This window comes from Spinacia oleracea, chromosome 4 (genome assembly GCF_020520425.1).
Source record: "Spinacia oleracea cultivar Varoflay chromosome 4, BTI_SOV_V1, whole genome shotgun sequence".
NCBI lineage: Eukaryota > Viridiplantae > Streptophyta > Magnoliopsida > Caryophyllales > Amaranthaceae > Spinacia > Spinacia oleracea.
The window spans coordinates 37902569-37974657 of record NC_079490.1 but is presented as its reverse complement, the minus strand read 5'-3'; the positions used below and the strand labels follow the sequence as shown (position 1 = coordinate 37974657).

General features: G+C 37.8%; 2 protein-coding genes and 1 long non-coding RNA gene across 7 annotated transcripts; all 3 read right to left on the bottom strand.

The window, feature by feature from the left end:
* Positions 1-42559: 42559 nt before the first annotated feature.
* On the bottom strand, positions 42560-45660 carry LOC110776002 (uncharacterized). 5 transcript variants are annotated; one of them, XR_002529930.2, is made up of 5 exons: positions 45427-45646; positions 45274-45350; positions 45009-45147; positions 43477-43539; positions 42560-42855 (listed from the first exon to the last, which is right to left on the bottom strand). It is a non-coding gene; the product is annotated as an uncharacterized lncRNA (long non-coding RNA). The 5 variants fall into 5 exon arrangements; XR_008932936.1 differs by having other exon boundaries at positions 43477-45147; positions 45427-45660; XR_002529931.2 differs by lacking the exon at positions 43477-43539 and having other exon boundaries at positions 45427-45639.
* Positions 45661-52436: 6776 nt separating this feature from the next.
* Positions 52437-53978, bottom strand: LOC110776003 (uncharacterized acetyltransferase At3g50280-like). The gene has a single exon (XM_021980587.2). The coding sequence runs from the start codon at positions 53905-53907 to the stop codon at positions 52552-52554; it is 1356 nt and encodes a 451-aa protein (XP_021836279.1). The 5' UTR covers positions 53908-53978; the 3' UTR covers positions 52437-52551.
* Positions 53979-58543: 4565 nt separating this feature from the next.
* On the bottom strand, positions 58544-59756 carry LOC130471470 (uncharacterized). Its single transcript, XM_056841614.1, has 2 exons — positions 59302-59756; positions 58544-59216 (listed from the first exon to the last, which is right to left on the bottom strand). Exons 1-2 carry the CDS (start codon positions 59754-59756, stop codon positions 58544-58546), a joined length of 1128 nt encoding a protein of 375 aa, XP_056697592.1.
* Positions 59757-72089: the final 12333 nt, after the last annotated feature.

Here is a 72089-nt window from a genome sequence, read left to right as displayed (position 1 = left end):
CAATGTATGTTTTAATTATTGTTTATAATTAAATATCTTGCACTGCAGTAAATCCTTTTAGAAAGGAAACAATAAATTTCCTCGATTGGTAGTAAATCCAAGAACGATTCACGGAAATGAGAGAAAATGAGCAATTTAAATGTACGTTTCTTTTAGCGACTTTTATGGTTGTTTTCGAGTATCAAAGTCGAATGTCAAACCGATTGGTGCTTGTGAATTCAAAATACAATGTAGTTTTGAGATCATAAAGCATTGAGTTTAAACGCTCAGCTTTACCAATGGTTAACAACCTAAAATCTTTTTCCATTTAATTCTCGAATGAGTCTAGACCCTAGACATTCGAATAGATCGATGCTTAGAGAACTTTAGAAGCTTTTGGTAAGATCATCTAGTTGAAACAAAAATATTCAACATAAATGGTAAGAACTTTGTTGGAATGACAATGGACATGTCTAAACAAAGTATAAAAGTCAACACTAGAGAATTCAATTCTTAAGGCTATTAGAAAAGTTACAAGAAATAGGAAAACAAAGGAACAAATGAAAGGAATTTACAATTCCGTTTCTACCTATAAGTTTATGTTTAAAGAGAAGTGACCTAGCAATCAAACTTCCTTGGTATCATATACCGCTTGAGGTTCTTACTTCGGTAATAACTCAAACAATGGAAGCTAGGCTACACTAATGACCTACAAGTGGGAAATGAAGCATGGCATTGGTACATTAGTTGTAGGGTCATCTAGTTTGTTTTAAGTCCTTTCAAGGCTGGAACTTAATGGCTATTTTGTTCCATAATCAGCATACCTAAATTTCTGTTTTCAAACACAGAAAGACTCACATTCAAGAAAAACAAAAACAATGTTTGTTTGTTTATTTGAATGAAATGGTCAATTACGCGTTGAGTCAATATGCTTGATTAAAACAAACAACTCTTTAACAATAAAAACTTTACTGGGTTCAAATCAATCTTTTAATTTGAGTTCCACTAATCTTTGGCATTGTTGCTTAGACCATATCAACAAATTAACATTCACAAGCTCTATTTCGATGGACTTTTGAAAGTTGATTGATTTCTAGATCATTCAAGACAAGCTAGTCTTACTTGTTGAAAGTAACAAAAGATATGAACTATTGTTAGAACGCCTAGACAATAGAGTTCAAATCTAAAGAAAGATTTTATGACTTTATTATTTCACCTGGATTTGAGTTAATATGGATTTATTTACTCAAAGTGATATAAATTTGAATATGTTTGGCTAATTCAAAGATTCAGAAGTATAAAATCACCACTTGGCAAGAAATCATAAAGATCTAGATTAGATCATATTGATGATTACTTTAAGACCAAATATGATCATCTATGATTGTGTGTTGTAATTTCACGATCTAGCTCCATAAGATATGGCATATCTAAGTTGGAATGATCGAAGTCAATTAGTACTTGATTCGATCAATGATGAATCATAAAGACTTTTCCTATAATTTCTAAAACAAAATGCTCAACTACCACCAAACTAAACCAAATTCGTCAAAGCTATTGAAAAGTAATTTCAGAATATCTTTTCAATAAATTATATATCTAAATAGTTGCTAAAATTAGTGGGAGCTTAGTGTTTGTTATTCAACAAACTAAGGCCCAAGTATAGATATATGTTTCATTGTGATTTATTCAAATGAGACACAAGGGTATTTTTTCTACCACGAATTTTTGAGAACATAATGTTTGTTTTCTCGAAATAATGTCCTTTCGAAGATTCGTTTCCAAAATGACAAGTGGGAGAAAATAGACCTCGAAAGTCTTCGAGGCGAACAACAAACATAAACGGACATTCCGGAGGCTTTTCGAAGTTCTTCAGAAAATCCGAACACGTATTCTTTAAGGACTTTAGAAGTGGCTTTAGAGAATAGACATCTCTTAGAAGACTTTACAAGTGCTTCAAGGAGAACAGAATATTCAAAGAACTTTCAAGTGTCTGTTGATATTCTATCGTTTGATGTTCTATACCCTAGTAGGCATAGAGTTCAAGTCACTGAAACTATGAGATTCTTCTATTAGATAGTGAAGAAACATGGAGTTCAGGTAACTATGCAAATCTTTTATTAGATAGTGAAGAAACCTACAACTTACAGTCAAACTATTATCATGTAGATTAATGAGTTTGTGACTTGTAAGAAAGCTATGACGAACCCTAGATTCCCTAAAATGGTTAGAGGCCGTATATAGACTTAATGTTTAATTGGTTAAAGGCCATAAAAACATACTCAATGTTTTGATGACAAAATTGAAATTTTGTTGATTTGCAAGAATGATTTATATCTATTGGTCGCAAATTGGTTTTAAGGATAAAAACCATCAAACATGGTATTGTGTTCACAACACAAAGCTAGATTAGTTGCTAAAGGTTACAAGCAAATTCATAATCGTAATGCTCAAGTCTATAATTCAAGCAATTATTGCATATTGGTACATATGGCAATTGGATGACAAAACATCTTCCTCAGTCAAATGTTGGAAGAAACTATGTACATGGCATGTCATAGGATTTGTGGATCCAAATAAATGCTTGAAAAGGAAAGCTAGCTTATGAAATCTAAGTATAGATTTAAGCAAGCAATTGGGAATTAGAAATGTATTTTAGTGAAGCTAATAAGTATTTTAGTTTCATAAAATGTACATGATTCTTATGGATATATAAGAAGTTTAGTGGGAGTACATAAAAACTTAATTGGTCCTATGTGTATCATACACATATCTCTCTATTGTGAAATAACATTCCAATGCTAATGACTTAGATTTGAAATCATTCATTAATGATGGACCAAGGCGAAACTTAATATCTATTTACAAAGATCTTATAATATTGTTTTGGATTAAGTAATGGTATTTACTAAATCAAACACGAAAGACTCCATTGGAGACATTCGACCCATATGAATAAATCTAAGTAAAGGATGTTTGAACTATGTATAAGCATTTACTAAGTTAAACATCAAAGGATCTAAGTGAGATTCTTAACCTATATCATATGTCAAAGAATTTAGCTGGATTCAGTATCTACTGAAATTGAATGAGCTAAAGTTACATGAATAGAATTCGATTGAGAATAATCCTGCAAAAGAATTTATCATGTATGATATAATATGAGGATCGCCAAAAATGTATCGTATGGCTTTAGGCATAACGAACATATACCAATCTCTATTGATCTAAGTGAAGATCAACTAGATTGAGGTCAAGAAAAACTTATGGTACTTGAAAAGGTACATAAGAATAGTTCTTAATTCAAGGAAATAAAGATATGCTAAATATTGATGCTACATGCATAAACACTGGCAAATGATCAAGCAAGATTCCTTTGGAGTTAACCATTGACAAAGATGAGCTAAAGATCATCGTGTTTTGAAATGGCAACATGGATTGGAGACCATGGGTTGTTGCGTGGGAAATTAAAATAATAATTTTTATGTTCTAAAATATAGTTGGAAAGTCTTTCACATATCTATGAACTACTTGGATAGGTAAATCCAAACAAAGCATCACTGGCAACCTATACAATTGAAGTTAAACTACTTATTGCCTAAGAAGCAATGAAACAGAGTTGTTTACATAAAGAGTTCTTCACTGAACTTGGGTAGATCACATGTCTGTTGACTTAATGGTTCTTCATTGCAAAATGCGTAGAACCACTATTGTAGCAAGAAAGACTAGATCACAAAATAAACAAACTCAAAAGATCTTATCATCTATCTCGAAGAACATTCGATGAAAAGGATATTAAGATTGGTAAAGCATGATAACTAAACCTATGCAACAAGTGAGAAGCAACAGTCACATTGTAGCACTAGGAATCAAGCATAGTTTTGAATTCCACTAAATATTTTAAAGATGGGTTCAAGGCCCATGGTTGTAAAACATTAGGGGTTGAACATTTATCATATATGAAATGTATTTTCATATTCCATTTAATTTTGGTTTAGTATTAAATGATGAGTCCCTTCAATTTGACGAAATAATCAAGATAGACTGTCAGGACCAGTCCTGTGACTAAGAAATGTCTATCAAGTGAACTTGAATGTCAAAAGTTGAAAATGGTCCCTGGTCGGAGTTTTCTATAAAGATGGACGCATAAGAAAACGTTAGACGCCTAGAATGCAAGATGACTAGTAGTTCTGTTTCTTGAACTATGTGGACATGGCAATGTCGTAATCATTTGCATAGATACTTACTTTGGGAAGACTAGTATCGGACAGACCTATAAAACTTTACAATAAGAGATGAAAATCTAACATAAGTAAATTTCATTAAAATTATTAGACACTAATCCTCAATACCTGAGTGATTTGAGATTACTTGTTTGAGAACTGCTTAGTTTGACGTTGTCAACCGTCGCACCGTAAAAGGAGGCTATAAAGGCAACGCTTAGGTAATCACCTATCAAACGAAGTCTAATCTCAAGATCGCAAGATTAGGATTGTCCTCCCATAAATCGGGATGAAATGCTGAAAGTTGTACAAGGCCACTCGGAGAGCTAGAAACTGTAAAATACATGGCCGTGCTCAGATGAATCATAGGCTATGATTATCTGTTTATTTGATCAGTTGAATTCTGAAACCGAGAAACACCTCTGGACATAACAAGGATGACAACTCTTACCTTATGTTCAAGAGAAAGCATCGAGTGACAAAGGAATTAGGAAATGCACACTTGTCCCTAAGGACAAGTGGGAGACTGAAGGAAATAATGCCCTTGGTCCAAGTATGCATTTAATGTTAAGTCTAATAAATGCGGTTCAGTATTAATTAACGAGTTAATAATTCAGTGAGATCAAGTGAGCTGAATGCCTAGCTAGAGGCCGCTTCAGTTCAAGTGGAATTAATGATATTAATCCACAGCTTACTCTTGACTGAACCCGTAGGGTCACACAAATAGTACGTAAACGGATCAAGTATTTAATGGAATTAAATACTCCATCTATGGTTATTTGGAATCGACGGATCTTGGTTTCAGTGGGAGCTAAGATCGTCAAAGGCAAGTAAATGAATACTCCGGAAACGATGATATTGCCGGAAACGGAAATATGGATAGTATCGGAAATATAAATATTATCCAAGTCATAGATGTTGCCGGAAACGGAAACATGGTACGTATCGAAAAATATTATCGGAAATGGAAATATTGCCGGAAACGGAAATATTGTCCGAATCGGAAATATTATCGGAATCGGAAAATAATTCCGAAAACGGAAATATTTATATTTGTTCGAAACGGAAATTAATTCCGGAATCGGAAATGTTAAATATTGTTCGTATCGGAAATGAATTCCGGAATCAGGAATTTAATCGGAAGCGTATCGTACGAATTAGCATCGGACGAGGCTTGCTAGACGAAGGCCCAGCACGAAGCCAGGCCGACGCCCAGCAAGCCACACGTATCAAACACACGCCAAAGCCACGCCAGGCCCAGCGCAAGGCCAGGCCTAGCAGGCATGGCGCGCGCGCTCAGCCAATGGGCTGCGAGCATTGGGCCAAGGCGTTGTGCGCTCAGCGTGGGCCGCGAGGCATGCGCGCAGGCGTGCGATGCTCGTGCGGTGCTCGTGTGCGTGCTATACGAATCCTAAAGCTATCGGAATTCGTGCTATGATTAAATCCTAATCCTAAAAGATAAAATTAATTATTTAGAGTTCTGAAAGGATTCAAATTAATTAATTAGTATTCTAACAGGATTCGAAATCTTTTTCCATAGTTCTATAAATATATGCCTAGGGTCATCAATTTATACAAGAGTTTTTTTAACAAGTATTCATACAATAAAAGCTGTGATTTTGAGCAGAAAAATCAGTCACATTACTTGCCCATATTAGCCGAAAATTATAGTACCTTAAGGGCGATTCTAGTTGGTCAATCTTAAGGCGGATCCGGACGTGCTGTGGACTATCTACGGAGGGACGACACTTGGAGTCCTAAAGACTTGTTCTTGTTCGGTTCGGGCGCAACTAGGGAGGGCACGCTACAAAGTGTATGCATCTGAATTATGCTAACTGATTATGTGTAAATAATATGTTTCCTGGCATTAAGGTTTTCCGCATGATTTATGTTTTTCATATGTATCATAACCTAACATTTAACACCCACCTTCCCTCTAAAGCCTCTCGTCGCCTCCCAGAAAGGAGCAAAGCTGGTCTGATCCCAAATCGCCCGGGTCTCCTCGACGCTAAAAATGGACGGAGAAATAGTCCAAAGCTCCTCCAAAGACCAGAACGCTCGGATCCCTTCCCTTTTAGTCTACAAAAAGGGTGGATCAATACAAACCTATACAAGTTCAAATAGTAAGTTCAAGGCACAGTACAAGGCATACCAAACCAGCGGGTGGCCACTGATACAAGTGAAACCCCGGGTGGAATAAAAGGTCTGTGGACCGCCAGCCGTCCCCCTCAAAATTAGGTTTTCCCCTCGGAACAATAGCAACAGGCGGTGGATCCACCTCAGCCGCTTCATTGTCCGAAGCATCCTCCATGGCCGCTCGGCATCCAACAGGTTTCCTCCGAGTGTGACGAGGCATACTAAAACATTCGGAATACAAAAATCAACATCCAAGCCTGGGGGCTATCTTATACTAGCCCATACAAAAAATCAAGAGTCTAAAAATCCTCAGTGGCCATAAAAGTTTAGCCAGGGACCTCCATTTCAAAAGAATAATCAAATTCTACACCTACGCCTAGGCTATCCATGCCGAACCAGATATTCAAATTCTACACCAACGCCTAGGCTATCCATGCCCGAAGCAGATATTCGAGTTCTACACCAATGCCTACGCTATCCATGCCGAAGCATGTATTCAAGTTTTACACCAACACCTAGGCTATCCATGCCGAAGCAGGTATTCAAATCCTACAACAACACCGAGGCTATCCCAACCTATTCTCCTACAAGACCCACCAAGGTCACCAGTGGAATCACTATCTACAAGTGCTAAGTACAAAATTCAAAATACAAGAGTTCAACTTCTACAAAGTTCCAACAGTTCAAGTTCAAATGGTTACCAAAGAATTTTCGGCATACAAGATATAAGAAGCCTACTACCATACAAGTACAACATCAACAAATACAAGAACATTTCAAGTGCAAAAACCTACATGCAATCTTAAGGTAATTTCATAAACAAAACATGAAATACTTACATGGACAAAGGTGGAGGCAACACAAGAGCAATGAAACCAACGGGAGAGAGCAATCGAACTTTGTGAAAACAAGAAAGAACAAGTGAATATGCTCATGCAAGAGCACGGCGGGGGCCTTATATAAGCAAGCCCTGCGTCGGGCACTGGCCCTTGCGCCAGGCGCAGGCTCTGATCCATGTGCGGAGAATCTAGGCGCGGTCATCCGTGCTGATTGCGCGTACTTTGCTACTACGATTTTCTGCACGAGGCATCAAACGTCAAATCATACTAACTTCTGATGAATACTGGTATACATCTGTTTCTCCGATATTGACATATAAATATCTCAGGAATACAAAGTCCGAAAATTACAAGGATTCAAGCGTTTGACTCCCAGCGGACCCAAGTTCCGGGAAAGTCAACCAAATTTTCAAAATTCTGAGAGTTAATAAAAAATCCTTTCCCAAGTGGACATGTTCCACATCGGATCAAACCTTAGACAGAACTCCGTACAAAAACACAGCGGATTAACTCCTGGTATCCAAAATTAGAAATTCAAGATCCAAGATTCGAGATTCAAGATCCAAAATTCAAAATTTTCGATGCCAAGCTCCGTGCTAAGTCAAAGGCGGAAAAGCAATACAAATACAAAAAATCAGAGTCGTCACAATATCCCGGAGGTTGACTCTATCCTTTTTTTTCTAACACTTGTCTTGTGTAGGTACCAGCGTACAAAGAATGGTCTTGATTTCAGAACATCTTGACCTTCTCCGTCCCAATTCAAAAACTTTGACTTTCGCTTTCTTAACCGAACGCTCAGTCAAAGTGGGGGCTTCTGTAGACACCTAATTCGTGTCTCCCCTAATGAGATGATGAAGATACTATTATCCTTGCTAGGTGGTTGGTGCAACTCCGTGCGGAAGTCCCAATTGCTAAAGTGTATTCCAAAATCCAAAATCCAAAGTCCAATTCCCGAGCCCGTTCCCATTACGGAACTCGGTACAAAATTCCATTTCCAAAATTCATTTTCATGATCCAAACACAATCTCACCCAATGGACCTCTCCATTGGTTTTACAAGGTCCATTCCAGTCAAAATGACATTAAGCAATCCAAATTCGGGCGCCGGCCCACAAAACCGAGCATGCCGGGCCCGTCCCGTAAAACCAAGTCCAAACACGAAATCCAAAAAAATGGCTAGTTTTTAAAAGCAAACCCAAGCCTTAACCTCCAAGAAAACACTACGTGCCAAATTCGTACAAAGCGTACAAAGGTACAGCAATACAAAACAAATCAAGGACGGTGTCATCGTCCTTGTTTTGGCGGATTCTGGGCCACGTCACCAGCGCCAGGCGCATGTGGTTCTTGGATTTTAGCCTCTTAATCCCCTATATAAACCCTCATTTCCTAAGCATATGGGGAGGCAGATTCTTAATACAACGTCGTAATCTCAAAATTTCCTCTCAAAATCAAATACAAAATTTAAGTTCAAGTCTATAATTTCCATTACAATTCCAAAACATTTAAGCAATTGGGAGCACTAATCGGAAAACTAACCTAGTCCTAAATAGGTAATTTTGAATCCCTAATCAAATCATTCTGATGCTTTCTATTCTTCTACATTTTTAAATACAATTCCAAGGATATTGTCATTTGAGTTCATGCTCATGACTAACTAAGAAAACATGTCAAAAGTGCCATCTTTGGGGATATTTCATTCATGAAACTCTTCCCAAATTATTTTCCAAGCACCTTTTCAATAATACCATGCAAGATTCAAGCTTTGATTTCAAAAATGATTAGTAAGTTGATGCTTTTATTCTTATAAGTATACCTTACAACAATCACACAATTTTACAAAATCCAAACCTTTTCAAAAGTTCAAGGATGTTTATGAAAAGTGAAATTCCTTTTCTAAACTAGAAAAAATGAACATTCATATTTTATTTTCAAATACAAGTCCCATTTTCAAGATTCTATGATGTTTAAGGTTGTTTGTAATCAATCCTTAAACTAGAGTTAACTTTAAAAGTTATGGAGCATATTAAAGGTGAGACCTTTTTAACATTAAAAGGTTTAAACTTTAAGAATTAAGTCTCCTAATTTCAATATTCAAGTTCAATTTTCAAGTTCAATATTCAAGTTTTATTTCAATAACCAAAATCAAAGATACTTTATGATGAGAAACTCATCTAAAGTGGATATTTTTACAGAATTGAATCCGTATCGGACGCACTTATCATTAAGTAGTCGTTTGGCGTTCGGATCTCAAATACCATAATACAATTTCAATCTCGCACTTTCAATACCGCAATTTCAATACTGCAATTTCAATATCGCATTTCAATATCGCACTTTCAATACCGCAATTTCAATATCATATTTCAATAACGCACTTTCACTAGCACCTTTATTTTTGCAATTTCAATTCTGCAGTCTTTACTCACCTTGTTTTAAGGTGATGTAGTTTTGTACGCATTTCAATAATTCCTTTATTTCTTGTGATGATGCTTTACATGTTTATTGCTTTCATCACCTCACATGCTAAATTCAACAACATACAAAAGGTTACATCACGCTTAACAAAGATAATTCTTGGACAAACCAGCCTTAGGTTCCTTTAATTAACTTTAAAGAAAAGTGACCACATACAAGTAGCAATTTCTATGTTCTAAAATGCATGCTCCAACCAACTTAGTGTCATGATTAGGATTATTCGAAAACGATCCTTGTCTTGCATTCGAATATAATTTTAAAGCTCGCCAAATAAGCAATTCGTTCCCTTGCCCGAATCTCACCCATTCGATTTCTAAGATTCAATGCCTTATTCACAAGAGTAAACTTTGGTCTTTCCAAACCGGACCCTTAAATATTGTTTGGTGGTGACTCCTTTGAAATTCAAAATCTAAAAAACCCTTAGGGGAAAACAAAACCACTATGCGGGAAAAACAACCCCCTACAGTTATTATGAGTAGTATTAGAATTTATGGATATTAAATTTTGAATGTGATGGAATTATGAGTAAAATAACATATCTGGCTTTGATGTTTGTTGATTTTGATTTTCTTTGTTACTTAGATGTCCCTTGTATGCTTGTTGGATGGATATCCCGTGTGTGTTGTTGTCTCATGTGTGTGTTATTTGTTGATTCTATTTTCCCATATTGGTTAATTGTTGGTGGTCTATTGAAGATTTTTCTAAGTATGACATGTTTAAATATATAAGAATAGAATTTGGTGATGTATGGGTATTTATGAGATTTTAAGTCACCTCTTTCGTTTTTATCAATGATGAAATTCTTTCTTTTTTCAATGTTCCTGTTCATGTCGTGCCATTAAGCTTCCGTTTTTAACTAATTTGAGGCTTTTTTTGAGTATGACATGTTTGTGTAGGGATTGAATTTGGTGATGTATGGGGGAAAACTGAGATGTTATGTAACTTCGATCTGTTTTTTTATTGATGATGAAATTCTCTACTCTGAAAATTTAATTTAAATGTCCCTTGACATCGTGCCATCAAGCCACTGATTTTTAACTAATTTGAGTCTTTTTATGAGTATTACATGTTTCGGTGTAAATTGAATTTTGTGATGTATGGGGACAACTCAGATTTTAAGTCACGTCTTTCTATTTTTTATCGGTGATGAAATTCTCTACTCTAAAAATTTAATTTCAATGTTCCTTAAAGTCGTGCGATTAAACCCCCGAATTTTAACTGATTTGAGGCTATTTCCGACTATGACATGTTTGAGTAGGAATTAAATTTGGTGATGTTTGGGGACAATAGAGATTTTAGTTCATTTCTTTCTTGTTTTTTTTACAGATGATAATTTTTTTTTGTTCTCTAAATTTAATAAATGTTCTCCTTGAAAATAAAACATGTTCATTTCAACTTCAACTTTTATTACATATTAACTCAAAAACTCGCACTTCCATTACAATTTTTTCATTTAAAAACTAGCACTTCCATTACTATTTTCACTCAGAAACTAACACTTCCATTACATTTTTCACTCAAAAACTAACACTTCCATCACACTTTTTCACTAAAAATGTTACACTCCCTTCACACTTTTTCACTTAATAAATAAGACTTTCACTACATATTCCTATTTGCATTAGATGTACCATCTCCAAATGGAAATTCCACCTCACTTGCACTTGTTGTCCTCTGTGCAGTTTCTTCTTGAGTTGTTGCATTTCCATTTAGTTGATCCCAATACACGTGAACGTAATCCCAACATCCCTGTACTTCCCAACTAGGATCCTCCACTCGAGTTCTGAGATTGCCTTCTCTTTCTAGCCCTTCTTCGTTAACATGAGACAATGCATAGTAGTATGAGCCCTTTACCTTTAATATTTCATTCATAACATGTTGGTACGACCACCAAACATTTCCTAGAGTTTTGTTGTCTAACTCTTTAAATACATGATGAAACGCTTCTAATAACATGTAGACATCCTTTGAAATCTTCTTGTGCATTAACGATAGGGTAAACCTGAAAAACCCAAGGTCCAAAATGTTTAGATCTGGGTTGTTTGATGGATGTTGATATACAATAAATATGAAATCGTCTTGAAGTTTATTCTTCTTCCATTCTGGATCATTATCTATTATGTGAGGCCTTGCATTATCTTGATGTATGTATATGGTTTTTGGCCCATTAGCTGGCCACTTTTCTTGCTGGAATTATTTGATGAATCAACAAATTGTAGGGGAATACAGTTAAAACATACATAACATATGCGGAATATCCCCAAAGCCAGGAAACATGTATAAAGCACAGTTTAAGCAAACTTACATTCGAAGCGTGTTTTCCCGAGTATTGTATCAACGAACACGAACAAAGAACTCCACTTGTCGTTCCTCTATTTGGTTCACCGACACGTTCAGATCCGTCTTGATTATTGTAGATTAGACAACGCACAAGATTTTTGCTTTTTGGGATGAACAGTTTTTCAGAGAGAAAAACTGAAGAACGTAATTTAGGAATTAGATTTTTGGTTAGATGGAAAACTGATTGTGTTCTATGTGGGAGTAATATAATTAACCTAATTATATTAATGATGTAACCGGCCAAAGACCAAATGGCCTTGACCGGCCACATCCCAACGCAAGCCTCAACCCGCGCCCAGCCACACGCTGCAGGCCAAAGCCCACAGCGCGCGCAGCCGAGCAACTAGGCCGTGGGCCTTGCGTGCTCGCTGCTGCGATGTTGTTGTTGTGTTGCGCGCTTGTGCCACGCCCCGGGCTGGCTTGCTTGCTTGCTCGCGAGCTCGCTGGCTCGTCGGGCCTTGCGCGCTTGGCTTGACGGGCCAGCAGCTCCGATGCGGCTCGTATTCGCGACTAACGCCTTACAGCTATTATTTATCGTATCGTATACGACGAATTACCTTCGTACGATACGATTATTCGTTTCGCCCAGCTTACGAATATTCACGATACGATATACGATTCTGACCCAAGGTCGTATCGTATAATACGTTTTCCAAACTAATTCCCGAAAAGATATTAAATGAATTTCCGATTCATTTAATCTGGTGATTTGTTATATGCCATTGGTGTGACCTTATAGGTTCAGCCAAGAGTAAGTTGTGAGCTTAATATCCATTAGAACTCACTGATCGGAAGCATTTCTCCAGCTAGCTGTTCCGATCACTTGATCTTACTGAATTAATTGTTCGCAATTAATCTGAACCTTGGTATTAGACTTAATGCACCTTGGGTGAAGGACATATTTCCTTCAGTCTCTCACTTGTCATTCAGACAAGTGTGCATTCACATTCCTTTGTCGCTTAGTGTTACTTGCTGAACATAAGGTAAGATCCAAGCCATCTTTATTAGGTCCAGAAGTGTTTCTCGGATTACAGAGCTCAACTGTTAAACTTTTACAGAAAGTTAAGCCTTAACCATTATGAGCACGGCCATGCATTTTCACAGTATCTAACTCTCCGAGAGGCCTTGTTACACAACAACACCATATCCTATCAAATATAGGAGGAAAATCCATTCTTGCAATCTATGAACACTCACTTTGATTCATAGTACGCCTAATAACTACTTTTATAACCTTCTTTTACGGTGCGACGTTTAGCTAGCATCAAAGCGAACTAATTCTCAAACGAGCAGACATAATCGCTCATGTTCTGAGGAATGGTTTTAATCACCATTAATGAGAACTACTTATGACATGACTTTAATCTCTTAAAGTTTTCTCATGGTTAATCCGATACAAGATCCAATAAGTATCTATGCAAAAGATTTTGACATCCAGTCAATCTAGTTCAAGAAATAGAACCAAAAATCTACTTGCAATCTAATCTTCATTAGTCATTGGTCGTCCACCTTTCAATGACCTGGATTAAGGATCCTTTCTGACTTCAATATTCAAGTTCACTTATGGGTGTTTCTTTGTCGAAGAATCCATCTTGATATCCCATTTGAATGTTTTGAATCACATGGACTTATCATTTAATACTAAACCAAAATTAAATGAATATGAAATAATAATTTCATAAATATGAAATGGTTAAACCAATTGTTTTAAACATAGATCTAACAGATGTTCTAAAACAAAACTTAGAAAATCAAAGCCATCCTCCAACATGCTTGATTCCCATGGTTGCTACATGTGCGTTGTGCTTCGCTTGTCGCAACGGTTTAGTCAATGGATTCGCGACGTTGTCGTCAGGTCCAACCTTGCAAATCTTGATTTCTTTCCTTTCAATGATTTCTCGAAGTATATGAAATCGCCGCAGTACGTGCTTGAACTTCTGGTGGCTCCTAGGCTCCTTTGCCTAGGCAATGGCTCCTCTATTGTCGCAATACAAAGCCACTGGTCCTTTAATGGAGGGGACAACCCCAAGTTTTTCGATGAACTTCCGAATCCAAACAGCTTCCTTTGCTGCTTCTGAGGCAGCAATGTACTCGGCTTCAGTTGTAGAATACACAACAATGCTTTGCTTAGCACTTTCCCAGCTTACTGCTCCGCCATTAAGGCAGAACACAAACCCAGACTGTGATCGGAAATCATCTATGTCGGTTTGAAAGCTTGCGTCCGTATAGCCCTTAACAATCAACTCATCTGTACCACCATAAACCAGAAACTGGTCCTTAGTCCTTTTTAGATATTTTAGGATATTCTTGGCAGCAGTCCAATGTGCCTCACCTGGTTTTGACTGGTACCTGCTCGTTGCACTGAGTGTGAACGAAACATCCGGCCTTGTACAAGTCATAGCATATATAATGGATCCAATAGCCGAAGCGTATGGAATTCCATTCATCTTTCTACGCTCATCAGATGTCTTGGGACACTGACTCTTGCTTAGATATGTGCCATGTGACATGGGTAGATGGCCTCTCTTGGCTTCCATCATATTAAACCTAGCTAGCACTTTGTCAATGTAAGTGCTCTAGCTTAGTCCAATCATCCTCTTAGATCTATCCCTATAGATCTTGATGCCCAATATGTACTTTGCCTCTCCTAAGTCCTTCATTGAGAAACACTTTCCAAGCCAAATCTTTACAGACTCCAACATAGGAATGTCATTTCCAATAAGCAGTATGTCGTCTACATACAAGAGTAGGAATGAAATTTTACTCCCACTGACCTTCTTGTATACACAAGATTCGTCCTGATTCTTGATGAAGCCAAACTTATTGACTGCTTCATCAAATCGTTTATTCCAACTCCTTGATGCCTGCTTTAATCCATAAATGGATTTCTTAAGCTTGCATACCTTTCTTTGATTCTTTTGATCGACAAAACCCTCCGGTTGCGTCATAAACACAGTCTCTTCAAGAATACCATTCAAGAAGACAGTTTTGACATCCATTTGCCATATTTCATAGTCATGAAACGCGACAATCGCAGGGATTATCCAAATAGACTTAAGCATCGCGAGTGGAGAAAAGGTTTCATCGTAGTCAACGCCGTGAACTTGCTTGTAACCTTTTTCTACCAATCTAGCCTTGTATATGTATAAAATTCCATCTTTGTCTTTCTTCAATTTGAAGACCCATTTGCATCCAATAGGTGTGAACCATCCGCCAAATCTACCAAATCTCATACTTGATTTTCAGACATGGAGTCTATCTCGGATTTCATGGCCTTTAACCATTTAGTGGAGCTTAGGCTCGTCATACCTTGCTTGTAAGTCATAGGTTCATCACTATCTAATATGAGAACGTCTAAGTTTTCAGTCAAGAGGACGCCTGTCCATCTGTCCGGCTGAACCTTAGTTCTATTTGACTTACGAGGGGCAACAACGTTTTGGGGAACTACTCCCACAGGCTCTTCTAAAGACCTTAGAGGTTCATCTGCTTCTAAAGAGTTCTTGGTTTGTTATTCGTCTCGAATCTCTTTGAGGTCTATTTTTCTCCCACTTGTCAATTTGGAAATATGATTTCTTTCCAAAAAGACACCGTCACGAGCAACGAATACCTTGTTATCTGACTTGTTGTAGAAATAATACCCCTTTGTTTCTTTTGGATACCCAACGAAGAAAGATTTGTCAGATTTTGGTTCGAGCTTGTCCGAAATTAATCGCTTGACATATGCTTCGCAACCCCAAATCTTTAGAAAAGACAACTTTGGAAGTTTCCCAGTCCATAATTCGTATGGAGTCTTTTCAACAGCTTTTGACGGAGCACGATTCAGTGCGAGTGCTGCTGTTTGCAACGCATGTCCCCAAAACTGTAAAGGAAGTTCGGCTTGACCCATCATTGACATGACCATATCGAGTAAGGTCATGTTTCTCCGTTCCGACACTCCATTCCATTGAGGTGTCCCCGGAGCAGTCAATTCAGAAAGAATACCGCATTCTTTTATAAGGTCATCAAACTCGTGGCTAAGATATTCACCTCCTCGATTTGATCTTAGAACTTTGATTTTCTTGCCATGTTGATTCTCTACTTCATTTTTAAATTCTCTGAAATTCTCAAACGATTCAGACTTGTGTTTCATTAAGTAAATATAGCCATATCTACTAAAATCGTCCGTAAACGTTATGAAATAGCTGAACTCACCTCTAGCTTTCGTACTCATAGGCCCACATACGTCCTTATGTATTAGCCCTAGTAGTCCGCTTGCTCTTTCTCCCACCTTTGAGAAAGGTTGCTTTGTCATTTTTCCAAGTAAACAAGATTCGCATTAATCAATCTTCTCTAAGTCGAATGATTCTAGAATTCCCTTCCGTTGAAGTAATTCCATGCGCTTTGTGTTTATATGGCCTAATCGACAATGCCACAGAAATGTGAGATCGAAATCACTAGTTTTGGCCTTTTTAGTATTTATGTTATAAATGTGTTTGCTCGTATCTAGCACATATAGACCATTTTCTTGTTGTGCTGAACCATAAAACATTCCATTCAAAGTAAAAGAACAACTATTGTCTTTAAATTGAAAAATAAAACCTTTAGAATCCAAACTTGAAACGGAAATAATGTTTCTGGTGATACTAGGAACATAGTAAAAGTTTTCTAATTCCAAAAAAAACCACTAGGCAAAGAAATAAAATAAGATCCTACGGCTAATGCAGCAATACGTGCTCCATTTCCCACGCGTAGATCCATCTCGCCTTTATCAAGCCTTTTACTTCTCCTTAGTCCCTGCGAATTGGAACATAAGTGTGAGCCACAACCAGTATCTAATACCCAAGAAGTAGAATTTGCAAGATTACAATGTATAAAATATATACTTGAAGTAGAAGAAACGTTCCCATTCTTCTCATCTTCCTTTCTCTTCAAGCAATCCCTCTTCCAATGCCCCTTCTTCTTGCAGTAAAAGCATTCAGAGTCGGCAGGAGAACGAGTCACCCTCTTCTGTTTACCAGAACTAGTGTCGTTGGACTTAGGTGAGGGCGTAGCCTTTCCCTTACCCTTCTTTCCCTTTCCCTTACTAGATTTCTTGAAGTTCTTGCCCTTACGCACCATAAGCACATTGTGCTTATTCTCTTGCTTAAGCGTCTTTTGAGTGGTTTTCAGCATAACGTGAAGCTTAGTAAGAGTTTTCTCCATGTTGTTCATGTTGTAATTCAATTTGAACTTATCACATCCACTATGAAGCGAATGGAGAATGATGTCAATAACCATCTCATTTGAGACGTCAGAATCTAGAGCTCTCATGTTCTCAAAGAGTCCAATCATTTTAAGAACATGTGGGCTCACTGGTTCTCCTTTCTTGAGCTTAGTCTCAAGGATCAACCTCTGAGTCTCGAATCTTTCAATTCTGGCTTGATCCTAAAACATGTTCTTCAACTCCGAGATGATTTGGTAAGCATCCGAGTTAATGAATATTTTCTGAAATTCAGGATTCATGGATGCAAGCATCATACATTTGACATCCCTGGTGGCCTGGATCCAACGGTTAAGGGCAGCTTGAGTCACCTCCAGCCCGGCGACCTCTGGTAACTCTTCCTCTAGAACATATTCTTTTTCCTCATGCATTAGAACTATTTGCAAGTTCCTTTGCCAATCGAGAAAATTGTTGCCGTTCAACTTCTCTTTGTCGAGAATTAAACGTAGGTTGAATGTGTTGTTATTGTTTGAGGCCATTTAATTACTACATTTGAAAAGAATTCGCAATAAATAACCATTCAAAACTTAATAACTTTTAAATAAATACTAGCATGCAATCATTAAAGTTATTAAACATTTCATTCATGCAAAAGCAAAAACATGGTCCAAAATGAATGAAACGATTCCAAGACCCTAAAAGTCCTAAATTCTTAAGCAGCTTTGGCATGTCTTAAGTAGTTTAAGATTCTAGGTAAGAAAAACCTATTGCTAGTAATCTCCAAATTACTCTCGGTTAATAAATTAATACTATAATTTATCCCATTGCCACAACATAATGCCATTGTTGTTTGAGTTGTAACCATAATCAACGTGCTCCTTTGGAACGCCTTACCATCTAAGTCAACTAATATAGAACCTCGCTTTGGCGTAAACCTACTACGTTAGATCCTTAGATTTTTGTAAGTTCTTGAGTTGGAAGGCAATTTTTAAACTCAATATTTCTTTGGACCTAGTTATTTCTATGTTGGTTCGATTATTTAGTGAACTAAATCTAATCGAGTCATACAAACAACCTATTCATGCATAATATACATTCATTCAAGCATAATATATATATATATATATATATATATATATATATATATATATATATATATATATATATATATATATATATATATATATATATATATATATATATATATATATATATATATATATATATATATATATATATATATAGTGCATAAATAAATTGGTTAACTAGTATGGCCCAAAACTCTTGTCTTGAAGCATCCAATCTTCTTCACCATCTTGTTAGCTTGGCATCGTCTTGAATCTTCATTCAATGCTAACTTAAAGTTCCAAACTAGAAATACTTGAAAATAATAAAATTACATCAAAATTTCCATGGTTCGCAGACCATATTTAAAACTTCACATTCAAAGATAGAACGGTTCGCAGACCGTATTTATCTATCCTAAAATGGCCATACTAGTCACTTGGAGTACCTGCATTACATAAAATATACATTCTATGCATTCACCCATTCGTGTGCTAAAACGAATGGCCCATATAATTATGAAAGTATTTACGTGAATTAATTAAAATTCATGTTCACATAAACGCGTCCTAAAAGATTAATCAATTTCCAAATTATTAATCCTTAGACTTTATTCTAATTAAAATTGAATTTAATTAAAATAATGCGACCTACGAAAATAATTAAAATAATTCTTTCAATTTTAATTTCATTTAGCGGCTCTAACTCAAACCAATAATTATTCCGGATAATTAATTATTTAAATATTAAATTAAACTTACGGCCCGGCCCAAGTAAAATAAAATAATTATTAATTATCCCGTTAGCCAATTTTAATGCAAACATAAAAGTCAAGCCCAACAAAACAAAAAAATGTTCGAGTGCAATGCGGGTTAGGCTTGCGCCCAGCCCAGCAATGCACGTTGTGGCCAACGAGGCACACGAGCAAGCACCCATGCCCTCGCAGCCACCGCCCAAGTACCCGCAGCTCACGCTGCCCCTGTGTGCCTGCTGTGCTCGACGCTGCGCAAGGCAAGGGTGCCTTGCTGGCTCACAGCTCTCGCAAGGCAAGGCGGCCTGCCTTGCTTGCCCCTTCCCTCGCCCAGCGCGCGCGCGGCACGCAGCACGCTTGCTGTTGCCCGCGTCGTTGCGGCTCGGCACAGGCGTGGCATCCCGCATTGCTCGACGAGCCACACGTCCACCCCACCCCGAGTTCGTGCCTTTGTTTCGTGCCTACGGACCAACTAATTAAAAAAAATTAATTTCACGAACATTTGCATTAAGTTATTTTTCATAAAAAAAAAATTACGATTTTTATTTTCGAAAAATAACGATTTTTACGATTTAATTAATTTAACAACAATCCAATTTCGTTAAAATAATGAAATCAAGGCTAACATTATTCAAATTTTAAGAACGAACGATTTCAACTGAAAATTTGAACTCTTAAATAATCAAATCTAAAACTTTAAATTGTTCTAAACATTTAAAGTTCAGATTTTTACGAATTTGGTTTAAGTGTAGATTAACATTAACGAAAATATTCAAAATTTTAATCCAATAATTTTAAAAAAACTCCATTGACCATGAAATTATATTCCCTTTCCCAATTAACCAAATTACTAGATCCAAATTATTTAAAAAAAAACAATTAGTGATCTAAAATTTACGAATTTGGGGAAAGCAGAATTAGGGTTTATACTTATAAAAAACGGCTGAATTTTTACCATAATTAAATAATATACCCAAAAGTATTGTGTCAAATTTTCAATCAATTCGGAGTAGTTTAGGTTGACCAATTAATTGAAAAACGTTCCGAATTTATTAATTTTAACTCGAAAATTAACAAACGCCCAAAAACACATACTTCGAGGCTTGTTTTTGCAATTCCGTTCTCATGATTTGATCTTAGAAAATCGTGTTCAATCAGATTAGGGTCAGAAAAGTCGAAAATACGAATATTTTTGAATTCAGAACCTATTACGCAATTAATCCAATAATTCATAATAATTCCTGAAAAATCAACAAAAATTCCAAAAAATTTCGACAACAGCAAAAACAATTAAATCATGCTAAAAAATTCTTTGAATACATAAGGCTCATGATACCACTGTAGGGGAATACAGTTAAACATACATAACATGTGCGGAACATCCCCAAAGCCATGAAACATGTATAAAGCACAGTTTAAGCAAACTTACATTCGAAGCGTGTTTTCCCGAGTATTGTATCAACGAACACGAACAAAGAACTCCACTTGGCGTTCCTCTATTTGGTTCACCGACACGTTCGGATCCTTCTTGATTATTGTAGCTTAAACAACGCACAAGATTTTTGCTTTTCGGGATGAACAGTTTTTCAGAGAGAAAAACTGAAGAGCGTAATTTAGGAATTAGGTTTTTGGTTAGATGGAAAACTGATTGTGTGCTATGTGGGAATAATATAATTAACCTAATTATATTAATGATGTAGCCGGCCAAACACCAAATGGTCTTGACCCGCCACATCCCCACGCAAGCCTCAACCCGCGCCCAGCCACACGCTGCAGGTCGAAGCCCACAGCGCGCGCAGCTGGGCCGTGGGCCTTGCATGCTCGCTGCTGCGATGTTGTTGCTGTGTTCCGCGGTTGTGCCACGCCCCGGGATGGCATGCTTGCTTGCTCGTGAGCTCGCTGGCTCGTTGGGCCTTGCGCGCTTGGCTCGACGGGCCGACAGCTCCAATGCGGCTCGTATTCGCGACTAACGCCTTACGGCTATTATTTATTGTATCGTATACGACGAATCACCTTCGTACAATACGATTATTCGTTTCGCCCAGCTTACGAATATTCGCGATACGATGTACGATTCCGACGCAAGGTCGTATCGTATAATAAGTTTTCCAAACTAATTCCCGAAAAGCGATTAAATGAATTTCCGATTCATTTAATCCGGTGATCTGTTATATGCCATTGGTATGACCTTATAGGTTCAGTCAAAAGTAAGTTGTGAGCTTAATATCCATTAGAACTCACTGATCGGAAGCATTGCTCCAGCTAGCTGTTCCGATCACTTGATCTTACTGAATTAATTATTCGCAATTAACCTGAACCTTGGTATTAGACTTAATGCACCTTGGGTGAAGGACATATTTCCTTCACAAATCACATGTTACATCTTGGTTGATTGATTCCACAACTTTGTGAGAATGGTCCCCTTTGGCCTATACTTGGATGATCACTTTGCTTCATCCTTATATATAAATGAAAATGTACCTATTTTTCTGTCGAATATGCATTCCCATTCATTGTTGTCAACTGGCCTCGCCACAATTGTTATGAACATTACTTTTGGCACATCTTTTCTTGTCAGTGTTGCTCTATATTGTGGTTCCTCTCCCTTAGCCAAGAAACATCTTTGTGGTTTTTTAGTCAGATAAAACCACTTCTCATTCAAGTGAACAAAATCAAACATCGGATAGTAATGTGTTTTTGTTAATGGTGTTTCACCCTCATGAAAATGAATCACCCATTCAAGCCTCTTAATTTTATTTGGCTCACTCACCGGGGTGTGACGGCTGGCGGATTTATGTGTGGTTTTTATGTCCCCCTCTTTACAATCCTCCAAATTGTTGTTTTAGTTAAACCAATCATGCATGCTAGATCTCTAATGTATGTCATGTTACCAATTTCCATGGATTTAATTGTGTCTAATGGTGGTCGAATTCTTTTCCTACCACTGCAAAATCTTGCCAGGATTGTATCTGCCTCGGTGCCCTATACCACAATCCACTAATTATTTTCTCGTATTGTATTGAATATTTCAGCATCATGATTAATAGATCCTAATTTGAGTTTACCTATGCGAGGGGGCGGAAAGTGATGTAATTTCCAGATGCACAACCTTTCTTTTGTCAAGAGTGAGATGCATGTTGTACTTGTTACTTAACTATTCCCTCATACGTTGTGGAAAATGCGATTAAGGAAGATAGTTTATCCTGCCTTAAGTCTATGGATCCGCCAGAAAGTTTTAGCCTACGTATCAGAAAAAACTAACAAAATCATGTTTTGTAATACAAGACTACTGCACATACTTAATATTGCGAGGCTCAAGTATTTGATCACAATAGTAATTGGTTCACTTGTGATCTCAAATGAAAATAGCCCCAAACATACATCTGTAGAGTAGAGCTTGGCTTCGGGGGTAAAGTTACTAATACGGGGAGTGCCTAGTATCATCCCTTGGAGGTCTTTACTAGCCAGAAACTTTGTGTCACATATCAACTTAGGGATATGTCACATATCAATGTATGCCCTCTCCGCACCGCATGATATCTGGGTGTAATACCTCGTATTTTTCTATAATTATAAATATATTTTATTATATTTATAAAGCATTTCGTTGTATTTTTTTTATAAATTAATTTCATTTAATGAGAATTAAATGCGCTTTTTATTTTTAATTAACTAAATATTAATTATTTCGAAAACCGTATTTTAATTAAATAAATTCAATGAATTTATTTAATCGGGAATTGTTGGGTCGTATTTCAAAAACGAATTTAATTTAAATAAGGCTCACTCGTTTGCCATAATCAAACCCAACAAAAGCTTGCAAGGATTAAATTCAACTAAGTGAAAACAGCAAGCCCAACCTTAAACCCTAATACCTAACCCATGAACGGATGAGAACCTATAAATACCCCTCCCCTTCATGAGGTCCCCTTACTTAAAAATTCTGAATTTTTCTCTCCTCTCTTACCTCTCCTCTTCGTCCGGCCCTTTCTTGAGCCACAAGGCACGAGTCGTGCCCTTGTGCTCGTGTCCAGCCGCGCCTCACGCGCACCCCTCTCTCTCCCTCTCGTCGCGTCGCAGCCCCGCAGCGCCCAGCACTCGTGCACGAGGCCGCTGCTGCTGCTGCTTGTTGTGCGCACTCGCGTGCTCGTCCCTTGCTCGCCCTCGTCCCGCTTCGCGTCGCAGCACAATAGCAGTGCTGTGTGTGCGCGCGATGTGTCCCGCCTGTGCCCAGCACCTCTCGCCTGCCCTTGCGCGCATGTTGTGCCGCGTGTGTGTGCCTTGCTGTGCCCAGCGCCCTCGTCGCCCCTCGAATGCCCTTGCGCGCGCGCCACTGCTGCTTGCGGTGCGTGTTGCGTGTGTTGTTGTTGCGTTGTTCGTGCAGCGCACACGCACACAACACGAATAATTGTTGTGTGTGTGTGTGTTACCAATTGGAAAGATCAAATTTTGTTTTCAAAAATACTAATTTTCAGTTTTAAATTGATTTAAGTATTGTGATTAAATTTAATTATTGGATTGTTTGGATTAATTAAAGCGGTTATGAACACCGTATTGGGTTAGTATTGTGTTTTAATTAAAGAGATTGGTTTTGATGATTTAAATTATGATTTTCAGATTTAATAAGTTTATAAAGTGTTGATTTTTGAAGTCAAAACATGTTTTCGGATTAAACCATTGTTAGGGTTTCGGTTTCAAATCGCTCGAGCGATTGATTTACATAATTTAATGACAATTTGAATTATGGGAATCAACCTAAATTTTCAGATTGGTTACAAGCTTTAAAAAGTTGGTTTTTAAGGGTTTTAAAGCGAAAAAGTCAAAACGGCTAGTTTTCTCTCTCTCTTCCCATGGTGTAGTGCACGATAAGGTACAACAGCTATCGTTCACCCACCATTGAAATGGAGAGGAAGAAGAAGACTCAGAAACAAGAAGTTCGTGAGATCAATGAAGAGGCTTCAACGCTTCTTCATATTGCCTCTTTGCGCCCGATGAACCAACACCAGTTGCGAAACACCATACCCAGCAATGGTGATGAAGTTCGAGTGCCGCCGGTGATTCGATCCCCATTTCCGTTGCATCCATCTGCTGGACCACCGTCGCCGCACACTCAGGAAGCTATTGCAGCATATCATGCTGCTATTCATTACTCCCCTTTTCAATCGGAAAACAGGGGCAGTATCTCCGAGATTGTTGGAGGTATGGAGGGAGCTCAGGAGAGTGGGAGGATGGGTGGTTCTGTACTGGAAGAAGGGAGAGGGATAATAGAAAATGTGAATCCTGTGTTAGATCTGGAAAATAGTACGGAAACCCTTGTGGAAAAGAGGGAGGGTGTGATCCAAAATGAGAGCTTGTTGAGCTCTAAAATGACTGAAATTATGCAGAGTGTCAATGGGGTATTGGAGATGATGAGATCTGGGCGGAATGGGAAGGAGAAAGCCAACCCTGGGAATGTGATTGAAACAGAGCAAGTAAACTTGCAAGGAGAGACGAAGGTGGGGGAGAATGCTGCGGCTCGAAATACGAACCCGAAAACTCCATGGCTGAACCTTTTTCAAGGTAACCAAATGACGGGGAAAGGTACATCTCTCTCATTCATTGCTCCTACAGTTTCAGATGGATGTCCTGTTGCTATGTTAGACATTGTTGATGTGAACAAAATGGCTGCAATATGGGAAGCTGCTTTAATCATGTATGTTGTAGGGGATAAACCAACTATTGGGGCTGTAATTCGATTTATTGCCAATGAGTGGAAACATGTTGCTAAGCCCAGTGTCTTCTTACATGATGAAGGCTATTTTGTGATAAAATTTAGTTCAAAAAAAGATAGAGATGATGTTCTGAAAGCTGGACCTTATACCTTTTATGGCAGACCTATGATAACAAAACCATGGTCCTCTGGATTTAGTTTTCAAGATGAAATCCTTCGTGTCATTCCTGTGTGGGTGAGGTTGCCTAATCTCCCTTTATGTTGTTGGGGGAGTGATTCTCTTAGTAGAATTGGGAGCTTGATTGGAGTGCCATTGTTTGCTGATGATTGCACTTCGAAACAATTAAGGATATCATTTGCTAGACTTTTGATTGAGGTTGATGTAACTAAGGAGCTTCCTAAGGAAGTCCTGATTCAAGATCACTTAGGTGTAACCATCAAGCAGAAGGTGGAGTATGATTGGCTCCCACCTTTTTGTAAAGATTGTAATGCTGTTGGCCATGACTGTAGAGTAAAGAAGAACGTGGGTGCTAGATTACAGCCTGCTACAACTGGACCAACACAGCAGAAAACTCAGAAAGTATGGAGACCTAAGAAAGTTGTTGAGCAAGAAGTTGTAGTTCCTACACCTGAGGTAATGCAGGAATTGGTTATACCATCTGTAATTGAAAAAGTTGTTCCTGCTGGTGATGTTTACACTCCAAAAACAGACACCACAGTTGCTCTAGATGATGGTTGGAGAGTGGTTTCAAGGAGGAGAAAGGAAGCTAAAACCCCAAACACCTTTCTTGGCCTAGCCCAAGTCCATGCAGCTGTTGCAGGAATTTCAGAAGAGGAGGGTGGAAGTGAGGGGGAGGGTGAGGAGTTTCCTCCATGAATATCTGTTCTTGGAACATTAGGGGTCTCAATGACCCCTTAAAGGTGGGGGAGGTGAAAAATTTTGCTGCTGCCAATAACATTGTTGTTTTTGCTTTACTGGAAACAAGGGTGAAAAGTAATAATCATCTAAAAATTCAGAAGAAATTTGGGCCAACATGGAGATGGGAAATGAACTATATTGCTTCTCCAAGGGGAAGGATATGGGTGGGGTGGAAACACCAAGTGGTGATAGTTCATGTCACAAAATGCACTGAGCAATTGTTACATGGTGATGTTTTAGCTAAATCTGGAAAGTTTCAAACTGCTTTTACTGCAGTGTATGGTTTGCACTCAGTTGACACCAGAAGACCTTTGTGGGCTGATTTGATTCAGTTGAGTAGTAGTACTGTTGGTCCTTGGCTAATAATGGGTGACTTCAATGCAGTGTTTTATTCAGGGGATAGAATCAATGGCAATCCTATTCATGATGCTGAAACCAGAGATTTTCAGGGGTGTATTGATGTGGCTAATTTAGCTGAAATTAAGAGTTGTGGGCACTTCTTTTCTTGGAGTAATAAGGGGCAAGGGAATGCTAGAATTTCTTCTAGAATTGACAGAGCTCTTGGTAGCATTGACTGGCATACTAAATATGTTGATGCAGTGGTTGATTTTCTGAACCCTGGGTTGTCAGATCATTCACCTTTGTTGTTGAACTGTAAAGTGGAGGGCACAACTGGAGGAAGACCTTTCAAATTTTTCAACTATATGGCCACCCATGTGGACTTTCTGAAAATTGTGCAAGATGGTTGGGCTCAGAGGTGTGTTGGATCTCCTATGTTTTCTGTGTGGCAGAAATTAAAGGTGATCAAGGGTGGGCTGAAAACTCTTCACCATAAAGAGTTTGCCAGACTAGATGATAAAATTGAGCAGATAAGACAGGAACTTGATGAGGTGCAAAGCAAGTTAGCTATTGACAGTACTGACACTGAATTACAGCAAAAAGAATCATCATGTAATAGATTACTGAAGAAATTTTTGAAAATTCAGGAGAGTGCATACTGGCAAAAATCTAGAATTCAGTGGATTAAAGAGGGAGATGCAAACACTAAATTCTTCTTTAGTGCCATGAAAGAGAGAATTTTAAGGAACAGCATTGATGTACTTTACAATGCTGCTGGTGACAAATTAGTTACTACAGAAGACATTAAAGCAGAAATTAAAGATTTCTATGTGAATCTCATTGGTACTGCAGCCCCTAACCTCACTAGTATTGATATAGAGCTTGTTAGAAAGGGAAAACAACTCTCTCCCCTTGCTGCAGAAAGTCTGATTCAACCTGTTACCCCCACAGAGATAGATGAAGCTCTTGAAAGCATTGATGTGAACAAGGCTCCTGGTATTGATGGCCTAAATGGTCTCTTCTTCAGGAAAGCTTGGACTATAGTAAAGGAGGATGTATATGCTGCTGTTATTCATTTCTTTCAGACAGGTCATATGCTAAGGCAAGTGAATAATACATTGGTTACTTTGGTTCCTAAGATTCAGAATGCAACTCAAGTTAAAGATTACAGACCTATTGCCTACTGTACTATGATTTACAAGCTGATTTCAAAAATTATGACAAATAGAATGCAGCCAGTCATTGGGGAAATTGTAAGTTCAGCACAATCTGGTTTTATACCAGGGAGAGTCATTTCTGATAATATCATCATGGCTACTGAGTTGGTAAAATGCTATTCAAGGAAACATGTGTCCCCCAGATGTATGATAAAAGTTGACCTTAAAAAGGCCTATGATTCCCTAGAATGGCCTTTTTTGAGAAGCATGTTGCAAGAACTGGGATTCCCTGATAAGTTTGTCAAATGGGTTATGGCTTGCTTGTGTTCAGTGTCTTATTCTATTCTGGTGAATGGTTTTCCTTCCAAGCCAATTCCTGCTAAGAAAGGGTTGAGACAGGGTGATCCAATATCACCATTCCTGTTTGCAATAGGAATGGAATACCTGTCTAGATGCTTATCCTTACTTGGACAATCCAAAGAGTTCAAATTTCATCCAAGATGTAAAAGAATTGATCTTACTCACTTGATGTTTGCAGATGATTTACTAATGTTTGCTAGGGGAGATGATGCTTCAGTTTCTCTCCTTTTAGAAGCTTTCTCTAAGTTTTCTGATGCTTCTGGGTTGGAAGCTAACATGATGAAGAGTGAACTGTATTTGGCTGGTGTGCCTGATTCTGTAGCACTCAATATTCTAGCTAAGATTGGCATACCTAGGGGTTCTTTTCCTTTTAGATACCTTGGTGTCCCTCTCTCAACTAAGAAATTGAGCTTTACAGACTGCAAGCCCCTGATTGAGAAGACTGTAGCAAGGGTTAAAAGTTGGTCTGCTAAGCTGCTTAGTTATGCTGGAAGGTTGCAACTGATTAGATCAGTTTTATTTGGCATCCAGTTGTACTGGTGCCAGATATTCATTATGCCTAAGAAGGTGTTGAAAGAAATTCAAAGAATTTATAGATGTTTTCTATGGACTGGAGCTGAAGGGAATTCCAGGAAAGCTCTTATTGCTTGGGATCAATTGTGTTTACCCAAAATCTGTGGGGGTTGGAATCTTAAAGATTTATCTGTGTGGAACAAGTCAGCTGTTGCTAAACATTGTTGGGCTTTATCTTTGAAAGCTGATAAGCTATGGGTGAAATGGATTCACACCTACTATGTGAAGCATAATGACTTTTGGACCATGCCAATCCCTAATGGGCTGTCTTGGTCTTTGAAGAAGATTTGGCAGCAAAGGGAGACTCTGAGTAGCTCTGGTGATTTGCAGCAGTTTGTAACTGCAGGAAGATTTAAGATTCGGAGAATGTATAATCATTTGAGATAGCAAGGGGAGTTTGTGGGGTGGAAGAGAATTGTTTGCAACAGTCATGCTAGCCCTAAAAGTATCTTTATTGTGTGGTTGGCCCTGCAGGATAGACTTGCAAGTAAGGAAAGGCTGAGAAGATGGAATGTTATAGTTGATAGTGTGTGTTGCCTTTGTCACAGCACAGATGAAAGTAGGGATCACCTTTTCTTTGCCTGCGGTTTTGCAGCTGATATTTGGAATCAGGTTCTGCAGAGAAGTGGCATTCATAGAACTGTTGGAGCTTGGAATGATGAAGTGCAGTGGGTGCAGAAAGCAAGCAGGAGTACTAGAAGTAATGCTAGAATGTGTAATAGTTTGTTTTGTGAAACTGTGTATTCTATCTGGCTAGCTAGGAACTCTAAAGTGTTTTCTAACCAGTTAGACAGTAGCTTAAGTATTGTAAACAGAATTCTGTTTAGGGTAGCTTGTAATAGCTAGTTGCTCCTTGGCCTGGTGTGGCTGTGGTTTGGTTGTTTTGGTGGTGGGGTTTTTGCCCTCTTGGTAATTAATAAAATCTTATTACTTGCCAAAAAAAAAAAAAAAAGCGAAAAAGTCAATGTTTTTATGCTAGGACTTGAGTTGACTATTTGAGACTATTAAATTACCAACTAATGAATGAATTTTAATTAAACTAAGGGTTTTAGTTTCTTAAATAGTTGCTGGAAATTTAGTGAACATGGATAATGATTTAGTTCTCTTATTTTGTTTTATAGGAGTTGATTTCTAGTGAGTCGTGATTCGCACAGTGGCCCCCGTACTTAGGTATTCCAGGTACGTACAAGACTAGGGTGACAACCCATCCCTTGAGGACTTTGTGAAATGTATTGAATGCGAATCATGTGAACTTATATGCTATGAATTCATGTTTGATGATTGGGAATGATTATGTTGTTATGAATTCATGTTTAATGTTGAGAACGAGCATGTTATTATTATTATTGAATCTATATGAACGAGCATGTTATGAATTGAATTATGCCTTATAGATTCTATTGAACTATCATGTTATGGACTTTTATAATCGTTGAATTATGTCAAGCATGTTGTTCAAGTTGGTTTGCATGTATGAGTATTGCGCATGCAAGTTGTTATTATTATTATGCTATAGTACAGGATGTCTAGCATAATTATCGAGCCAGTCGAATATTGCCAGTGAGCAATATATATTCTACCAAAGGGGTAGAATATGTTAGAGAGTCTATGTGAATTGAATTAAGGACAATTCGTGCTAAGGGCACACCCCGCTTGTTAATAGGCAATGTCGGGTTATCTCAAACAGTGTTTTTGAGAAGGAACAATGGGAGTAATTTCACTTGAGTCTTGTTTGATCACAAGTCCTAAAGAATTAAAAAATGAAGTGCCATTGTTGAATTGTTTAATTCTCAATTGTTTGTATGTTGTGTCTTGTGTCGCCTTGAACATAATATACTAATTAACGTAAAGTGTAACCCAAAGAGCTTCAAATCTTGGAACGTATATACCTTGAGTATGAACAATGGGGGGAGTCTTGCCGGAAAACTTGTACTCCTAGAATGATACAAGACGTTGTTTCATTCTCTTTTATGCCGTTGTGCATTGGAATTCCTGTCGGTATGGCCCGACTGTCGGTAGTAGCCCGACTTATTTTGTTGTATGGTTGGCTCCCATCACCCTTTCTTTCCTTTTGAGGATACTTTACTTTACCCGTTCGAAGCTACTTTTTATTAATCTGTGAGTCAAGAGTCGTGTCTCGTGTCGAGTCTTGTCTCCATGTTTACTCGTTTATTTTATGGCTTTTTCATGTGGATTATTTAATTGTCGAGTGAAGCATGTTAGGATAGAATGTTATTCTAGCTTGTTCGTACTCAGCTTTTGCTGACTTCGTGCTTCATGTCTTCTGGTCATGGCCTTCGCCTTAATGACCCTATGATGATCCATCAATTGCATTTGCGTTGTTGGGGAGTAGATTTTCAATAAAGCAGGTTTGTAGAGATAACTTGCGGGAGAAGTTATCATGGGATTCGAGTTGAGAGTTTTATGCTTCCGTAATTTATAAACTCTATTTCTATTTATAGTCATGACTAATACGACTAATACTACTATTTTCAGTTAATGGATTTCAAAACGGTTTGTTTTAGTTTGGGCCTCAACGGTTCCAACTTGTTTTAATGACCATTAACTATTTATTTAATGTGTTTTGAAAGTTAGTTATTTCCGCTGCGTAATTCTGGTAAATAGCCTTAGCCGTTATCACGGTGGCGGTAATATCTTGGTAATTCCTGTGTTTTAAGTCGAAAAATGTTTTATAAAAGCAAGGAATTATTAGGGTGTTACAAAGTGGTATACTAAGAGCTTAGTTTCAGTCCTTCTTTGTAGTAAGTAATACTACAAAGTGGTATTTGCAGAGCTCTAGTTTGAGAGCTGCTTTGCATTAATTAATAGTGCAAAGTGGTAACTCCTTAAACTACGATTGCGGAACTTTAGGATTTTCGAAAACTATTTTCCTAAAGTCAAAACGTTATTAATGAGTACTCAAAATTTTGAAAAGCCAAATACCAATTAATTCTAGTATTTGAAAATTATTTTAAATTTCGAATTATTTTTTGAATTTCCAAAATATTTTCGGACTTTTCAAAAAAAAAAAATTAAAATTAATTTTATTTTCGGATTTTTCCGAATTTTCAAAAGAAAAATAATAATAATAAATTCTTTCGAAATTTCCGAATTAATTATTTAATTATTTATTTAATTCTTTTAAATTATTTTTGAAAATAATCGAATTAATTAAATTATTCGAGTAATTATTTAAAATTTTCGATTTTAATTTCTAATAATTTCGCGTATATTTGAAGTTATTTATTTAAATTAATTTCGAAAATTTTTAATTATTTTCTAAGTGAGGAATGGGTAGAATAAGAAGGGTTAATTAGTCTAAGTATGTGTTGTCTAAGTATGCCTTTCTAATCAAGTGTTTATGTGATTATGCCTTGATGTTGTGATCTTTTAAAGTTTGATCATGTTTTGTTTGCTTTATGTGATTAATTGCATCACGAATCATGATTAAGCATGTACTTGTGCATTGAAAATTGTATGGCTCAACGAACTTACTTTGTTTTGGAACACTTTAGTAAGACTTTGTAGTTGTTAACTTTCAGGATTAAGATGTTGATTTCAATGTACGCAAATCTAGGAAACCTAGAGAAGCTAGACTGTGAGACCCCACACATTTATGTCAAGAAGATTGAGTTTGCCTGCAATTACTTTGCTTCAGTGAAGAACCTACCTGAATTGAGAAAGAAAGATGTTATGGCAGAGATGGTTATTCATTGCTTACCTTCTAAGAACCCATACATAGAGCTTAAGAATCGATTTCGGGATATGCATATGGAAAATGGTATTCCTAATTATTACAAGTATGGTACTCCAGATGGTAGATGGAGATTTGATTTGGAGATTATGACTACGATTATAGAGCTCGCAGAGGAATGTTTTGATGATGGTAAGACGGTAGAGAACATCAACCTTACAGGAATAGATCATGATACGGAGACTCAGATGGATGAGAACAGTGATGATGACGTTGTTGAGATTGAGAACCCTAACCCTATCATTCCTGAACCCACTATTGAGATCTCCAGTGACACAGAAATTGACCCTGAAGTCGACAATGATGAGGTAAACAGTGTGTTACAGCAAAACAATGAGGATATGGAGTATGAGTCTGATCCAGAGGAAGACTTTGATGATTTTGAAGACCATGAGCCCTCTTCACCTGTTTGTAAGGGTGGCTGGATAGTTGAGTAGCATTTTAAGCTTGTGTAATAGCTAGTGCCTAGATTTAGTGAAGCAATAAAGTAGTACACTACTATTTATGGTTTTAGTAGTTCAGTTTTGTGGCTTTCCGAATAAAGTACGATCCAAAGGATGTATCATTTTCTCCATTGAAGTAATAAAATCTAGAATTCCTTCTTATATCCTTAATTCTAAGTCTATACTATCTTTGAGCGATTATCGCAAAAGGAATTTTATGCATTTCTTCAATGAAATTGTACTTGCAAGGTGGTTCAATCTTTCACCACTTGAACTTTGTGATGCGGACTAAGGGGAAAAGCGGCCCATAAACAGGCGCCTATCCGGCCTAGGGTCCGAATTTTTGTGTATGTGCACCAATTGAATGACTAGCTAGTGCAATGTGTTAGTAAGGCAGTGTCCAACCTCAGTTTTTAAAGTTAGTCTTTTGTTTTATTCAGGAGAAGGGAAATGACTACCCAAGGAATTGCTGACGTGGTCAGGCAACTGGCTGAAGTAGTGCAGAACTTAGCACAGAATAGGAATAACCAGGGAGTTGATCCAGCTGGTGAGATGTTTAAGAAGGTGGCCCAAAGTAAGCCTCCTTTGTACCAAGGGGAGATAGACCCGACTATACTTGAGAACTGGCTAAGGGAGTTCGATAAGCTTATCGTAGCTGTCAATTGCCCAGAGAACCTTAGGGTTAATAGTGTTGTTTATTACCTTAGGGGAGAAGCCGATCTATGGTGGCAAAGATGTGAGAATGCTTTGAGAGCTACACCAGGATTTGGATGGGAATCATTCAAGGTAGCATTAAGAAACAAGTTTTACCCACCATATCTGAAGAAGCAGAAAGCTCAAGAGTTCATCGAGTTGAAAATGGATGGTATGTCTGTGACAGAGTATTATTCAAAGTTCATCGAGTTGTCTAGGTTTGCACCGGAAGTGGTGGCAACGGAGGAGCTTAGAGCCCAGAGATTTGAGAGTGGATTGACTATGGGCTTGCAACTAATGCTTGCTGGAGAGACCTTTACATCTCTTGACACCCTATATGGAAAAGCTGCCCATCTGTATGGCCTGCAGCAAAGAAAGAATGGGATTGGTGAAAAGAGGATGGATGTTGGTAACCAAAACCAAGGTGGTGGTCAGCAAAATCAGGGGAATTTTAAGAAAAACAAGGGAAACAACCATTTCCAGTTCAAGGGAAACCATGGTGGAAATAGGAACAACTTCCACAATAACAACGGAGATAAGAATCAGTCTGCAGGGAATGGAACGAGAGTCTATGAGTGTAGACGTTGCCATACTAATCACCCAGGTCGAGACTGTAATGGAAACCAAGTTTTCTATAGGTTTTGTGAGAAGCTAGGCCATAGATAATTTGAGTGTTGGGCCAAGAATGGGAAACCCAACCAAGGTAACCAAGGCAACCGCCAGAACAACAACCGGAATAACCAAAACCGGAATGGAGGAAATAATGGTGGAAACCAAAGGGGTAACCAGAGTGGAAACAATGGCAATAGTGGCCAGGGTAATGGAAAGCCCGGAGGGAACTATCAACCAAATGGGAACCAAAATGCCAATGGAAATGCCAATGGAAGTGGCTATAACAAGGGAGTTGCCCAAGGGAAGCTGAATGTGATCACTAGGCAGGAAGCCGAAAACTCGTCTGACGTCATAGCTGGTACTTTTTCTATTAACTCCGTTTTAGTTAAAGTACTATTTGATTCTGGTGCGCCTTACTCGTTTATATCAAAGGGTATCTTAGAGAAGTTAGAACTGAAGGAAGCCGAAGAAATAGAAGTACCCATAGTGATACCAACAGGTGAGATCGTGAAATGCACTAAGATCCATAGGAATGTACCTTTAACCATAGCCTAGAGCATATTCTTGTCTAGCCTAATTGAGTTTGAGTTAGGAGATTTAGATGTGATTTTGGGAATGGACTGGTTGGCCATGTTTAAAGCTAAGATTGACTGTGAGAAGCAGAAGATTCACTTGAAGTCTAGTCTAGGAAAGGTGGTATCGTATCGCCGTTTTGGGAAGCCTGGGAGTGTAGGAATCGTCACGGCAATGGAGCTCGTGAAATTAATACACAAAGGGAACCCTGTCTTCTTATGCAATGTGAGAGACGTAGACCATGTAATGAAAGAGCAACCAGGGGATATTTCAGTGGTGAGTGAATTCTTGGACGTGTTTCCGGAGGAGATCCCGGGAATGCCGCCCAGTCGACCAATCGATTTTACCATAGATTTAGCACCCGGAACTGCACCTATCTCGAAAGCCCCATACCGAATGGCTCCAGCAGAAATGAGTGAGTTGAAAGGTCAACTTGAGGAATTGCTAGAGAAAGGTTATATTAGACCAAGTGCATCGCCTTGGGGAGCGCCAGTCTTGTTTGTGAAGAAGAAGGACGGTAGCATGAGACTCTGTATAGACTACAGGGAACTCAATAAGGTCACAATCAAGAATAAGTATCCTTTTCCTAGGATAGATGATCTATTTGACCAGTTGAAAGGAGCAGAAATGTTTTCGAAGATTGACTTGAGGTCAGGTTATCATCAATTGAGAATCGCAGATCACGATATACCAAAGACTGCATTTAGGACTAGATACGGTCATTATGAGTTCAGTGTTATGCCTTTTGGGTTAACCAATGCACCTGCAATCTTTATGGACTTAATGAACCGAGTATTCCATGCATTCTTGGACAAGTTTGTAGTGGTTTTCATAGATGATATTCTGGTCTACTCTAAGAATGAGGAGGATCATGAGGAACACTTAAGGTCAGTGTTGAGTACCGTTAGAGACAATCAGTTGTATGCCAAATTCTCGAAGTGTGAATTCTGGCTAGAAAGAGTTGCGTTCTTAGGACATTTTGTATCTAAGAAAGGAGTTGCAGTGGACCCTGCAAAGATAAAAGCTGTCAGTGAGTGGCCTACACCTAAGAGTGTCACCGATATTCGAAGTTTTCTTGGTTTAGCGGGTTATTATAGACGCTTTGTGCAAGACTTTTCTAGAATCGCCAAACCAATGACAACCTTGATGAAGAAAGAAGAGAAATTTGAATGGAATGACCAGTGTGAGGAAGCGTTCCAAGCCTTAAAGACGCGATTGACAACCGCGTCAGTGTTAACTTTCCAGATGAGAGCGGTACTTATGATGTGTATAGTGATGCCTCTAAGAATGGTTTAGGGTAGTTGATGCAGAACGGGAAAGTGATTGTGTATGCATCGAGGCAGTTGAAGCCATATGAATCCAATTACTCTACCCATGATTTAGAGTTAGCCGCCATAGTGTTTGCATTGAAGATATGGAGACACTATCTGTATGGTTTGAAATGTAGGATATTTACGGATCATGAGAGTTTGAAGTACATTTTCACACAGAAAGACTTAAATATGCACCAACGAAGGTGGTTGGAATTGATCAAGGACTATGATCTGGATATTCAGTACCATGAGGGAAAAGCCAATGTAGTTGCAGATGCCTTGAGTAGGAAATCAAGTCATAGTGTGAATACGTTAGTAGGTTCTAACGAGCTGTGTAAGGACATGCAGCGATTGAATTTAGAAATAGTGAGTGGAGAATGCCTTGAAGGTATGATGAATGCCTTAACCATCCAGTCGTCAATATTTGATGAAATCAGGGAGAATCAGGCTGGTGATGTTAACCTAGAGCGGATCAAGGAGAAGATTTCGCAAGTGAAGGAGGTTGATTTTAAGATCCACGAGGATGGAAGTTTGAGGTATAAAGGACGATGGTGCGTACCTCAAAAGTGTGATGAACTAAAGGAGAAGTTGATGAGAGAAGGTCACAATACGCCATATTCTATTCACCCGGGAGGTGACAAGCTGTATAAGGATCTGAAAAAGGTCTATTGGTGGCCAAGGATGAAGAACGAAGTGGCTGAATTCGTGGCAAGGTGTTTGACTTGTCAGAAGGTTAAAATTGAGCTTAGGAGACCTCAAGGAAAGGTCCAGCCTTTAGAAATTCCGAGTTAGAAGTGGGACTGTATCTCAATGGACTTTGTCACTTGTTTACCCAAGTCGAAAAGTGGAAATGACACCATTTGGGTAGTGGTCGATAGGTTGACTAAGTCAGCAGTGTTCATACCAATGAAAGAAACTTGGAAAATGGAACAACTTGCCAAAGCTTACATCAAACATGTAGTGAGATTACATGGAGTTCCTAAGGATATCGTATCAGATAGAGATTCTAGGTTCCTTTCGAATTTCTGGAAAAGTGTGCAGAAGAACTTTGGTACCACATTGAAAATGAGTACAGCATTCCACCCAGCCACGGATGGACAAACCGAAAGGACTATTCAAACACTAGAAGATATGCTAAGAGCTTGTGTAATTGATTTCCAAGGAGGATGGGAAGATAGCCTAGATTTAATTGAGTTTTCATACAACAATAGCTATCATGCCAGTATTGGAATGGCACCATTCGAAGCCCTGTATGGACGAAAATGTAGAAGTCCACTATGTTGGAATGACATTAGTGAAACCGTTGTACTAGGTCCCCAATTGATAGAGGACACTATGAATCAGGTTAGGACTATTCAATCCAAAATCCAAGCCGCGCAAGATCGCCAAAAGAGCTACGCAGATTTAAAGCGTAGGGATGAAGAGTTCCAAGTAGGTGAAAAAGTGTTGTTAAAGGTTTCACCAATGAAAGGAGTGATGAGATTTGGGAAGAAGGGAAAGCTTAGCCCAAAATATATAGGCCCATATGAGATCTTAGAACGGATAGGGAAGGTAGCGTATAGACTAGCCTTGCCCATGGATTTGCATAGAGTGCATAATGTGCTTCATGTGTCCCAATTGAGGAAGTATGTCCCGGATAAGTCTCATGTACTGCAACCGGAGACCATAGAGTTAGACCAAAGTTTGACCTTCGAGGAAAGACCTGTCAAGATACTTGATAGCAAAGTGCGTAGCACTCGAACTAAGGATGTTAAGATCGTAAAAGTGTTGTGGTCTAACCAAGAGTCTGAGGAAGCTACATGGGAAGCGGATGAGGAAATGAGAAAGAAATATCCCGAACTTTTTCCCGAGGTTAGTTGAGTTACGGGGCCGTAACTCGTTTTCTTTAAGGGGGGTAGAGTGCGGTAGAATTTCGCGCTTTTTACCTTATTTACCCAATTTACCCTTAAGGATATGCTTGAATCGTTGTTTCCAGTGAAGTTTCACTGTTTATTGTCATGTTGAATTACTTAAAGAGTACAACAACTAAAACTTTTTGCAAATAAAACGCACTAAAGTCTCAAATTAGTCTCAAGTTAGTTTTAAAATTGTGATTTCCGTGCCCAAGTTTCGGGACGAAACTTCTTTTGAGGGTAGACTGTAATACCTCGTATTTTTCTATATTTATAAATATATTTTATTATATTTATAAAGCATTTCGTTGTATTTTTATTATAAATTAATTTCATTTAATGAGAATTAAATGCGCTTTTTATTTTTAATTAACTAAATATTAATTATTTCGAAAACCGTATTTTTATTAAATAAATTCAATGAATTTATTTAATCGGGAATTGTTGGGCCGTATTTCAAAAACGAATTTAATTTAATTAAGGCCCAGTCGTTTGCCATAATCAAACCCAACAAAAGCTTGCAAGGATTAAATTCAACTAAGCCCAAAAAGCAAGCCCAACCTTAAACCCTAATACCTAACCCATGAAGGGATGAGAACCTATAAATACCCCTCCCCTTCATGAGATCCCCTAACTTAAAAATTCTAAATTTTGCTCTCCTCTCTTACCTCTCCTCTTCGTCCAGCCCTTTCTTAAGCCACAAGGCACGAGCCGTGCCCTTGTGCTCGTGTCCAGCCGCGCCTCACGTGCACCCCTCTCTCTCCCTCTCGTCGCGTCGTAGCCCCGCAGCGCCCAGCACTCGTGCACGAGGCCGCTGCTGCTGCTGCTTGTTGTGCGCACTCGCGTGCTCGTCCCTTGCTCGCCCTCGTCCCGCTTCGCATCGCAGCACAACAGCAGTGTTGTGCGTGCGTGCGTTGTGTCCCGCCTGTGCCCAGCACCTCTCGCCTGCCCTTGCGCGCACGCTGTGCCGCGTGTGTGTGCGTTGTTGTGCTCAGCGCCCTCGTCGCCCCTCGCCTGCCCTTGCGCGCGCCACTGCTGCTTGCGGTGCGTGTTGCGTGTGTTGTTGTTGCGTTGTTCGTGCGACGCACACGCACACAACACGAATAATTGTTGTGTGTGTGTGTGTTGCCAATTGGAAAGATCAAATTTTGTTTTCAAAAATACTAATTTTCTGTTTTAAATTGATTTAAGTATTGTGATTAAATTTAATTATTGGATTTTTTGGATTAATTAAAACGGTTATGAACACCGTATTGGGTTAGTATTGTGTTTTAATTAAAGAGATTGGTTTTGATGATTTTAATTATGATTTTCAGATTTAATAAGTTTATAAAGTGTTGATTTTTGAAGTCAAAACATGTTTTCGGATTAAACCATTGTTAGGGTTTCGGTTTCAAATCGATTGAGCGATTGATTCACATAATTTAATGACAATTTAAATTATGGGAATCAACCTAAATTTTCAGATTGGTTACAAGCTTTAAAAAGTTGGTTTTTAAGGGTTTTAAAGCGAAAAAGTCAATGTTTTTATGCTAGGACTTGAGTTGACTATTTGAGACTATTAAATTACCAATTAATGAATGAATTTGTATTAAACTAAGGGTTTTAGTTTCTTAAACAGTTGCTGGAAATTTAGTAAACATGGATAATAATTTAGTTCTCTTATTTTGTTTTATAGGAGTTGATTTCTAGTGAGTCGTGATTCGCACAGCGGCCCCCGTACTTAGGTATTCCAGGTACGTACAAGACTAGGGTGACCACCCATCCCTTGAGGACTTTGTGAAATGTATTGAATGCGAATCATGTGAACTTATATGCTATGAATTCATGCTTGATGATTGGGAATGTTTATGTTGTTATGAATTCATGTTTAATGTTGAGAACGAGCATGTTATTATTATTATTGAATCTATATGAACGAGCATGTTATGAATTGAATTATGCCTTATAGATTCTATTGAACTATCATGTTATGGACTTTTATAATCGTTGAATTATGTCAAGCATGTTGTTCAAGTTGGTTTGCATGTATGAGTATTGCGCATGCAAGTTGTTATTATTATTATGCTATAGTACAGGATGTCTAGCATAATTATCGAGCCAGTCGAATGTTCCCAGTGAGCAATATATATTCTACCAAAGGGGTAGAATATGTTAGAGAGTCTATGTGAATTGAATTAAGGAGAATTCGTGCTAAGGGCACACCCCGCTTGTTAATAGGCAATGTCGGGTTATCTCAAACAGTGTTTTTGAGAAGGAACAATGGGAGTAATTTCACTTGAGTCTTGTTTGATCACAAGTCCTAAAGAATTAAAAAATGAAGTGTCATTGTTGAATTGTTTAATTGCTCAATTGTTTGTATGTTGTGTCTTGTGTCGCCTTGAACATAATATACTAATTAACGTAAAGTGTAACCCAAAGAGCTTCAAAACTCTTGGAACGTATATACCTTGAGTATGAACAATGGGGGGAGTCGTGCCGGAAAACTTGTACTCCTAGAATGATACAAGACGTTGTTTCATTCTCTTTTATGCCGTTGTGCATTGGAATTCCTGTCGGTATGGCCCGGCTGTCGGTAGTAGCCCGACTTATTTTGGTGTATGGTTGGCTCCCATCACCCTTTCTTTCCTTTTGAGGATACTTTACTTTACCCGTTCGAAGCTACTTTTTATTAATCTGTGAGTCAAGAGTCGTGTCTCGTGTCGAGTCTTGTCTCCATGTTTACTCGTTTATTTTATGGCTTTTGCATGTGGATTATTTAATTGTCGAGTGAAGCATGTTAGGATATAATGTTATTCTAGCTTGTTTGTACTCAGCTTTTGCTGACTTCGTGCTTCATGTCTTCTGGTCATGGCCTTCGCCTTAATGACCTTATGATGATCCATCAATTGCATTTGCGTTGTTGGGGAGTAGATTTTCAATAAAGCAGGTTTGTAGAGATAACTTGCGGGAGAAGTTATCATGGGATTCGAGTTGAGAGTTTTATGCTTCCGTAATTTATAAACTCTATTTCTATTTATAGTCATGACTAATACGACTAATACTACTATTTTCAGTTAATGGATTTCAAACGGTTTGTTTTAGTTTGGGCCTCAACGGTTCCAACTTGTTTTAATGACCATTAACTATTTATTTAATGTGTTTTGAAAGTTAGTTATTTCCGCTGCGTAATTCTGGTAAATAGCCTTAGCCGTTATCACGGTGGCGGTAATATCTTGGTAATTCCTGTGTTTTAAGTCAAAAAATGTTTTATAAAAAGCAAGGAATTATTAGGGTGTTACACTGGGATTCACACAAAGTTCTTCTCTAGTTCATCTCAAGGAGTCCCATCATATGACAATACTCATCGCCAGGCAATGGGGACCCTCACTTTGTTTTTGCGAACTGGTTCTATTGAGTGCAAAGTGAACTTCCAAGTGCTCTACATCAAAGATAGTGTCAACCTCCTTCTTGGACGAGTTGGATTCATGATCCGAAGGCAGTTCTATCTTTATTCCATCAGAAGGTCGGGTTAATTAGAAGTTAAAGGAAATGTCATTACCTTGAATGCATCTCACCCAGGACCAAGATCGCCGACCAGGAGAATGATGACAATGATGAAGATCTCTAAGGATTAAGTGTTGAGATAGGAGCCATCAAAGATGATCCCACAATGAATCCAATTGCAAATCATAATATGCTAATATGTGGCCACTTTTTGGGAACAACTCAGAAGCAAGCAGCTGAATCACCTTTCAAAACCTTCGGGCAAGTTAGCTATTTTGGTTTGGGGTATAAGCAAAGTAATAAAAATGAAAAAAATCATGCATCCAAGCTGAAGGCTCGTCGAACATGTAATGATAATTCAAAATACATCCCCATTAGGGCACTCTCAATGGACAATTTGTGAAAAAAGGAGAAGATGACTTATACTTCGACTTCTCTTATTCGTTCTATGATGCTTCTAAAGGCATAATCTATCCAGGATTTGAGATCTTTCAAGACTGCCACTTCCTCGAGGAAGACTCCCCTGTGTCAAAAGAGGCAGCTCCTGAATGTCTCGACTCTCTAGCACGTGGTCTATTTTTTGGCCGAGAAACAATACCAGTTTCCATGACGATGCCATGGTACAGATGATTACTCAAATCGAAGACTTTGATCCCTCCAAGCTCATTGCTCCTGGCAAAGGGGTGGTTAATGGATGGAGGAATTCCCTCAAAATTACTACGCCAAATGGCAAGATGTTCAATATTACTGTGGGCGAAGGGCGTATGATGAGCGAATTGAAATCTAAGAAAAAATCTGAATCTGGGCCTGAGAATGACTTTGAAAGTCTAGGGCTAGAGTCATGAATCAATGTCATTTAGCATGCAGAGGCCAAATCTCAATCTAAAGCTTTAGATGTAATGATTTCTGAATTCAATAACAAATACATTTCTATCTACTCTCCAATTTCAAACCCCCTTCCTAATTCAACTAACTTTTCTTCTCAAGAAACTAACTTGAAATCTTAAAAGCACCCAAAGATCATGAAAATAGAACACCTATAATTGAGGAGATAGAAAAAGTTAACCTTTTGTGACAACAATACTCCAAAGCTAGTACATATAGGTTTAACTATAACTGAAGAAGAGCACACGGATCTAATTAGACTACTCATTGAGTACATATACGTCTTCGCCTGGTTCTCTCATGATATGTCAGGGTTCGATCCAAGAATCAGACAACAAACAATTCCCCTCATTCCAGGATCAAATCCAGTCAAGAAAAATCTTCGTGGAATCACTACTACAAATCCCGCCTGTTAAGAACGCTTTTTAGACCATTTTACGATACCAAAAAGCGTCGCTATTTAATCCCTCGTCGCTTTGCTAAAGCGTCGAGAAAATCAAAGTCAAGAATTTTCGCGTCGCTTTTTGGCGTCGAGAATGATGACGCCTTCTGCTGTCCCCATTTTTGTTTGGCGTCGAGATTCTCGACGCTTTTAAGTGTCCAGCCTTTTGATATTGCGTCGACCATCATTATTTTTCCTCTATGCCCACCTTTTTACTATTTAATTTTCTCGACGCGCAAAAGCGACAATAATGTTGGTTGTCGACGCTTAGAAATGGTGGGCATATACAGGATCTTATAATCATCCTATAATCACGTACGATTTAAAAAAAAAATTGTGCACATATATAGGAGCTTATTCATTTTAAACAAAGAACAAAAATTAAGTAATAACATACCATACATAAAATAAACAATAACACCTGAAAAATTTAATAAATTTACTAACATTTTAAATTTTAATGTAGTTGACATAACGAGATCCCTAATTAAGAAATGTTAGCCAATTTAGCCTGCAACATCATCATAAATACAAATAGTATCTATTCCGTATTAAATAAAGCTTAAAACCTATCCAAAAATGACTAAAGCCTAAAACCTGTCCTATATCCTAAAGCCTAGAAAATCTAACTAGGATACAGTTAGATAGATGACAGTAGTAGCTAATTTAAAGCTAAGGTGTCCCTCCATTCTCCGGTTGCTCCTTTATCATTTTGCACCTTCAAAAAAAATACAAAAATATAATCAGTACATATAAAAAACAAATAAATCTTAACAAAATATAAGGTAAAGAATTATACATCATATCTGGTGGAAGAGTTCAAGACCACAGTCAGAACAAAGTCCTAACAACAATGACGACGAAGAATGAAACCATACAACGACTTTTGAGGGAATAGAAGATTCACTTCTGTAAATCATAGAATCTGACAACTTTGTAACTAAAGAAATCAAAGGATTAAGGGCTCTAACTAAACAACTGATCGCATAACATGGAGGGGCTTGGAATATTTTCTATCCTACAAGGTCTTCTACATTTAGCACAAACATACTGAGATGCATTCACATAGGATTGTTGTGTTTCCACCATATAACATGGCACACAGAAGCAACAACTATCAAAATGTGTCTTATATGCATCTTAATCTGCTTCTCTCGACCGTATTCCCTCTAAGATTTCATAATTTACATTACATGACACAATACTAGTGACTTCTTCCTCCCCGCTTCTGTAAAGTCAGACTAAATGGGATACCTTACGACAAAAATCTCTCTTTATTCATGTATATGCAACTCATAACACAATACTCAAAAAACATTAACGATGTGAACCGACTGACCTGAAGACATCGAATTCTCAAGGAGTATTTTGTAGTATGAATTGTCGAAATCGATGGGGCTTCCTACACCACGCAAAGTGGCAATATCAATCTGTGAAATCACATTATAAAGCTAACTACTTGCTCCAAACTTACACCCATTTGATGATATGCACTTTGAACTACTATGTTGTTCAATATTACTAGCAGGCATGTCCCGATGTCTGTTACAACATCAGATAACAGCATAGAGTAGTGAACAAGGGCTAATTCTAGAACTAGACTCTTTGTAGAGAATGCTATGATTACATTTTCCACGATTATCCTTGAGGCTTTCTTGGATATTCGAATGGCTTCTGGTATCTTTCTGATACCGTCAGACAACCCCATTGGAATTCCGATCAATTAAAAATATCGAGGACGCACAGTATACACCATGGAATATGTTTATATATAGAACTATACAAGAGTAGTTCGAGTTCTAGAAAGAACTTATAAAGGTGTGCACTAAGTACATGCTTAAAAGTTAAATAGTTGATGATATATCCTTGAAAGTCATGGAGAAAACAGAATGTAAAGCGACAAGCCAATATTCCACTTAGGAGTAGAGGAGAAAATAAATGAAATTTCTATGTTTAAAACCATGATCTAAACTTACAGAAATACTAGTAGGTAGATGACATAATACCTCACACGCAAATTAAGCTCACATTTGTGACCATAAAGCAAAGTTAGGAAATTTTCTTCATAAAGGACAGGGAAAACTGAGGTATTATGTTGCTAGTTCTCTATACTTGTAGTAAGAATGAGAGCTTTTTATAGTTCAAACAGGAACGTACAATAGTAACAAACATAATCTCATCTCTCAGGGAAAAAAACTTGTAAGATATAAAATTCATACTTTAATTTATTGAACCTTCAAAATCTATAGAAGTCGATTGAGCTTAAAAAAATCTAAACAGACATTTGAGCACTCACACACGACATAAGGACATAGACTAAGAGTAAGAGGCTTAAACGCTTTCTTGTTCCTATTTGTGTAATAATGATAACTATTTTAGCCCTGCATATCTTGTAACAGAGCAAGCTTTCAACATGAAAACCCAAATTGTTTAATCAATTTATGGACTATTAATGAAGGGAAACAAATAAATTCCTAAAATGGCGCAAAGAAGAGAAATAAGTATCTATTACTCATGGTCTCATGTCTCGTACAAGTGACAATAAGTTCTAGCACATTTCATACTTTCATAATCCAAAAATTCCACCTAGTAAGACAAATGATGCAGGAATTTAACCCAAATATCAAAGCAAACCCAAAATTACACAAAATCTAAAACAATCCTAGAAAATGGAGGAAAACAATAACTAAACCAAAATTTGATGGATTATTTGTCAGTTTAGATTGAAATACAATCTGGAAATAAAGAAGAGAAAGGTATAATGAGTACTCTTAGTGATTAGAGTGTTTCTGATAGAGTTGATAGAAAACGTTTTGGATTGTTAGTTGTTGGGTGAAGTTGAAGATTTTCTGAGGGCAGAATACTGATTACCTGATAAAAAAATATTGGTTTCAGATGCTAAACGATTGATTTGAAGGAGAGTGAGCGATCCGTCAGTGCAAGCTGACATGAAGTTATGGCCCTTCAAGGTGATTCCTGGCCCTGCTGATAAGCCAATGATTGTTGTCAACTACAAGGGTGAAGAGAAGCAATTCTCAGCGGAAAAGAGATACCACCGTAAGGAAATCAACAAAAATTGCAATTAAAAATCAAACTTGAAAGGTACCCAAATCAAAACATAGAATTAATCACATACCAAACAACAACTAGGAAGAACTGGAAATGAGAGAAAAGACGAACAGTTGCATTGCCGACGAACCTCAATTCAAAGATCTAGAACAAAAAGTTCCACATGAAAAAAAAAACCTAAAAATCCATGAAATTCAGAACTTAGGAGAGAAAGTAATACCTCAAAGTCTTAAGAAACGCTCACAACTTATCGTATATCTTGAAATTGAGACAATAATTCAAGCTTGGGAGTAGATCTAGAACTATGGAGGCAGAGAAAATGAGGAAGTAGTGGGTTAGGGTTGAGAGGGAGAGGGAGAGGGAGAGAGAGATTGAGAGAGAGAAGAAGGGCGGTTCTTCTTTCTTTTCTTTTTTTTTACCAAAACGCGACCTGCAAACTAAGACCACGTGCAAGGCATGTGGCAAATCACTAATTTCTGGACGCTGAAAACGGACGACATATATTTGGACGACAATCATCGTCGAGAAAACACGGAACTGACTTTCTAGGCTACCGCTATGCCATAAGCGTCTCTAAAACATGCATTTTGTAGTAGTGAATGAAACTGGATGTTTCCTTCAAGATCAAAGAACAACTCTCCAAGTAGATGGAGGTCGGGTTTATCATAGAGGCCAAGTACCCTGACTGGTTTGCCAATGTCGTTTCGGTTCCTAAGAAAGATGGAAAAGTGAAAATGTGCGTTTACTACAAAGATCTTAACAGGGCTAGTCCTAAAATATGGTTTTCCACTTCTACACATCAACATCCTGGTCGACAACACTGCAAATCATGCCTTACTCGCATTTATGGACGGGTATGCAGGCCGGCTAGCTATAATCAGATTCCCACAGATGAGGTAGACATGGAGAAAAAAACTTTCATCACTTAATGGGGAACATATTGCTATAAAATTATGTTGTTCGGACTGGAGAACACGGGGGCTACCTATCAGAAATGATCTTTTCGTGCTCTACATGAGCGACATGATTCATAGAGAGATCGAGATGTATGTCAATGATATGATCGTTAAATTAAAAGATCGCCAAGGACATACAATAGTGATTTAGAAATTCTTCGACAGACTCAGACAATCCAATATGCGGCTCAATCCGCAAAAGTGCGCATTCGGAGTAACTTGGGGCAAGTTAGTCTGGTACGTCATTAGCTCTCGAGGCATTGAGGCTGAACCATCAAAAAATCAAGGCTATCTTTGTTATAACGCCACCCACAAATGAAAAGGAAATTTGAGGGTTTTTGGGCAAACTGCAGTACATCAACCCTTCATTTCAAAGCTCACAATGGTCTGTGAATCGGTATTTCACAAGCTCCGCAAAAACGAGCCAAAAGAATGGGATGAAGACTATCAAAAGGAATTTGACACCATTGAATTCTATCTTTCAAATCAACAAGTGTTAAAGCCAACAATCCTATTGGGTATGCCACTTCTAATCTATCTTACAACAAACAAATCAACAGTTAGGCGCCATGCTGGTCCAATGAATCAACAACAAAGAGACTTCATCATTACATGCTCGAGTATGAGATCAGATACAATCATCTCGAAAGACTTAACATTGCCTTGTTTTGGGCCACAAAGAAACTGCGTTATTACATGCTCTCCCATACAATGCATGTGATATGAAAAGAAGATCCTCTCAAGTTCCTATTCGAGAAACCGTCACTCAATGGTCGACTATCCATATGGTTGGTTATGCTAGCCGAATTTGACTTGAAGTATCTCCGTCAAAAATCCATCAAGGGCTCCGCAGTCTCAAATTTCTTGGCAGATTGTCCCATCGAGGCCGAAGAGGAAAATTATGACTTATTAGAGGAGAAAATCTTGATGACAAACGATGACACTTGCTCAAAGCAATTTGACGGTGCCTCTAATCAGAATGGATGTGGTGTTGGGGTGATCCTAATATCTCCCAAGGGGACGCACACTCCGATCTCTGCAAAGCTATGGGCCAGTGATATGGCCATAATCTTCTCTGAAAAAAAATTACCCAAAGAAGGAAGTGCCCACAACAAGAAATTGTACTTAGTAATTGGATGTAAAGGCCAGAACATCCCATTAGGTTTGGTAGACAATGGTTTTGCTGTCAATCTTTTTCCATTACAAAATGCTCGATTCTTGGACCTGAAAGACAAGGATTCGGCCTTCCACATAAGGAATTCGTGCTATGAAAATTCTAGGAGACTAGTGCACGGAAAAGTACGTCTTACCATCAAACTAGACCTATAGCTTGAACTATAGAATTTCAAGTAGTTGACATCAAACCTAGTTTCAACTTCCTACTTGGACGCCCTTGGCCCCATGACTTAGGAGGCGTAGCGTCAACTATGCACCAAATGACCGAACTAAACCGTAGGGGAATGACTATAGTAATACGTAGACCTGTCAAAAATCGACCCGACCAGAAAACCGACTCGAACCCGACCCGAAAATACTGGGTCCTGAACAAGATTTTGCGACCCGTAACCCGATTTTATCCGAACCCGAGCAACCCGAAAAGTAATGGGTCAAAACCCGACCGAACCCGTTTTGGACCCGACCAATTGAAAATCGTTGTATTTATAGTAATAAATGCGATTATGAGAAAATTTAAGCATAATAAACACGCTGTTTTTTACTATTATTGTGTGTAATATGATTTTAATTTGAATTATACGCCATTTTACGGTTGAATTTGACTAATATAAACTTATGTAGGAAAATTTGTTAATTTGTGCCCATATTTTGTATATTTATCACCTAAATTAATGAAAATATAATGCGCGTTTTAAAATCTCTCAACCCGTTGGGTCGACCCGAACCCGAAAGTTCTGGGTCTTGAACAAGCATTTGTAAACCCGAACCCGAAAGTGACCGACCCGATCTAACCCGAACCCGAAAATAATTTTTTACAACCCGACCCGACCGACCCGTTTGACAGGTCTAGTAATACGTTCTTAACCCCTTGAAGTAAGTTGCTCAATAGACAATTTGTTGGTCCAAATCACTGGCCATGAAGGCGACATGTATGGTTTCCAAATGGACGAATCAGTCCAAGCATTCTTTGATCCTCACTCGGTCCAGATTTTATATGCCATGATACTGACTGATGGCTACTTTCCTGACACGGGAAGAACGGGCACTATCTAACCTCCCCTGCCTACTTGTGCTACGCTCTTTGATTTAGGTTATCAACCAACATAGCGGGAACTAGTTGAATATGACGCATGAGAACATGTAAGGAGAATAATTGCTAAACATGAGCATTAGCCTTACTTGTCATCATATTAGTTGACTCTGAAAGATATGTTTGTGCGAGAAGGTAAACACTACTTCTGCTACAGCTTTCCAAAACTAATCGTTATTAGTCTCTGTACAACTATATTGTGTAAATTATATCCCAACTTATCTAAAAAAATTAAGTAATAAAGAAATTTAATATTAATAAAGGATCCAGATCTTGGTAAAATATAAATGTGTTTACAATGGCTCAGAGGTGTCAAAAACTGACTCGGCCTGAACCGACCGAATCCGTAATCGATCATGACCCGAAATTTTAGTAAAACAGGTAACCCGAAAACCTACCTGTACCCAACCCAAAAAACCGATAACCGATTTTAACCCGATTTTGTATCACCCGAATCTGACACCCGATCGAAAGATGATCGATAACCGAACTGACCCGACCAACCAATGATCTGAACCCGATTCGGTACCCTGCCCGACAATGACCTTAACCCAATTTTTACCACATAACCTGTTAATGACTTGACATGTGGTGTGAATATTTACGCATGAATATTTTGAGATGACCAAGTCGGTTATTGACTCGATCTTAACCTGTGTTCGAGAGTGAAGCTGACCTAAATTTTAATCGACCCGAAAAATACCCGATCTGAACTTGACCGCAAGCTCGACATTAACTGCTACAAACCCGATTCAAACCCGACTATATAAGACCCAAACCCGACTTGTACCCGACCCAAACATGACTCGACCTAAACCCGACTTGTACCCGAAATGGATAAACCACACGACATGACCAGACTGAAAATCAACCCGACCGAACCCGACCGAACCCGACCGAACCCGACCTGCACCCGAGTGATAAAGTGATCTGACAAGACCTGACCTGATCATGACCCGAGATCCGAGATAATCCGACTCGGACCTGATCCAATGACCTGTTTTGACAGCTCTACAATGGCCCCGATGTACCCCATTCTCAAAAAAATAAAAAGACTATGAAATTAAGAGACCTGATGTTTTAGACACCAGGTCCCCTAGGAAGTACTAAACGGTTCCCCCACCGATTTGTTAGGCTAAATCTAAGAGATTGAAATATCTAGTCTTTAAATTCAAGGATAAGAAACCAACTTTATGTATGAAATCCATTTACAAATCGGTTGTTTGGAAGTTCTGATCTCTTTACCATATTTAAAATCCCCCATGCCTATTATCATATTACAATTTATTAAATCAGTGCGACTATATTTACACTAAATTTTTTTATTACGCGTATGTTTTAGCATAAATGTAGCTGTAACTATAAAAAAGTAGTTTATAATTTCATAAAAAACTAGTTTTTGGGCCCGGGCGATGCCGCGGGGTACTACATTAACAACATTCACATTTACTTATATATATATTTTTTACAATGATAACATGAAACATGTAATAGCTTAGTGGTAAAAGCTCTATTATTTAAACTCAAGGTCAGGGGTTCAAACCTTACGCTAACCATGTTTGACATTTTTTATAAGTTTGTACTGATCATGTTTGACATTTTTTTTAATGTATATGCAGATTACATGGAGCGAATGACCCATAAACAGAGCGCCACGTGTCACGTATGCTTTCTTATAGACGCCATTTAATATATAGTATAGATTAACTAGTATAGAACCCGTGCAATTGCACGGTTTTATAAGTTTGTACTGATATTTTAAATAAAATAATTAAAATGAGTGATGATAAAAGTTCCGATTGTGCAAATCATACGTAGTAATTACTTAACAAATTATAGTTTGTATGGCTCTTTGCAACACACATCGTTCGTTAATCTTACACATTTTACTATGATTAAATCGTATTTACTCTAATTTTTGTTTCGTTCATACATCATGTATATGTTTTATTTTTATTTCCCGTGCAATTGTCACGTGTCATAAACAGAGCGCCACGTATCACGTATGCCATTTATAGAAGCGGTGCAAGTAATAAGGGACGGCCCGAAAAAGAAAGCGGTGCGAGTATTAAGGGACGGAGGGAGTATATAGTATAGATTAATTGTTAATTAAATTATTACCAGTACTATCGTTATATCTAGCTCAATTATTACTAGTACATCATTGTTAGGGGAATGAGTATAAATATAAGATTAAAAAAATAGTGGAATGAATTTTCAGCTCAACTTTTAACGGGAAAATGTTTCTCCGTATTGTCGAATTTTTTTTTTTTTATCGAGTCTAATTTCGTACCCCATTTCTAAATTTTTAGACCCGTCACTGACAATGAATGTAGTGGATGCAATTAATGTTGTACAGCGAGCAGTAGCGGTACTCTATCACAACTTTTACACAAATTCTTATTTATAATAGGTGTACAATAAATATTGTACACCGGAGTAAAAGTTGACTCAAAATGCTTAAAAGTTACATTTATATATGTAAAAGTTATCTATTTTTTAATGATAATTTTTTTCATTTGAATAAAATTATTTCTTTCAAAATCACTAATAATGTATAAATTAATCATTTAACCCTTTAAAATGTTTATGTATCAAATTTTTAATTTTATAATATAAAAGTTACAGAAAAATAGGTTAAAGTTACAAAAAACTGCATAAAAGTAATCTTGGTGTACAATAAATTTATTGTACACCTTGTGCGCGCAAGACCTTTTGCAACTTTTAAGTTTGATTTGATTGTCTTGAATACGGAGTAATTACTACTCCGTATGAATCATGATCCTGAGTTCCTGACATAGTTATCTCTAGGTTTCTTCTCTATCACAAGTTTTGTTTTGTTGTCTTCTACATTTAATTATAGTGGGTCAGAATAAGGGGATTTTTAAATGACGTCCGTGTTTTCCTAAAAACGCCCGCGTTTAGTGTAGAAAAATATAATTTTGCCCTTTTGATATTTAACCCCTCCAACAATAATAATAATAATAATAATAATAATAATAATAATAATAATAATAATAATAAATAAATAAATAAATAAATAAATAACAATAGTACGAATCGGTAACGAAAATGAAAAAATAACAAGAATACTAATAAGAATAAAAATATCTCGCCACTCATAATCAGTATTTAGTAAGTGGAAGCAAAATTGATAAACAAAATAATCATCATCATCATCTAGTTCAAAATTGATAAACAAATTAAGTAGCAGCATCATCATCATCAATTTCAAAAGATTAAGCAGCATCTTCATCACCATAAATCTTACGGAGTAAACAAATTAAACAGCATTGTTGATTGCCTCTGATGTTGATGATGCATACCTTAACATTTTTTAAAAAAACGAATATTATTGCCGCTCAAACTTAGCAGTTGGTAACCGTGGTGTGCCGCCAGCAAATGGCGGAAACGACCATGGCTCAGTCGCAGATCTGGCGCGGCTGAGCCGTGGTCGTTACCACCATTTGCTGGCGGCACACCATGGCTACCAGCCACTAATTTCAAGCGGCAATAGGCGCAACAAACACCCACGCTAATCCGAATATCGCTCCTGAATGTTGCTGCTTCTCAATATCCCTGCTACGTTCCTCACTTGAATTAACCAAAGCAGCCCTCGGCCACGGAAACAACCCTCGCCGATCACTGTCGGATCGCCGGCCTGGACCCCCCTAATCACCCATTGAGCACGACCCTAATCGCCCCCAATTCCCCAATTCCCCTAATCGACCCCTTAATCTTATTATTATTATTATTATTATTATTATTTCTTCATTATTATTTTTATTGTTATTGTTATATTATTACTGTTATGAATTATTATTATTATTATTATTATTATTATTATTATTTCTACTATTTAGAATTTTATAAGGGTACAACCGTCATTTCAAGTAAAATACGCGGGCGTTTTTAGCGAACGAAGACGTCGAATAGCGACACACCAGAATAATACATACTCCATACTTCGTATTACACTCGTGACTCATTTGTAAGCAAAACAACAAATGGATGAGAATAACGTTTTATTAGAATGGTTACAAACTTGAAAACTTGCAATACAACAAGAACAATAAAATAGATGCAAATTAATTACATACTCCTTAGTCCTTAGCAATTAACTTTAAGAAACGTAGTTGATGAATTCCTGGTCCAATAAGAGAGCACTCATGTACTGAGGCATAAGCCCTACTTGCAAATCCACACTACCCGGGCCATGACGACCGGGCATAGCGGTTAGTTTGCCGTCAGCTCTGTTGGTATATCCGGTCCGAACAGCCACTGGCTTACCAAGCCCGAATTCAGCTCCATAAAAGCCGAACCAAGGTGAACCACCTATTACCACCCGATTGGGTCCAAACGATATAAAGCCAGGAGACTCCATTATTGGAGTCTTACCATGAGGCAACACCAAAGCTTGACGTGCAGCTTTATCATCCACCTTCTCTACCTCCTCATGGATCAGCATTGCTGCCCAACCTAACCCGTTTTTGAGCAACTCACCCACCTTGGCGGTGACAGCGGCTCCCACAAAGCTGTTCGCAAAGAAGTCCGGAGACAATGGCGGGTCTAAACGAGACCTAATGTTAACAGCGATTGCAAAAGTAGTCTCTTCATCTAAGGACAAATTTCTAGCACGAGTAATAGATATCCAAAGAAACCCACACAAGGCTTTAAAAGAAGATATTAGTGGACTAGTGTTATTGGCCTCGGTATTCGCCTTTGACTTGAGCTTTGCCATTGAAGCAACTGAGAATGGGAAAATCCCATCTCTTAGTAACTGACTTTCATCGAATTGGCTTATAAAGTCATTAGCCTCCATTAATGGTAATTTAATGGTTGGATAACCGGCAGATAACGACGGAGGTGACTTAAACACAGGTAACCTTGGTAGAGTGGTGACATCGTCTACTCCTGCAACAAATATATGAGACAACATATTAAGGAAAAGAGATAAAGATGTACCATCACCTACACAATGGTTAATACAGCATCCGATAAACAACCCATCTGCCAACTCCGTCATCTGAACCGACAACAAAGCCCTCGTGTGGCCATCGTAATTGACTTGTCTTTCACCGAGATCAAAGAATGATTCCACCACCAAAGGGACATCATAATCATCATTGTATGGGTTAACAATGTCTGATACACTCATGTCTAATGCGGAAGCATGGATGAGTCTAGCTCCGGGACCGGAATGGCAATCCACGAATATAGAGCAACTACCTTCTTCGTCGTTTTTACTCACTAGACGGCCACCCAAGGGGTAGAAATGGACAAGGGCATGAGAAAGAGAGACTTTAAGTTTGTTAAAGAATTTTGATTTCGATGTTGAGGTAAGGAATAGGATACCATATTGTGTGTTACCTAACCACAGCAATTTTAATGCTAAAGGACTTAGGTAATGGTATTTTTCCGACTCCGATTCCGGTCGGACGAAGCATTCTGATATGAGCTTCACTGGTACTGGTGACATTATTTTTTATAAATACTATCTATTCTCTCAAAATTCCGGAATTTATGTTGTGGTGCCTAAAATAAAAGAGGGAGGATACATCGCAGTTCACCAGCGATATATCTGCCCCATACCCACAAAAAAAAGAGAAAAGAAAATAAATTATAATGATGGCCCACCCCTTAAATAAATGGTAAAAATGTTGCGAACTTGCTATATAATATCAAAGGTTAGATAAATACTGTCATTATTGTGTATATACTGTCATTGTTGTATTAAAGTTTGTCATAATCATTCAAAAATTGAAGAAAACGAAATGAAACAAAAATAGTAAAGGGACCACTTAAATGACTGGATAAATGTGTTACATATACTCTCTGTCATAATCATCCAAAAAGAAGAAAATGAAATGAAACAAAAATAGTAAAGGGACCACTTAAATGACTGGATAAACGTGTTACATATACTCTGTCATTGTTTGTATAAATGTTGTCATTGTTGTATTGAATACTGTCATTTATTTCCGATACTTAGTACTTTGTTTGACTTTTCAACTAATTAAGTAAAAAGATGATTTTGCCCCTGGATATGAGCAAAAAAGCCGCTGGTAAACTGCGATGTAGCCAACCTCTAAAATGTACTACTTGTTACACCATTATATAACATAAAATAATCAAGGAACGGTTATAATTTTCACATTAATCCACTACTCTTATATATTTATAATAAATAATGTTTCTGCCACGCCACCTAATTGTTAAGTGAACAAATAATTTGCCACCCAAAAACATTAGATTTTATTCTATTGGACTTATTTTGACCGGACTTATATTATCTCAACTTAAAAAATACTAATAAATTAAAAATCAATATAAAAGATAAAATTTATGTTAGAACCCGAGGCATTGTCCGGGCCCTAAACTAGTATATTATTTAAACGGGGTGTAGCCGTGTAGAATAAAGGGTGATCATTTTTTTTACTTTTTTTTGGTTATGAATATGGTTATATCATGGTTAATTATTTTTTTTTTTGACGGGTAAGGTAAAATTTCATTAAAATAAAGCCATACGGTATCTACAATCAAATTTTTCCCTAAACAAGAACAAGAACAAATCTAAAATACAATAACAAATTCTTTTTTCCAAATAACTAAATGAGCAAATACTGAAGAATGGCTCCGGAATCATGGTATATGTGTAGCCATGAAATAACTTTGATGTCAAAGCATCTTTCCGTTGTATGGAGGACCTCGTTGTAAACTTATAGTCATCTTGAAAATTGAATTTGCTTCATAGGCCGGATTGATTTTGATCTTCAAAGTGCATACATCATAGAAACAACACAATTTCCACCATGAAATACATAAACAACACCCCTCGACTCGACTCGATACCCACCCAAAAGCAGAAAACCTTTCGAAAAGAAAGGAGAAAAAACCCTGTCTTTCAAGGGAGAATCGGTCCTGTCTGGAGGAGGACGCATTATTAGACCTACAAAACAAAAACTAAAGAAAAGAACACAAGAAAACAAAGCAATTGGGGCTTTCCACCGGTTAAACCTATAGAAGCCCCTCAAAAATTACCAATGGAGGCTAGAGTTTGGAGGAGAGAGAGGAGAGCCGTATATGGTTAATTAGTTCAGTGCAAAAAAAAGACTCAATTCATAAAATATATAATTAAGTTACGTGGAAGAGTAAGAAAGTATTAGGGATAAATGGGTAAACTTTGTTTTTAGAGCATGCCTTTAAGTAATTGAAAAGTCTTCCGTAAATTAAAGTTTTGTTTATGTTCTTTACATTGTGCTTTGTATTATTTTTTGATATTTTATATACTACCTTACCTATCTTATTTTTTTTGGCAAGCAAGAGAGGCAATATATTAATCACAAGAAAACAGTTTTACAAACTAAGGAACTTTCTGGGAGCCAAAATAGCAACCAAGAGAGACCAAGCAACTAAGGGCTAGAGAAAACTAGCCTAACTGACCCCAACTACAACAATTACAAAGAATTCAGCCAATCCTTATCTCTAGTACAGACTTTTGCACTCAACAGTTGCTGCACTCTGTGCTTGACTTCAAACTTTATCTGATTGATGACAGCACTAATTGTGGGCACTTTAAGAGCCCAAACAGCCTCATTCCTAGCTTTCCACACATTGTAGACAAGGCTAGCAATGGCAGTAAAGCACACAGTTTTCTTGAATTTCCCTTTGGTATATCTCTGGACCCAATTTAGAAGTGGATAGACAGAGTTTCTGCTGGAGTGGTAACCCAACCAAGTCATAACTATCTCCCTGCATGCTGAACTGAAATGACAGTCAAAGAAGAGATGAGGGACAGTTTCAGGAGAGGAGCCACAAACTGCGCACAGGTTATCATCACCAATGCCAAACTGATGGAGTCTAGACTTTGTCTTTAACCTGTCTAGAATAATGAGCCATAGAATGATTCTATGCTTAGGAATTGTATACCTGTTCCATACAAAAGGTTGCCATGGAACCTTACCCCCTGTTCCCTGAGAGTGTACGTGATACATTTCTCTAATGGAGAACTTAGGAGCATTGAGCCACTGAACTGAATGTAGCAGCTCAAAACAAAACTGCTTTGCTTGACAGACAAACTTGACTACCCAACTAGCAGCTGCAGGGGCAGTGAAGAGTGTCCAGTTTTTATCTTTCACATAGAATGAATGGACCCATTTGACCCAAAGGTTATCATGCTTTTGTGCCACAGCCCATGCTTGTTTGGCAACAGCTATTTGATTCCACAAGAGAAGGTTCCTAAAACCCAGACCTCCTTGAGATTTAGGAAGGCACACATTCCCCCAAGCAACAGCACCTGGTCTGCTATCATCATGGGTGCCAAACCAGAAAAAGGATCTGCAAATAGCATTAATCCTTTTGAGAACTGAGGTAGGAAAGATGAAAAGTTGGGACCAATACACACTAATGCTCATGAGAACATAATGAATCAATTGAGCTCTGCCAGCAAAGGAGAGATGTCTAGAGCTCCATGTTTTGATTCTGAGAGTTAACTTATCAACCAAAATGTCACAGTCACAAGCTTTCAATTTTCTAGAGCTCACAAGAACTCCTAGATATTTGAAAGGAAGTGAGCCAAGGGAGAAACCAGTCAACTGAGTGAAGCTATAGATCTCAGCATCAGTAAGGCCACATCAGTACATAGATGATTTAGAGGGATTAACAGAAAGGCCAGTGGTGTCAGAGAAAGTTTTCAGGACATCCATAATGAGTTGAACAGACTTATGGTCTCCTTTACAAAAGATGAGGAGATCATCAGCAAAACAAGGATGGTTGAGGCTCATCCTTTTGCATCTGGAGTGGAACATGAAATCAGGGTGTTCACCAACTGCAACCATTGCCATGGAGAAGTACTCCATGCATAGGGTGAACAAAAGGGGGAAAGGGGGTCACCCTGTCTCAGCCCCCTTTTTGGGTGAATCAGCTTAGAGGGGACACCATTTAACAAGAGAGAGTACTGAGTGGTGGAAATTAAAGACAAGTCATGATTAACTTAATGAAGTGATCAGGGAACCCCAAGTCAGTCATGACTTCAGCAATAAACCCCCATTCAACAGTATCATAAGCCTTCCTAAGATCCAGTTTCATGAAGCAATTTGGCTGTTTCTGGCTACTTCTATACATTTTGATGATATCTTGACACACCATCACATTATGCAATATGGATCTTCCAGAAACAAAGGCACCCTGGGTGTTGGAGATCACATCAGGAAGCACAGAACCTAGTTTTTCACACAACAACTTGGAAATGCATTTATAAATTACACTACAGCATGCAATGGGTCTGAAATCACCAACTGAGGCAGGAACATTCACTTTTGGACCAAAGTGATAGAAGTGACATTTACCTCATTTAGGATCTTAGCTGTTTTGAAAAAGTCCATGATGGCTGCATACAGAGCATGTTTGAGCACATCCCAGGAAGCTTTGAAAAACTGGCTACTAAAGCCATCTAAACCAGGTGCTTTATTATTTAGAATGGAGTGCAGAACTCTTTTGACATCTTCCAAAGTGAAGTTACAGCCTAGCTTCATTTTTTTCTCCTCACTGAGTCTTGGACCTCTATCCATGATGTTGGGGTCAACATGAGCTCTTTTAGTCATGTTAGAACAAAACAGATTACCATAGAAGTCGGTGAAGGCTGTTTGAACCTCATTAGGGGAATAGACCCAAGTACCATCAATTTGCTGGATAGAATGAATCTGATTATGTTTCCTTCTCTGTTTAATGCTTTGGTGAAAAGCTTTGGTATTCTCATCTCCATGTTCCAGCCAGTGTAGCTTAGCAGTTTGATGCAGGAAAGAAAGATATTTTTTGTGAGCAAGCTTGAAAGAGGCAGCTATCTCTTTATCTTCTGAAGCAAGGAGGGGGTCAGAAGGGTTAGCATGCATTTTCTCTTGAATTTCTGCCAGTTCTTTTTAAAGTTTTAGTTGATCAGCTTCCACTGAACTGAATCCACCTTTGTTCAGTTGCTTCAGATCCTGTTTGATCCATTTTAATTTAGTGACTATTCTGAACATGTGGCACCCATACACATAGTTTCTCCAGTTTCTTTCAACTATTGGTAGGAAATCTGGTGAAAGAACCCACATATTGTAGAACCTGAAGGGTTTCTTCTATTGTTGGGACAGAAAAGTAGTCAAGATCATTGGGCAATGGTCAAAGGTTCCCTCAGGAAGGAAAGTAGCTTCAGCACCATCAAACAAGTCCCCCCAAGCTTCATTGGCTAGAACTCTGTCAATCCTAGAGAAAACTCTATCAACCCCTTCTTGCTTATTGGTCCAAGTAAAGTGTCTACCCATGGTTTTAACTTCAGTGAGCTTGCATCTTGCCATACATTGTCTCATGGGCATAATGTCAGCAGTTCTGACAGCTGCTCCCACTCTGTCCTCCATATTCATAATGGCATTGAAGTCACCCATTATAATCCAAGCAGTGTTGCTGGTGAGAGCTGCAAGAGAGGACCAAAGCTCCTCTCTCTCCAAAGGAGTGTTCATACCATAAACAAAAGAAGCAAAAAACTGGTCTCCAAAGGTTCTAGGTGTGATCATACAATGAATGAGTTGACTGCCCATGTGAATAATGTTCACTGTGAAAGCATCAGGATCCCAAGCTAAGATAATCCTTCCATTATTATGGAAACTCGGGTTTGTGGTAAAACACCAATTAGGACACAAGTTAAGGTATATACTACCCATTTTGGAAGCCTTTTCCCTTGTTTCAAGGAGACTGAACAGCTTAATGTTGTGAGATTGAATCATGTATCTCACTTCTTTCTGTTTCTCATGCCTGTTCAGACCCCTTACATTCCAACACATGATCTTATCTATTGGGTGAAAGGGATGTCACCCCCCTGCCCAATGAACCCACATGCCTCACATCTGCAATGTGACCATTCTCACTTCCATCCTCCTCATCCTCACAATCAAGGGCCATAAAAGAGTTACCAGTAACAACTGGCTTCAATTGTTGCCCCTTGCTCTTGCTGAATCTAGCAGCTTGCTCAAAACCTTCTGAATCAACTTGTCTTGCCACTGGACCACTTCTCTCGGTGTTAACAGGGTGGACTTGCCCAATGACTACTTCTGTATCCTTGGTGGTTGGGTTACTTTGCACAGTTTTCTTAACCCACACCTTCCTTCCCCCAGTACTGTTTTTCTTGTTGCATTTGGAGTGATCATGACCCATCCCCTTGCACACTGTACACATAATAGGTAGCCAGTCATAGTAGACTTGTTGGTCAACTTTGGTGCCCTTCTCATTCAAGAAATGAATCATGGAGGGGAACTGTTGGTCAATGCAGACTTCTACCAGAATCTTAGCAAACATAAGTTTGTCTCTATTCTTAGTGGCCTGATCCACCTTGATCACCCTCCCAATCTGTCCTGCAATCTTGTTCAAACTTTTCTCTCCCTAGTGTTTAACCTCTAGACCAGGCAGTTGGATCCAAATAGGCAAGGTTTTAACTGGTGTTTTGTTCATGTCCATATCAGGAGTCCAAGGTTTGATTATCAGAGGTTTACCATCAAAGAATTGAAATCCCCTATTGATAACTTTTTGGCAATTCTCCATAGTAGTGAAACGCACCAAGTAAATGCCTCTCCCTACCATTGATACCTTGTCCGCCCCCAGTTTTCCCCAAATTCTCCTCACATAACCTTCCATGACATTCTGTGGAGGATTTGCACCCAACACATAGCATACAACAGCTGATTCCCAATATTCCACTTCTTCTTTAATGTCATCAAATTCGATTTGAATAATATTGGGTTGTTCAGTATTATAGTCCAGATTATCTTCAAGAATTGTGTTATGATGATCATCATTAACAGTAATTTCATCATTTAGATTCCTAATCACATTCCCGCCAATTCTAGAATTTGATTGGAAATGGGTTCGAATATCCTTACCATTGCTAAGGCCATTTAACCAAGCATTCATGTCGTTTCTGACTTGAGATTGTTGTTGTAGATGGTGAAGCGCTGACTTTGGGGTCAAAATTTCATTGAAATCCGCACATTGATCATCTGGGTATGAATCCGAAAGTTCAGAGGTGCAATCATTTATCACCATTGTAGCATCTGCTTTGTGTCCAGATGCCGTAGCTTTCTTCTTACTATGTTGTGAAGCCTTTTTCGAGTTCCCACCATTGTTGGAGCGCTTAGATTGCTTCCGTGTTTGTGCCATGGCGTCGAAAGAGAGAGAGCCCTCTTCGAACCCGAGCAGCAACCTTTTTTTAATCACAAAAAAAAACTCATGTCTCCTATCTATCTTAATTTTTACCAACAATATTTTTAAATTTTCACCCACATTCTCCTTACTTTTTTTTTTTCTTATACCCACCTACATTCTTACACATTATCTTATACATAATTTATTATATTTTCACACATTCTCCTTTTTTTTGTCTTAATGTTTGTGTAAATAATATCTGGAGTATCGCTTTAAAATGGAGGTAGTACTCTGTATAAAACTCCATATAAGTTTCTATTCTTCTTCTCTCGATGGGCGCTAGATACTAGGGATTACAATGAGTCGGTTTCAGATCGGATGGAGTTTTGATCCGAATATATAGTATTTTTATTAAAATTTTGGTGAAAAATATATTAAACGGATGGATGGATGATAAACGGATGGAGTGAGGGTCATCCATATCCGACTTTATCTGTCACCCACTTCATCCGTCACCCACATCTCATCCGTTTAATTTAGATATCCATCCACTTATTAATTGCCGGTGAATCGGATAAATAGATATCTATTTAATATTTTCATCCCTGCCGACTACTGCAACGTGAATATCGTTGAATATCGTTTTATCAATTATTTAATGTTGTTTTTGAGAGGTTGTCAATTATTTGATCAACAACGATTAAGTTGGCAAATGGGTGTGGTAGATATCAAAGGCGTACATATTTAGGTAGGAGTGTAGGGCCATGGAGGCATGAACCCATGGTAATTAAAATGGTAGATCTAGAGTCGTCAAATCGGGTACGGGGGTTGAGTTCGGGTCTTATCATCTTGGGTCTTGGATCATTATCAGGTTGGATAGTGTCCGGTCACTTTGTCAACCAAGTTTGGATCGGGTTCGATAGGGTTGGTTTTTGATCGAGTCATGTCGATATTTTTTTTTAATTTCAGGTACAGGTTGGGTCTGGGTCGAGTCATGTTCAAGTCGGGTTCAATTTCAGGTTTTATCTAGTCGGGTTTAAGACGATTTTGTAGCAGATAATTTCGAGTTCAGGTCAAGTTTGAATCAAATAATGACCAGGTCGATCAAAATTCAGGCCATGTCCATTCTTGGGCACATGACAAGATATGGTCGATAACTACCGGGTCTGGTCAAGGTTCAAACATTTGATCACATTTTCATATATTTTAAAAATTAATGATTATTTATTTCGATTTTGAGTTTTATTCAAATCAAGTCATCGCGTGTTATTGTCAAGTCAATACATATATAAAGTTAATATGGATTTTGAGTCAATAACTAATTTGGTCATCTCAAAATATTCAAGCATAAAATATACTGCACATGTCGGATCATTAACAGGTTATGTTGGGTAATAACCGGGTTAAGGTTATTGTTAGTCAGGTATCGAATTGGGTTCGGCTTATTGTCCGGTCGAATCAGATAATGATATTTAATTGGTTAATTACTTGTAATTTTCATTGATTAGTTGTCAAGGTTTTAGTATTTGTTAATTTTGGTAATTTTTTTAAAATTGAGTTCCTTCTACTTCCTCGAAGCGGAGATGCATCGTTTCTCTTTTGGACACTATTCATTAACTAATTTTGACAATTATTCTTTCACATTATGTAAAAACATTCATAGTCAAATGAGATCTTGTTAAATTCGTATAAATATGAGGATTCCAATATCATTTTTTTTATAATTTTTACTTACACGCAATTAGAGATATTAATATTCAAAGAAACATGTTGGGATACGTGAAAAAAGAAATGATGCATCTATTGCGAAACGGGGGTAGTATATCATACCTTGTAATATATTTTTTGTTTTTTCGATTTAAACAGGAGGGTAAACAAGAAACTACTGTTTTGTTGTCGTCTCAGGCGTTTTTTTTATATAATAACTAGCTTTTGAGTTCGTTTAATGAACGGACAATTATATAGTGGTTGTTAAGCTGTCTTTTAAAATCCTAATTTTATCAAGGGCTTGCGTTTTAGTAGGAATAGATGATTCATATAGAGGGGAAAGTTGAAAAAAAAATTAGATGGTGAATTAATTTGAGTGTTACAGAGGGAGATGGAGTGACCGAGTGGAAGCGGTTGAATGAATATATGAATTAAATTGTGAATTGATGTTTAATGAGGAAGATGAAGTGAAATAGGTGTTGAAACTGTAAAATATTTCGTATTACAAACAACAAAAAGAAAAATTGGAAAGAAAAACAAATTTATGGATGAAAGATATATGAGGGTGACATGTGTCAACAAACATATAAGGTGATACGTGTCAACTAATAATATATGGTAGGGTGACACGTGTCAAGTAATCATATATGGTTATCCTTTTTAAATATTGATTGATGATTGATTAATTAATTGATTAATTAATAGAGATATAATAAACAAAATAAAACCTTTTCTCAAAGCTTGAATATATGCTTGATCGATTTAATAATCTCGTTCCATTAAAATATTCTCTTCCACAATTGCAATTAACTAGTACAAAAGAACTACCTCCTATTAACAAATACAAATATCAACTAAGTAGAGAAAATGACATACAAAAATGAGGGATAGAAAATTCGGACCAAATTTTCATTTATATTAGTTTGCTCCTATCACATGGTTAGTCAGTTTAACTACGCGTATATTTACTTGAGCCACTATCAACCCTTTCACAGTTGATGGATATGACCCCTTGAACTCCAAATCATAAGGTGAGTTTTCCCACCAATTTGTGTTAAAAGGCTAGCTGCATGTTTGCTAATTTTAGTGAGGGAGATAATATTCAAAAATGTCAAGAGATTGTGGTAGCGAGAAATTGAAATTAGATTGAAAAAAATCCATAGAAATAATATAATGGCAAATTTCAAATGTCAAAATGATTCCGCTTGTCAATGTGGTCGCTTTTTATTATGATAGAAATGGTGGAATTTTTTTACGCAGAAACGAGGAATTATATTAAACTAGATAATTAGAGTTTTATACAAACAAGGCAGCTCCAAAAACTTGCTGCCCAAAAAGAGAGATACAACCACTTGAAACTACCCATGAATAACATTGAACCAGTTGCAATCATCTCCCAAAATAAACTACACCTAACGTTGTTACTATCGATCATTCATTAAGCACAAAAGAACAGTAACCAAACGATGCCTATCCATCGGCTTCATCACCCTTTGCATCCCGTCCAACATCCCGATTCTGCTTCCTTGTTAAGTTGGAAATCGAAGTAGTTACCGTAGTCGGAATGGTTCCAAACATTATGCTTGTGGTGATAGTATCCTGTGTAGAAACCTCGGGTGGAGGGGGAGCTTCCAAATCAATGATTTGCCTCCCCTGCGGCTGAATGTTTGAAGCTATCTGGCCCTCCTGCTTCTGAACACACTCAAGATCGGCCTGGAAAGCTTTCTCAACAAATGGTGGTGGATTAAGGAAGAGCTTGTAGCCAACCGCCATTGTTGTGGAGTACTCTGCAAGATTATGAGCTACTTGATTGTTGCTCCTGGAAGTGTGATTAATTTCCAGAGAAGGGATTTGATCCATTAAGAAAACAACATCTTTAATAACCGGGGAGAGTTCGTGATGATAAGTGCGGTCCACAGTATTAAGCAATGTAACAAGAGTTTGCGCATCTGTCTCAAGTTCCAATTGCTTAATGTCGTAATCCACAACCATCATCAAACCCTCCCTAATAGCATAAAGTTCAGCAGCTAAGGGAGTAATGACACTGAATTTGCTTGCAAAAGCTGTAATACCTCGTATTTTTCTATTATTATAAATATATTTTTATTATATTTATAAAGCATTTCGTTGTATTTTTACAAATTAATTTCATTTAATGAGAATTAAATGCGCGTTTATTTTTAATTAATTTAAATATTAATTATTTCGAAAACCGTATTTTTATTAAATAAATTCAAGGAATTTATTTAATCGGGAATTGTTGGGTCGTATTTCAAAAACGAATTTAACAAACTTAAAGCCCGGTCGTTTTGTTTTAATTAAACCCAACAAAGCTTGCAAGGAATTTAATGAACTAAGCCCGAAAGCAAGCCCAACTCAAAATTACCCTAACCTAGCCCACAAAGGAGAGGAACCTATAAATAAGACCTCACGTCAAACCCTCACAACCAAAAAAATTCAGAAATCCCTCTCTCCTCTCCCTCTCTCCTTGCGGCACACTCCACCCGCACTCCCTCTTCTTCGTGCGCCCTTGCTTGCAGCGCAAGCCAGCCCTCTCTCGCCCGTCTCCCTCGCCCGTCCCGCACCGCAGCGTAGCACTACGTGCCTGCGAGGTTGCGTGGTCGTGCTCGCCCTCGTGCATCACCCTCGACGTGCCGCAACACAACAGCAACGCTGTGTGCGCGTGTTGCGTGCCTCGCCGTGCCCAGCTCGTCGCCCCTCTCGCCCCTTTGCGCGCGCGCCACTGCTGCTTGCGGTGCGTGTTGCGTGTGGTTGTTGTTGCGTTGTTTGTGCGACGCACACGCACACAACACAAGTAATTGTTGTGTGTGTGTGTGTTGTCAATTGGAAAGATCAAATTTTGTTTTCAAAAATATTAATTTTCAGTTTTAAATCAATTTAATTGTTGTGATTAATTTAATTATTGGATTGTTTAGATTAATTAAAACGGTTATGAACACCGTATTAGGTTAGTATTGTGTTTTAATTAAAGAAATTGGTTTTGATGATTTAGATTATGATTTTCAGATTTTATGTGTTTATAAAGTATGGATTTTTGAAGTCAAAACATGTTTTCGGATTAAACTATTGTAACACCCCGACAATTCTATCTTTTCTAAAATAACTTTTTAATATAATACGTAGAGAATTATCAAGGCATTATCGCCCGTGTGAAAACGTAACGGCTTATTCAGAATTTTGCAGCGGAAAACATAAAACTAAATTTTGGATTTATAAATAATCGATTACATATTAAGTTCAAAAACCAATTAACGAAAATAAGGAAATACGAATAGTACGACAAATTTCAAGTCCAAATTAACAAACCAAATCACTTAGCAAAACAAATCTAAATCCAAGCTCTCTAATCCCGATCCCAATGATGCATCATCTTCAAACCTGTAGATGGGCAACGCTTATTGATCCTTAGAGACTTCTCACCAAAGATGGGTCATCACAGGATCAATAAGGCATAGCCATGATCAACACACACAAACAAAGCACGTAATCAACAAAGCTGAGTACTACATACTAAAACAATAATAATCCTAACATGATACTATTAAACGAACAATCCTAACATGATACTAATGAACATAAATAAGGGCAGACAAAACATGATAATTTGACGACCGTACTTGACTAGACTAGGCTAGACTTATAACAATAATATTATTTTGGTTGAAATAGACGATGGATCGAGTTTTCTAGCTAGAAGCTTCACTAAGGAAGACGAGGCACGGGCGCGACTCCGTAACCTCAGTGACCTGCGATATCGAGGAACGTTTGAATAAAAATAGGACACGGTGATCAATCCGGTCCGAGATAAAGGCCATGGGCTACCACCATGAACCCCAACTCATGTTTGTCTGTCACTTTAGACGTGCACAGTCTAAAGCTATTGCTACTGAGTTTCACTTTACATGATTTACAAATTGACACCCTGTTATGACTCAACAACCACATAAGGCATACAATCTACATTTATTCACAACTGTTTTTATCTTGGAATTAAGCAAGTGATCACAAAGGTATCAAACAAGACTCATTCCAATTAAATCCAACCTTTTCTTTAATACTGATCAACCCCTCTATATGGGTATAAGGTTTCAACTTACTAAACAAGGTCCACGACCCTCATAAAGTAGTGAAAAACTAAAAGGGAACAATGAACAATCGATCTGAATCAATATATATAAAATAATCTAGTGTTCCCAATCAAACATGTTTGCATCAATCATCTACTAACATGTTATAATCCTTGTAATGAAATACATATGTTCAACATGTCCATCCAACAATATTAAAAATGAAATTCCGACATAATCAGGTTCATCAATAAATTTCAACTTGGTTTCAACAGATAACACACATTCCAAGCACACAAGTATGTACGTACCTTGTGTAAACAAACTAATATGCCACTTTAACACTTTCAAAAGTCGCCTAAAGAGAATTCTCCGCCTAAAACAACCAACAAATATTCCTAATCAATTTCTAATCATTCACAACCATAATAAAGCATTCCAAATACATCCTAAACATATTTAGAACATTCCCCGACATCAAAACTTGAGTATTTGATTTCCTAGCATAATAATTATTGAATCAATGATTGAAATTCGTTGAAAACTCTTCGCAAACATCATACTTTAATTTTCAGCAACATAAACTAATTTCAAACTACTCCAAAACATAATTAACATGTTTGAAATCATAAAAACAATAACTTTAATAACTTATAATCATCCTACCATGGTTTCAAAACTATTAAAACCTTAAAAGTTCATGCTTTAATAATTAAAACCCTATTTTAATCAAAATATATAATCTGAAAATTAGAAATTTCATTATGCAAAGCATATAATTTAGTTTCTATATTTAAGAAATTAAACCATAATTTAAAGCATGAAAACATTAATTAAATTACATAAACAAAATCAAAATATTAAATAGTTTTAGGGTTAAAGAAATTAACCAAAAAGAGAGGGAATAAAGGGAGTGCTGCCAGCGGCAGGGCGACACGGCAGGTGGGTGGTCGTCAGCGCTGGGCGACGCGGCTGGTGGCTCTAGGTGGTCGCGCAACGGTGGTGATGTTGTGTGCGCCTGTGGTGTTAGCCTGCGACGAAGAGGAAGGGGAGAATTGATGGCTGGCAGTGCAGTAATGACGCTGCAGGTGGGCAGTGTCGCGTGGAGGAACGACGAAGGTGGCTGGTGGCAGCGTGCAGTGGTGGCTGTCGCTAGAAACAGAACCACAAAGTGAGGATGAGAGAAGACAATAAAGCAAAATAAAGGAGAAAGAAAAACGAAAGAGAAGAAGGAGGAGGTGAAGGAAATAATGCCCTTGGTCCAAGTATGCATTCTATGATAAGTCTAATAAATGCGGTTCAGTATTAATTAACAAGTTAATAATTCAGTGAGATCAAGTGAGCTGAATGCCTAGCTAGAGGCCGCTTCAGTTCAAGTGGAATTAATGATATTAATCCACAGCTTACTCTTGACTGAACCCGTAGGGTCACACAAATAGTACGTAAACGGATCAAGTATTTAATGGCATTAAATACTCCATCTATGAATATTCGGAATCGACGGATCTTGGTTTCAGTGGGAGTTGAGATCGTCACAGGCAAGAAATGAATACTCCGGAAACGATGATATTGCCCGAAACGGAAATATGGATCGTATCGGAAATATAAATATTATCCAAGTCGTAGATGTTGCCGGAAACGGAAACATGGTACGTATCGGAAAATATTATCGGAAATGGAAATATTGCCAGAATCGGAAATATTGCCGGAAACGGAAATATTGTCAGAATCGGAAAATATTATCGGAAATGGAAATATTGCCAGAATCGGAAATATTGCCGGAAACGGAAATATTGTCAGAATCGGAAATATTATCGGAATCGGAAAATAATTCCGGAAACGGAAATATTAAATATTTGTTCGAAACGGAAATTAATTCCGGAATCGGAAATGTTAAATATTGTTCGTATCGGAAATGAATTCCGGAATCGGAAATTTAATCGGAAGCGTATCGTACGAATAAGCATCGGACGAGGCCTGCCGGACGAGGGCCCAGCTCGAAGCCAGGCCATCGCCCAGCAAGCCAAACGCGCGCCACAAGCCTAGCCAAGGCAGCGCCCAGGCCTACCGCAAGGCAGGCCCAGCGCGCGCCAAGGCCGCGGCTGCGTGGGCCTCGCTGCGTGGGCTGCTGCTCGCACGCACGTGCATGGGCGGCCCATCGTGGCTGCCGTGTGTGTGTGTGTGAGTTTGTGCTCATGCACGATTCCTAAAACGTGCAGAGTTCGGTTAATGATTAAATTCCTAATTCTATTTGATAAATTAATTAATTAGAGTTCTTGTAGGATTCTAAGTTTAATTAATTCGTATCCTAATAGGATTCCAATTCTCTTTCCATACCCCTATAAATATGTGGCCTGGGTTCACAATTTATAACGAGTTTTTAAAAGTATTCAAAGTGAGTTTTTGAGAGAAAAATTCAGTCACACATCTTGCTCAAAAGTGCCGAAAATTCTAGTACCTTAAGGGCGATTCTAGTTGGTCAATCTTAAGGCGGATCCGGACGTGCTGTGGACTATCTACGGAGGGACGACACTTGGAGTCCTAAAGACTTGTTCTTGCTCGGTTCGGGCGCAGCTAGGGAGGGCACGCAACAAAGAGTATGCATCTAAATTATGCTATATGATTATGTGTAAATAATATGTATTCCTGGGTTAATGGTTGTTTCCGCATGATTTATGTAATATCATATGTATCATAACCTAACAGTGGTATCACGAGCCCCTTATTATTTTCATAATCTAATTTGCATGAACATGGTTAAATATTACAAATTTGCAAGAATTAAAAGGGGTGATTAATTTTCGTAATTGTTAATTAATTGCAAATTGCGTTTATTTAATTATACGTACGCAGTTTTTCGGCAGTTTCTTCGTTACTCATCCAAATCGAGTGATTTTTGTGTCAATTTCGCATGTAAAAGGCATTCTAAAATTTTGACAAAAATAGTGTTTTTCTGCCGAACCCAGAATTCTCAAATTCGAAGCCTAACTATGACTTTTCGAAGGTTTTAGTTTTTCGAATGCGTAAATTTAAGATGTTAAATTAAATATTTGCGATTCTTGTTGATAAATCTTGAATTTTTGATTGACCTACTGTATATGTTTAACAAGTTTGAATGCCTAGCCTTGTTAATTATGCAATCTAATTTGTAATTATGATTAATTTGTTGAAAATTAGAATAATTTAGAATTAATTTGATTTTCATAATTAATTAAAATTTAATTAGAAACCTATGATTAAAAACCACCATAAAAATTGTAAATTTATGTTAAATTTTAAATTTTTATGACCTAGACTTGAATCCATGTAAATCGGAAATCAATTGAATAATAAATTTTCGATTTTTCGCCCTAAAATTATGAAATTAATATTATTTATTAATTTGTCATTAATTTTAAATATAAATTTTAAATTTTTATGCGATTCGTTCATATAACTTGCACGCACAAAGCAACAGACGCTTCGTGTTACCCTTAAGGGGTGTTGTATAGTGCGGGCATGCGACGACGAGCAAGGGAGCTCGTCGCCCGTGCGGTACCAATGCAATGAGCAAGGCATGGTGCACGAGCACAAGGCAGCAGCCCTGCCTTGTGTCGTGGGCCACGAGCTATGAACAAATGGGCATGGGCGAAAGGCAAGCCAAGGCAGTCGCGTGTGGGCAGCAAGCGAGCTGCGCCACAACGCGCACTGCCTCGCGCAAGAGCGCGCAGCCTCGCGCGCAGCGAGCGCAAGCTCGCGTGCCACGAGCGCTGCGCCCAGCGTTGCTCGCGCGCACAGCGAGCGATGTCGCGCGCACAGCGAGCGATGGCTCGCGCGCACAGCGAGCAATGGAGCGCGCACTGCGAGCGATGGCTCGCGTGCGACGAGCGCTGGCGCGCGCGCAGCGAGCACCACAGCGTGCGATGGCTTGCGATGGAGATGCAGCAGCTATGCGACGAGCGCATGGGCTGCGCGCACATGGCCAGCAATGGCTATGTGCGTGCGGCCCATGGGCGTGCAATGCGTAGGGTGTTTGCGTTACGATCAGATCGTTTTGAATGTTTAATTTGAAAATTTCAGTTCACGTAATTTTAATTAATTTTAAAATTAATAATTTAAATTATTTACTTGGATTTTAATTTTGAATATTGTAATTATAATAAATTTTATTTATTCTAATTATTTTACTAAAATTAAAATCATGAATTAATTTAAATAACGACTGAAATTAAATTAAACTTTTTGGATTCAATTATAAATTTATATGAGCTTTAAATTTTAATTAAATTTGTATGTTTCCGGTTAGACTAGAAATACATTTTTATGTTTAAAATTAGTAAAGCATATGAATTTATTGGTTTAAGTGGGAGCGCTTTTTAGTCATAAACTCTTGATTAGGTCTACAAATCCTTAAGGTTAAAACAACTTGATTAGAATTAATAAGGACTGAATAATTGGTAGATTATTGGTGCCCTTGATTAATTGCTGCAAATGTTTACGTGATGCATAATGTGTTTTACTAACCAGCTATGTGGGCCATTCATGATAATGAATGGGTGAATGGTATATATATATTGTATATGTACTGTTTTGTAGGTTATGAAGTGACTAGTATGGCCCAAATAGGATAGAAAATATGGTCTGCGTACCATTAATTTGAATGTAATTGGTCTAAAGTACCAAAGTTGTTTTTTAATTAAAATATGGTCTGCGTACCATCAAATAGTTGTAATTAGTTTTAATTATAGCTTATCCTATTTGAAGAAAATGGTGCCTCCCACGGAGATTTTCAAGACGGACTTTGAAGTTAAAGCTTCAAGATGAAGTCGGGCCATACTAGATCACATTTATCTTATGCATGTTTTAAGTTATTTATTGCTTTTAAATATGTCTTAAAATGCATGAGATCAAAAGCTTGATTATGTTGCATGATTAAGGATTTTAGTTCACTTAAAATCTAACCAACATAGTAAGAGCCTTAAGTTCCAAACTTAAAAATTGAGTTATAAGGTGCCATGCCAAAATATACACTTGCTTGGATATCCTTTACATCAATCTAGTAATAGTTTTCGCTCAGCGAGGTGTTACTTATTGGTCCTAAAGGGGCAAGGTACACAAATAATTGTGAGTACATGTTAGTTTTGGTGAAACTCAACGATATAAGTAAGGAGTCCTTTTATGTCGTGGCAAAATCGATAGGTTTACCTAATAAGTTCTTAGACGTACCTATCAACCAAGAATAGTTTCTAGACTATTAGCAAAAGGCTTTTGCTTACCTAAGATGTTTTAGGATTAAGTCGACAAACTGTGCTTAGTTCTTCAATGATTTTAGGGTCTTGGAATCATTTTATTCACACCTGCCGGAACAATAAAATCGAATAAAATGCTAATAACTTGTTTGAATTGCATGGTTGCTTTAATTTCAAGTTATTATTCATGATAAATGTTTAGACTTTGCATGCTTCAATGTATGTTTTAATTATTGTTTATAATTAAATATCTTGCACTGCAATAAATCCTTTTAGAAAGGTAACAGTAAATTTCCTCGATTGGTAGTGAATCCAAGAACGATTCACGGAAAAGAGAGAAAGTGAGCAATTTAAAATGTACGTTTCTTATATCGACTTTTATGGTTGTTTTCGAATATCAAAATCGAATGGCAAACCAATTGGTGCTTGTGAATTCAAAATGCAATGTAGTTTTGAGATCATAAAGC

Bases quoted from the DNA above. Each gene is read 5' to 3' on its own strand.
- LOC110776003 (XM_021980587.2), bottom strand. From the start codon at position 53,907: ATGTCACCAGTACCAGTGAAGCTCATATCAGAATGCTTCGTCCGACCG.
- LOC130471470 (XM_056841614.1), bottom strand. From the start codon at position 59,756: ATGTTTGCTAAGATTCTGGTAGAAGTCTGCATTGACCAACAGTTCCCC. The intron at 59,217-59,301 runs GCATGTGGGTTC...GGGTCTGAACAG, and splicing joins GGTCACATTGCAGATGTGAG to GCATGAGAAACAGAAAGAAG.